The sequence below is a fragment of the Barbus barbus genome (genome assembly GCF_936440315.1).
Source record: "Barbus barbus genome assembly, chromosome: 8".
Classification (NCBI taxonomy): domain Eukaryota; kingdom Metazoa; phylum Chordata; class Actinopteri; order Cypriniformes; family Cyprinidae; genus Barbus; species Barbus barbus.
In genome coordinates this window covers 13,523,335-13,595,423 of record NC_136736.1, presented here as the reverse complement: position 1 = coordinate 13,595,423, position 72,089 = coordinate 13,523,335, and the positions used below count along the sequence as shown (strand labels likewise).

General features: G+C 37.5%; 1 protein-coding gene across 2 annotated transcripts; it reads right to left on the bottom strand.

Annotated features, from left to right (window-relative positions):
• Positions 1-20,333: 20,333 nt before the first annotated feature.
• LOC306873589 (LIM domain only protein 7-like) lies at positions 20,334-60,155 on the bottom strand. 2 transcript variants are annotated; one of them, XM_079423002.1, is made up of 27 exons: positions 59,850-60,155; positions 58,860-58,931; positions 55,864-55,934; positions 55,690-55,759; positions 55,209-55,315; positions 52,883-52,913; positions 51,806-51,919; positions 50,555-50,753; positions 48,737-48,896; positions 44,345-44,374; positions 43,650-43,857; positions 40,222-40,370; positions 35,954-36,368; positions 34,404-34,670; positions 33,996-34,110; positions 31,107-31,268; positions 29,733-29,815; positions 29,004-29,067; positions 27,830-27,855; positions 27,602-27,709; positions 27,240-27,329; positions 26,850-27,061; positions 25,754-25,809; positions 25,476-25,644; positions 24,821-25,090; positions 21,916-22,021; positions 20,334-21,090 (listed from the first exon to the last, which is right to left on the bottom strand). In XM_079423002.1, the coding sequence occupies exons 2-27, from the start codon at positions 58,926-58,928 to the stop codon at positions 20,989-20,991; spliced, it is 3,453 nt and encodes a 1,150-aa protein (XP_079279128.1). In that variant the 5' UTR covers positions 58,929-58,931; positions 59,850-60,155; the 3' UTR covers positions 20,334-20,988. The 2 variants fall into 2 exon arrangements, with proteins under 2 accessions (XP_079279128.1, XP_079279127.1); XM_079423001.1 differs by lacking the exon at positions 44,345-44,374 and adding an exon at positions 26,215-26,259.
• Between the last annotated feature and the right edge of the window lie 11,934 nt (positions 60,156-72,089).

The window sequence follows — 72,089 nt, the reverse complement described above, 5'->3', positions numbered from 1 at the left end:
ACCACCTAGAGTTTGTTCATTAAACGTGCAGAGCAACCACCCAATAAAGCATTACAATAATCTAGCCTCGAGGCCATGAATGCATGAATTAATGTTTCTGCATTTGACATTGAGAGCATAGATCGTAATTTATATATATTTTTAAGATGGAAAAATGCAATTTTACAAATGCTAGAAACATGTTTTTCAAAGGAAAGATTGCTATCAAAAAGTACACCTAGGTTCCTAACTGATGACGAAGAATTTACAGAGCCACCATCAAGTATTAGACAGTGATCTAGGTTATTACATGCAAAAGTTTTTGGTCCAATAATTAACACCTCTGTTTTTTCAGAATTTAGTAGTAAGAAATTGCTAGTCATACAGTTTTTGATATCAACTATACATTCCGTTAGTTTTGCAAATTGGTAAGTTTCATCAGGTCATGAAGAAATATAGAGCTGGGTATCATCAGCATAACAGTGAAAGCTAACACCATGTTTCCTAATGATATCTCCCAAGGGTAACATGTAAAGCGTGAAAAGTAAGGGGCCAAGTACTGAGCCTTGAGGTACTCCATACTGCACGTGTGATTGGTATGATACCTCTTAATTTACTGCCACAAATTGATGGCGGTCAGATAAGTACGATTTGAACCATGCCAGCGCACTTCCTCTAATGCCAACATAAATTTCTAGTCTATTTAAAAGAATGTTGTGGTCGATAGTGTCAAACGCGTCACTAAGATCCAGTAGCACTAATAGAGAGATACAACCACGATCAGATGATAAAAGCAGGTAATTTGTAACTCTAATGAGAGCAGTCTCCGTACTATGATATGGTCTAAAACCTGACTGGAAATCCTCACATATATCATTTTTCTCTAAGAAGGAACATAGTTGTGACGATACTACATTTTCTAATATCTTTGACAGAAAATGGAGATTCAAGATCGGTCTGTAATTAATTAATTATTTGGGGTCAAGTTGTGTTTTTTTAATGAGAGGCTTAATATCAGCCAGTTTGAAGGTTTTTGGGACATATAACAATAACAATGAGTTAATATTCAGAAGAGGATCTATTACTTCTGGAAGCACCTCTTTTAGGAGCTTAGATGGAACCGGGTCTAAAATACAGGTTGTTGGTTTAAACGATTTAACAAGTTTATACAATTCTTCATTTCCAATAGAAGAGAATGAGTGGAATTGTTCCTCAGGGGATCTATAGTGCACTATCTGATGCAATACTTTGGCTGACAGCTGCACAGTTACAATTTTAATCTCTAATAAATCTTCATTTCCAGCGATATCGTCGACCTGATTGCAAAGACACTATTTAAACTGAAATGAGCTGGATGACATCACTGAATTCAATAATGAAATGCCTTTAACTGAAAATCTTTTTTTTTATCTTTTCATTTTACATTATTGACACACTATTTACCTTTTTTGATATTGTGCAGTTGATTTGACACAATTTACATTGTTAAAAGCGCTATATAAATAAAGGTGACTTGACTTAATAGTTTCGATATTAGAAGTGAAATAGTTCATAAAGTCATTACTACTGTGCTGCTGGGTAATGTCTGCACCTGCTGATGTTATATTTTTTGTCAATTTAGCCTCGGTTTTAAATAAATACTTGGGGTTGTGTTTGTTTTCTTCTAAAAGAGACGCAAAGTAAGCAGATCTAGCAGTTTTTAATGCTTTTCAGTAGGATAGGGTACTTTCCCGCCAAGCAAAATAAAATACCTCTAATTTAGTTTTTCTCCAGCTGCGCTCCATTTTCCTGGCTGCTCTCTTTAGGGCCCGAGTGTGCTCATTATACCACGGTGTTGGACTCTTTTCCTTAATCTTCCTTAAGCGTAAAGGAGCAACCGTATCTAAAGTGCTAGAAAAGTGAGAGTCAATAGTTTCTGTTACATCAAGTTGTTCTGAGCTATTGGATATGCTGAGGAATTGAGATAAATCAGGAAGATTATTTATATTATTTAGATTATTTATAAAGTAGTCTTTTGTGGTAGAAGTGATAATTTTACCATATTTGTAACAAGGAGTTGGCTTTACAGCTTTAGCTATATGGAATATACACGAAACTAGATAATGATCTGAGATATCGCTCTGCTGCAATATTTCAATGCCACTGACATCAATTCCATATGACAGTATTAAATCTAGAGTATGATTTCAACAATGAGTAGGTCCTGAAACATGTTCTTTAACACCAATGGAGTTTAGAATGTCTATAAATGCTGATCCCAAAGAATCTCTTTCATTATCAACATGGATATTAAAATCACCAGCAATTAGGACTTTATCTTCAGCCAGCACTACCTCAGATAGAAAATCAGCAAATTCTTTAATAAAGTCTGTATGGTGCCCTGGTGGCCTGTATACAGTAGCCAGTACAAACATCACAGGGAATTTATCAGTAACACTTGTTTCTTTGGATAACGTTATATGAAGCACCATTACTTTGAACGAATTATACTTGAAACCCGACCTCTGAGAAATAGTGAAAATATTGCTATAAATTGTGGCAACACCTCCCCCTTTACCTTTTGGACACGGTTCATGTTTGTTACTGTCTACCCCTCTAAACAAGTCTACCCCCCAAGATTAAAGTAGTCATCTGGTTTTAGCCAGGTTTCTGTCAAACAAAGCACATCTAGTTTATGGTCAGTGATCATATAAATTTACAAAAAGTGCTTTTGAAGAAAGGGATCTAATATTCAATAAGTCAAGCTTTATCTTTTGTTTTATCTGCATTATATCAGTTTTTTATTTGTTGAACATCAATTAAATTGTTACTTTTACTTTGGTTTGGATGTTTTCTGTATTTTCTAGTTCGGGGAACGGACACCGTCTCTATAGTATGATATCTAGGTGAAAGAGTCTCTATGTGCTGAGAATTAACTGACTTCTGTGACATGAGGTGGCTAGCAGATGGTCGGTTTAGCCAGTGTAGCATTTGGACCAATCAGTCACATAATTTTGCATTTGATTTAACAAATCAATTAATTACTAGATTAATAAATAGTCACAGACCCCTCACCCAATACACATACTGGGTGCTAGTATGTCTGTCAATAATTTCAGGCCCCCGGTTCCATGGCAACTGATCTGATAACACTAGATTTATTGCTCAAAGGAATGCGGGCAGAGCAACACTCTGCACAAAGAGACATGCCGCCATAAAAATTCTCTTTAATTAATTCATAGAAAAACCTTTCTTTGAATGAACACACATATCTTTAGGTCATTGTGTATATTATTACTGTTCTTGTAAATGTTTTTGGGTATTGTATCCTGTTCTATATATGCTTATGATAGAACACTAGTTAATATTAACTCACTTATACTATGTTTGATCTATCAATTTGTCTTCGGATGATCTAATTGAGAGTGTATATTATATGTCGATACCTATGCAACATATAAGTGTTCTAAGAATCTTTAATAGTTTCTATATCAACTTCCAATCCAGTTCATTTGCAAATTACCATGCATGGAGACAAAGAGTCATAAACTTTCCCTCCAAAAGTTCAAGTCACCATAGGCTCTTTGACTCCCCAGAAGTGTGACCTCTATAGCAGATAAAGCTCTCACTTCAGTGATGCCCCTGCATTCTGCGGTCCTGTTAGATCCTACGAGGATGTGAGCTAGAACTCTTCTGGACCCTTAAGTTTTCTGCCAGGCCTTGCGGCCTTGACTTTCCATTCAACCAAATCTCCTCGGACCTCAGCAGATCTTTTTTAGCCTTTTTTCCCCACTTTCTACCTGGGAAGGACATTTCTACCTCAGAACAGATCTTTGGAATTCATCACTCTTCAACCCGGAAGAACGTGATCGGGAGTCCAAAACCTTGAAACCATTAAGACTTTCATCTGAGACCGCATTCCGGACAGTCGTCACAACCAAGGCAATGCAAGTATTGCACATTTAACTAAACGAAACAGGGGTTTAGTATAAGTTATAGAGCCCGTTATAAACTGCGCTGATGGTTTTACTCAGGTGGTTAAATGACTCTTTCCATAACTGCATTCTCTGGTTTTCCTGATGGTTTCATCCATCAACTCTCATTTTCCCTTTCCCCATGTATGAGTGATTGTTCATTTGTTTGTTAGACTAGTCTGTGTTAGTGTTTAGTTAATAAAACTCTTGTGCACAAATTACATGAGTTTCTGATTCTGCCTTGCCAATTAATTTCCCTTTACAATTTTTGATCCTTACTACATGCTCTAATGTATTAATACTTAGGAAAGTATTTTCTGTGGCCAAGAAAATATCCTTTCTTAGAGTTGATATGAACTTATACTGAATGTTCGCTGGACGAACAGATTAGTTGTTGGCAATTTGTTTCTGCTAATGTTATCACTGTCAGCCAATATAAATAATTGTAATTAATCATAATTCATTGTAATTATTTATATACAATTCCCTTTTGAGCTTATAAATTGCTACACCAGTCTGTCTGCTTCCTGACCTGGGCCCCAGTTAGTCAAGTACGAACTCTAAGACTATGTGCCATATTTCTAGAGAGAAGAGCGGCACCACCCCAAGAGGGATGAAGACCATCTTTTTTCAACAGGTCAGGTCTGCCCCAAAAATTATTCCAATTGTCTATGAAACCTATGTTATTCTGCGGGCACCACTTAGACATCCAGCCATTGAGTGACGGCAGTATGCTATGTATCTCATCACAAGCAGGGAGCAGATCAGAGCATATTACAGTGTCTGACATCGTACTTGCAAGTTCACACACCTCTTTAACATTATATTTAGTGATGTCCGACTGCCGAAGTCGAACATCATTAGCGCCAACGTGAATAACAATCTTACTGAACTTACATTTAGCATTAGCACTTTTAAATTTGCCAAGAAATCAGGCACTCTGGCTCGCGGTAAACATTGGGCTATGGTGGTTGGTGTCTCTATTGTCACGTTCTGTACAATAGAATCTCCAATAACTAGAGCACTTTCATCAGATTTCTCAGTGGGTGCATCACTGAGTGGGGAGAACCTGTTTGATGTTTTGATCAGAACGGAAGAGTGGTGTTTTGACCCGCGACTAGGCCGTCTCACAGTCATTGCCCTGCTGCACGGGCTCAATAACGGGAACTAACGGGAACCGTCACACCCCTCCCCATAAAACAGGGACTCCCACAAAGAGACCTGTAACAGAACATAATAAAATACAAAAATTATAAATCATACAAAAACAGCACCAAAGACAGCTCCCAAAAACACCAATATTCCATATTTATGGTGTATTCGGAACACGCGACAGCGCATCCGCTACCACGTTTTCCGATCCTTGAACATGACGAATCTCCAAGCAGAAAAACACAATTTCCCAGTACCATTTAAAGGGTTGCATTCGCACCAACAGTGGGTACTAAGAAGTGGCGTAAGCCGGTCGACAACGACATCATTTGTACGCGGCGTTCAACAACGTAAACAAAGAACAACGTTAATGACAGGAGGATGGAGGATTCTGTGATCGGAGCGGTTTTTGTTGTGTCTCGCCGGTTTCACAATAATGGACATGGAATTTCGACGTATATGTCAAGCGATTGAAAGAACTAAGAATCTCCAACGACATTTTGCAGTGTTACATTTCATTGAGGCTGATAGAAGCACAAAACGCCGTAGACGAAGTCTTCAGGTAAATGCTGTTTATAAATGCTCTCAGTATGATACAATGTTTACACAGTATATGTTTACACTGCGTTTTAAATCATGATGGGTGAGGGCGTTTTCGTACGCGTTTAATTTAGTTAAATTAGTTAATTTAGTTCCTCCAAACGGAGTTCCTGGAACTAAAACCGTTCCTAGTTCCCGCGGTGTGGTTTTGCATTGTTCTGCTGAAATACACATGGCCTACCCTGAAATAGACATTGTCTGGAGGGGAGCATATATTGCTCTAAAACCTTTATATACCTTTCAGCATTCATAGTGCCTTCCAAAACATGCAAGCTGCCCATACCTTATGCACCCCCATACCATCAGAGATGCTGGCTTTTGAACTGAACACTGATAATACGCTGATGTTTACCGACAGTGGTTTCTGGAAATATTCCTGGGCCCATTTTGTAATGTCAATAACAGAGTCATGCCGATGAGTGATGCAGTGTCGTCTGAGGGCCCGAAGACCATGGACATCCAACAAAGGTCTTCGGCCTTGTCCCTTACGCACAGAGATTTCTCCAGTTTCTCTGAATCTTTTGATGATGTTATGCACTGTAGATGAGATTTACAAAGCCTTTGCAATTTGACATTGAGGAACGTTGTTTTAAAAGTATTCCACAATCTTTATACACACTCTTTCAAAGATTGGAGAGCCTCTGCCGATCTTCACTTCAAGACATCCCTTTTATAGCTAGTCATGTTACAGACTTGATGTCAATTAACTTAATTAGTTGCTAGTTGTTCTCACAGCTGAATCTTTTCAAAATGTCTTGCTTTTTCAGCCCTTTGTTGCCCCCGTGCCAACTTTGAGACCTGTAGCAGACATCAAATTTGAAATGAGCTCATTTAGTGGATAAAGTGTAACAGTTCTCCGTTAAAACATTTGTTATGTTCTCTATGTTCTATTGTGAATAAAATAGTGGCTCATGTGATTTGAAAGTATTTTAGTTTTTATTTTATTCAAATTTAAAAAACTTCCCAACATTTCCGGAATTCAGGTTGTAATAAATTGCCTGTTTAAATTAATGTAATGGTAATTTTCAGACAGGAAGGTCTGAACACCAGTATAAAAAATGTAAATTAACATATTACATAGTTATTCCATTGTACTCAATGTAAACCTGCACAGATTTTATAAAAATATAGCATTACTAATACAATAGTGCTATTTTGTTAAAGATGCTAGCTCTATAATAACAGACAAAGGTTGAGTTGTCTTTCCAGACAAGGTAACCCTTTTGAGATACAATATGCCTGTATTACAGTCTCTCTCATACACACACTCATTCACATACAAGTTAAGCAAGGACAGGGAAAGCAACAATATAATGAGAGAGAAAGAGCGTGCTTTGGCCTTGTTACGAAAAAGCCAAACACAAACACATGCTTGCCAAGTGCCAGTCTTCATTTTTCATTATGCGGCTAACAAAACACATGATTTCTATGCATGATGAGTGAATTTCCTGTAAGACTTCAGAGGTACTGGGATTGACTGGTAAATCCCTATCAAGAGCCAGATTTATCTAGCAGAGAATATGGTGAGACAGTGATTTGCTATGAGAAAAACAAAAAATCTGTATGAATGAGGGCAGTAAGTGTCAAAATGCTCCTAGCTGAGTGAAATAATAACAACAGCTAGGTTAGCTGACCATCATCTGAGGTCTCACTTTGTTCTGGAGACACCAGGGGCAAACATTACAGTGCAATAGGCAGACAGGAGAGAGAATTACATTAAATTTCATCAGCATTGACACACTAATGAAATAGAGCCTGGCTATTTCCTTCTGCACATTGTATTGAAATACAAATATTTCTAATTATGTTTATAAGTGCTCATTATATTTTTGTTTACCTTTTGTTTGTCTCATGTTCACCACCTTATGACGTGTATCGAGGGATAGACAAAGAACAGGATGAATGTAAATCTAATTTGTGAATATTTGATACATAAACATATTTGTGCATGTCCTGCGCATAGTGATATCAGAAGCTCTGCAGGCTTTTTGACCAAACAAAGGGAAACCTGGCCAAATCTTCAGTGGAGAAGTCAATTGAAAATCTCAGAAGAATACTCCCACACAGGCACACAAACAGTGAGGTGAGTCATCTACATACCTTTCCAGACTCCCCTCAGCTGTCTGCCTTCTTGGGCTGTTGTTTCCATGACAACCGCCCAAGACTGTGGTTGGCTGGTCACTGACCCTAAGTCAACAGAGTCCACTAGACCCCACACTAAATGACTGAAATGCTACAACACACTAAGATCAGGCCATGTACTGGAGCCGTCTCAGCACGTTCTCTATCACTCCCTCACATTCTTATGGGAAGACTCTGCCAGTGTAAGCGGTAAACTCCCTTGCCTAAAGACAGTCTGTGGTCTTAGTCTAGCAATCAACAGTGGCCATATATAAAAAGAAAAAATGTGACTAAAAACGTAATGGGACTAGGACTGCGACAAGGCATTATAAAGTGAAAATTTTACAAAGAATTATTAGAATATTGCTATGTCAGTTATTTCCATAAAATGTGTATTCAGTAAAATTCCACTAAAAGGCATTGAGAAATGTGCTAATAGCAATATTGTACAATTAATTTTTTGGTAACTCTTTATAGTTAACCAACAATGAGCAATGAATTGGTTACAGTATTGATCTTACTAATCTTTATAAATCTTAAAAATGCAACCATTCTTTGTTAGTTCATGTTAGCTCAGCACCATTAAATAATATTAACAGATACAACTTTTCATTTTAATCATGCATTAGTAAATCTTGAAATTAACCACTAAGATTCATAAATGCTTATAATTACTTGTCATTTTTAGTTCATGTTAATTAATGTATTTCACTAATGTTAACAAATGGCACCTTTTACTTTTTTAATAAATGCACTATCCAAAAATGTTGGGGTCGGTAAGAAATAAAGTAGTAGTAAATATAGCCAGGATGCCATTTCATAAATTCTTTTAATCTTTTGAAAACTGGAATAAATTACATCTATATTTTAAAATATATTCAAACCGAGAACAATACCCTGTATTTTAAACTGTATCAATATCATAGATTTATTATTATTATAATTTTTTCCCCTGAGCAATTAAATTCAGCCTTGGTGAACAGAAGACCCATTTCAAAACGTAAAAAAAAAAAAAAAAAAAAAAATTCCAAACACAAACATTTGAACGGTAGCATATTTAGGAATGCTTTTCAAGCATACCACTATTTTCACTTTCTTAAAGTTAAATGTGATTTGTCAACTTACAGTGTATACATTTCCATCAGTGTCATTTCCAACTTATTGTGTTTAATAACCTTCTGTGATGAAAATTAAATTTCTGTCTGACTTCTTTATCTCGCTAAGGCTAATATCATAGTGTTTTATGTATGCTAAATAAACACACAATTTAATAATATTTTCAACCTTTTTGCATCATTTACAATAATAAAAAAGACACATAATAAAAATTCACAAGTGATATTTACTTTGAATTTCTTTGCATTATCTTCATCTCAATCGCTAGCTTTTCACAGACACCTTTTTCTCCTTGCTAACAAAGCACACTGAAAAAACTTAATTAGTAGCAGAATTTGTTAGTCGTGATTGAAATGATGAAATGAAGGCCTGATAAAAAAGTTTCCATGACAGTCATAACGTGCCCTTCGTTCATCCTCAAGCTGAAATTTGTTTTTAATAAAAATCAGTCCCTGGGACATGAGTGTTATAGATGTTATTGCACCATTTGTCTTTCATTAAAGAGGTTCTAGGTCACAGCCAATGACACATTTTTCTTTTTCCACTCCTTCAGGCTATACGAATCTCCTGCTCCAAACCCACAGACAGCACTTTAATTTTTATTTGGACAATGTGATTTTGGTAACACTTTACAATAAGGGTACATGAATAATAATGTACCAATGCCTAAATTAATACTTAATTCATCAAATACTAATGATTATTAAAGGAGTTAGCTAATTATGAACTAACGAAGAGCTATCCCTACGACTGGAGTCATACGTATTCATGCATGAATAACGACAGCCTTAACTACATCTTAGTACGTTTAATAGTTAATGCATTAATTAACATTTATGGGTAAACTAAATCAAACAGCCTCTTTAAGAAGGAATAAGTACTACTCTGACTTTTAATTTAATTCACATAATTTAATACTATTATAATTTTAGCATTTGACATCTTCAGCGTTGTCAAACATTAATGGGTGGCAAAGGATTAGTTGATCCTCATCAAGTGACTGATCTTGTCTGTTTTATGTTCTTCTTTCCCTTTAAACTCCCCCTATTGTGACTTATACACGGATTAATAAAAAAATAAAAACCCACAAAGAATATTTGTAGAACAATTCCTAAAGATATGCTCAAACTGGGTTCACTCTCCATCCAGACACAGCCGTGATGATCCTGTACCTCCGCTCTCTGACTTCTTGAAAATCCACACAGCAGGTAACTGGGCTGAATACTCACTGCGTTGTTAGTACATGTGTGTTTGAAAGAAAGTATAACAAACCATGAGCTAAGTTAATAACAGTTAACAGTACATGAAGGGGCCCAATTATAATGAATTCAAAGTCATGTCAAAATCAACTTTAACAAGCCATTAGTTGATGTTAGTTAATGGGTAGTTAATAATGAGTTAGTTATGTTGGGCCCTCTCAAGTAAAGTCATGTCAAAATCAGCCCTGGCATTTTTTGGTCCAGGCGATCCACCCCACCACATACATACATACATACATACATATATATTGAAATTATGTAAATAAATAAAATAACTAAAATATCATTGTTTGTATTGATGGTTTAAAGGAATAAGGAGGGCACTTTTTCAGCATATTTAATGGTATTTAATTTGTTCACAGGCACTTTACCCATCGCATTCAAGCAGGCTCGGGTAACCCCACTACTCAAAAAACCTACAATAAACACTTCACTTACAGATATCTACAGACCTGTCTCTCTCATTCCATTAATTTCTTTCACAGAATAACCAACTGGACGCTAACCAATCAGGTTTCAGAAGTGGACATTCAACTGAGACTGCTCTACTTTCAGTCACTGAAGCCTTGCGGATTGCAAAAGCTGATTCCAAATCATCAGTTCTCATTCTGCTGGATCTATCTGCCACTTTTGACACAGAATCATCAGATCCTCCTTTCCACCCTCTCATCACTGGGCATAACAGGGATTCCACTTCGCTGGTTTGAATCCTATCTCACTGGTAGGTCCTTCAAGGTGGCCTGGGGAGGGGAGGTTTCCAAAGCACATCAACTGCTCACTGGAGTATCTCAGTATCTCTTATATACACTATATCACTGGGTCCCATCATACAGGTGCATGAATTTTCTTACCATTGCTATGCTGATGACACACACAGCTCCATCTCTCATTTCAACCAGATGATTCAACGGTAGCTGCATGGATTTCAGACTGCCTAGTAGACATCTCGGCATGGATGAAAGAACATCACCAACAGCTCAACCTGGCAAAGACTGAGCTTCTTGTCTTCCCTGCCACTCCAACTCTACAGCATTATTTCACCATCCAGTTAGGTTCATCAACAATTACCCCATCAAGTTCAGTCAGAAATCTTGGTGTAATCTTCGATTACCAACTGACTTTCAAAGACCACGTTGTAATAACTGCTCGATCTTGCAGGTTTGCATTGCACCACATCAGAAAGATCAGGCTTTTCCTATATGGAGTATGCTGCACAACTTCTTATCCATGTCATTTCTAGACTGGACTACTGCAATGCTCTTCTGGCTGGACTTCTATCATGCACAATCAAAACTTTACAAATGATTCCGAATGCAGCGGCATGACTGGTCTTCAACAAACCCAAAAGAGCCCATGTCACACCTCTCTTTATTTCCCTGCACTGGCTCCTGGTTGCAGCTCGCATCAAGTTCAAGACATTGATGCTTGCATATAGAACAGCCACAGGCTTAGCACCAGTGACCCAATGAGAAAAACAATCCCGGGTCAACAGAAGACACTGATCCGTAATGCTAACTTGTGACATTTACAAAATGGCAGTGCACTTGACCTGCTCAACACAGCCATTTCCATGCCCACAAACACATTCACATTAATACACATGGATATGCAGCCACTCCAATCTTCCATTTACTTGTGCATGTACAAATAACTTATTTCAAATGATTCTCTGGGTAGTGTCTAGTGTGATAAAACTAGCTCAATCTGAAGTTTTCTAAAACTGGAATGTTACACAACAATGGAAATTGCCTTTGTTTGCTTTATTCATGGTATCATTACCACAAAACCTACAATACTGACCAAAGAGAAAGACCAAAGGCCTCCTGGTATTTTAATATATTCCACATTTCTCACATTCTTGAATATTTCTCAATTGATTCGTCTTTAAAGGCATCCATCCCTGCATTCTTGAAGTGTGCAGTTTATGAGATTAAAATCATATGACTTACAAACATCTTTCAATTTAATACAGTTCTCATTACATTCTATTTACATTGCATTTCTTTATAGAGATTGCTCTTTTTATTTGCTTTTCTTGGTTTTCTGTGTGTGTGTGTATTTCCCTCCCACCCACAAATAAAATGTCTGTTCACTGGCCTTTCCTCCTACTTTTTGAATTATTTACTATATTAACTACTAGTTTTTTTTTCTTTCCCCCCAAAAAATATATTTATTAATAATAATTAATTATACTATCCATCTGCATAATATTAGCTTTAAATTTCAACTCCGATCAATGCTTTAAAATATTAATTTCTTTAAGAGCAATAAATTCACAAGCACCTAAACAAATACAAGTCATCTGTTAAGAATTATATAACTTATACCTAACAATATGGTTCAGCTTCTTCGATATGGTTGAATCTTCTTTCATGCATAATGGACATTTTAATATTGTGTCCACTGGTTCTATTTTAGTGCATGATATGACAACCACCTTCGTCTTCCAGAAAAGTTCATTATTCACCCACACACCTGTCTATGTATGTCATGGAATGACAGCTGGTCTATCATGGAGACATTTTATAATAAAACATATTTTGAGTCAGAATGTCCCTCCTACATGTCATACAGAGCAGGAGCTATACAGTATCTCTAGCATCTTAGCTGGTTACTGTAGTCAAGAACACACAAATTGGACCTGTATATCAGCCTGAGATGGGCTGCATTGTACCAAAACACGAAAGTAATGATTTTAAATATATATCAGCCAAGTTTTCCTTAAACAAACAGTGTCAAACACGGCCATGTAAAGACATACAGTAAAACCACAATGGGTCCCTACCAGGAAGAATAAACAGAACATTTCTGCAAAAACAATGTGGGAAAATGAGTGAGAGGAAAAGGTTACAAGATGCTAATGGGAATGAGTTCAGACAATATGCAAACATAATTCAGAAACAAGCGCACACTTTTTATGGATCTCCCTGTAGGTCAAATGTACTTTTTGTATTGAGTCTGCATCCTTTCAATTTATTTTTTTTCTGTTCTGCATTTTGCTATTGTTATTCTCACATCTTAATTTTTCTGCCTAATTTTGTTCAGCATTCCATCTCTCCACTAGAGAGTTAACTCTAAAATGAGAACTCGTCCCAAAAATCACTCTTCAACTGATAAACTGACTCAATTTACAAAAACTAGCTTGAACAATTAGCAGAGCATCTGCAAAATCTGCATCTTCAAAAAAGTATTCATATCATAACTATCACACATATCACAAGCCATCTGTCAGAGAGTCACCAGTCACAACCAACGACACTCACCAGATCCCAATCCCCTGATTTCTGATCACCGCCACCTGTCAGCCCTAATCAGCAGCTCTATATCCCTGCACTCCTCCTGGTCACTCACTGTCTGGTCTCAAACATTCTATGTTGACTAACCTCCATCGCTCCTGTGCCCCACCATCTCCACGCTCCGCTGTTCCCTCTGGATCCCCTGGATAAAGAAACAAGGACATTAACACTCAGATAAGCCCCAAGAGACTTTCCCATTCCCCGCCTACTTACCCAGACTTACTGTTCATCTCATTCCCCTCTGCTGCTTTTCAATAAACCTACTGTTTGTATTGCACTTACCTCTGTGTCCCATGGCTATCTGCTGACAGAAGACCAGACCAGAACCGACGACCGGAGATGGAGTTCCCGAACCCCGCCGCTGCGGATCCCCTCGAAGAGCTGGTCAGCGCTCTTTGAACAGCTCTCTCTCCGGGCACACACCCTCAGTCTGCCTATGCCAGTCCCATGGCCATCCCTGTTGTTGGCAGTTGAACGTAGCGTTTTTTTACTCCAAGTTTCACTCTACATAGAGATGCAATCCCATAAATTTTCCAGCGAACGGGCTAAAGTTGCCTTCCTGATCTCCCTGCTAACCGGATGGACATTGCTCTGGGCACGAGCCATCTGGAACTCACAGACCACTATAATTAACTCTTTCTGCTTTCTCTTCTCACTTCAAGGAGGTCTTCGGCCTATCTACCGGCTCGCTCTCCATTGCCGACCAACTCATCTGCCTCCGCCAGGGAGATTCTTCGGCCAGTGACTATACTCTGCAGTTCCGGACTCTGGTGGCCTCGTGTGGATGGAATGAGGCAGCGCTACTCCCTGCTTACTGTCAGGGCTTGGATCCACAGATCAGAGCCCAGATGGCAATCTGATGACGACACTGTCGGTCTGGAGAGCTTTGTGCAGAAGGCCGTTAAGATCAATATCAAGGCATTCTTCAAACTCCTCCATCACCGTCAATCTCTCCTCACGGTATCACCCCCAAACTAACGGCCAGACTGAGCGGAAGATTCAGGAGATTGGGAGATATCTTCGGGCCTACTGTCATGACAACCAGCACAGCTGGTTTCCTCCCGTGGGCCGAGTATGCACAAAATTCCCTCAAGCAAACCACCACCTGCCTCACCCCTTTCCAGTGCATACTTGGCTACCAACCCCCTCTATTTCCCTGGACAGAAAAGCCCTCCGACGTTCCAGCTGTCGACCACTGGTTCCGAGCGAGCGAGAGAGTTTGGGACTCAGCTCATGTCCAACTACAGCAGGCAGTGCGGAGACACAAGACCTATGCAGATGCCCGTCGGTCTGCCACCCCCGTCTATCGTCTGGCTCTCCACCCGGGATCTGCGTCCCCGCCTGCCCTGCCCTGCCGGAAGCGGAGTCCCCGATATATCGGTCCCTTTACCATCGAGAGGCAGATCAATGAGGTCACCTTCCGTCTCCAACTCCCTGCACGGTATTGTATCCTTCCAGCATTCCATGTCTCACTCCTCAACTTGTCTCTTCCTCTGTGACAGAACCCGTCGAGCCTGCAGTACCCTCCTCCTCCTCCCGAGATTGAGGAGCCCCTAGTCTACAGAATGCAGGAAATCTTGGCCTCTCGGCGACGGGGTGGCCACCTGGAATATCTTATTGGAGGTATAAGGGCCAGAGGAAAGATCCTGGGTGGCCCGGGACGATGTGCTGGATCCCTCTCTCCTGGCTGAGTTTCACCATAACCACCCTGACTGTCTCGCACCCAGAGGCCGTGGCCGACCCCATCCCCATAATAGGGCGTCAGGAGCAGCCCCTGGAGGAGGGGGTACTGTCAGAGTCACCGCAGTCTCCACTAACGACACTCACCAGATCCCAATCCCCTGATTTCTGATCGCCGCCACCTGTCAGCACTAATCAGCAGCACTATATCCCTGCACTCCTCCCGTTCACTCACTGTCTGGTCTCAAACATTCTACGTTCTGTTGACTAACCTGACCCACTTACCTTTTGTCTACCTACCAGTTGCTCCTGTGTTCCTATCCCCGTTCTCCATCGCTCCTGTGCTCCACTGTCTCTACGCTCCGCTGTTCCCTCTGGATCCCCTGGATAAAGAAACAAGGACATTAACACTCAGATAAGCCCCAAGAGACTTTCCCATTCCCCACCTGCTTACCCGGACTTACTCTTTATCTCATTCCCCTCTGCTGCTTTTCAATAAACCTGTTGTTTGTATGGCACTTACCTCTGTGTCCCATGTCTATCTGCTGACACCATCTGACTAAAATGTGAATCCAATCAATCACAATTTGTTTTGCTCATACATGTTTATTATAATACAACAGACAGAAAATTACAGACTTTCACAACACAAAAGTACTCACTGTAACTGTATGACAATGTTTTCAGATGGACTGATAAACCACCTGCGTGCCCTTATTCTCAGAAGTCAGCCAATCAAATAAAATCAAACTAGACTGAGAATTCTATGCATATTTCCTTAGTATACTATAAAATTTGGTGGAAATTACACAGAATTATTATTACTCCTGGTGAGATTCTGAAGTGTGCATCTGGTGGATAAATTACAACTTTTTTACCAGTGACGAAGTATTTATTCAAAAGTGCCTACTCAGAATATACAATTTTGGACATATGGAGAGTTCTAATGCAAAGCCTTTAAGTGCCACTTGAAATTTTCTTTTAAAATGATAATTTCTCAGGCTCCTGTTATGTTCAGTTATTTCACTTTCATCGCAATGAAAATAATCTATGTATTGACATTAAAGTTAAAATATTGAACCTACACATCGGAGCCTGATAAAACTGCTCATTTTAGAAGAAAATTTCAAACAGCACTTAGAGGCTTTTGCATCTGAACTCTTCATATAGTTTTTGAAAGATTGGTTGATCTACTCCTTTAAATGTAATTGCATTAAAAATTTGCTAATTAAATCAATTGTTAAAATTTATTTTAAGATTAAATCTTGAACTTGATTATGGGGAAAGAAGGTCTTGAATGTGGAAGAAAAAAACTCCCCCACCTAAACAAGGAATACAAGGACTGATACAGGGGTGTCAAACTCCTGGGGCCATATGTTGCATTCCATTTTACCTTGAATGTTGGATGTTAGAGCTGGAAATGACGTCACACCCAAGTGGACCATGTTCCAGTAAAACCAGTCGATTAAAAACCTCTACAAAGTGATCTTTTGCACGGATAATGCCATAATATCATGTCCCCAAATAGAGGTTGTATAGTACAGTGTGCTCCACTGAGTTTATTGAACATACAAACATAAGTTCTAATAAACAATATGTGACCCTCTCTGAGAAATACAGGATAAAGTCTCAAAATCTAATTATAACAAGCATCGACGTTTGATTTCAACCATTACTTTCACTATGATTTCAATCTGACATGATCTTACTCAGTCAATATTAAAGATATCAAGGTTATATTTTGATAGCATGTTCTTTACCTTATGAAGGATGATTTTATGCAGAAAACAGCAAACAACAACAAAAAGACTTTAGCTGGGTTTTCACAGCCAGGGTCACATATATTACTACTGTTTCTCTTCTGTTAATGCACTGAGCAGTCATACTGGATTCTGAAGTTAGATGCGTTACGATTCCTCTGAGATTCCAAGTCGGAACTCTGACTTGGGAGTGCTGTCCGATTAGAAGTTCCTGTTAGGAACTAAAAATTTCCAACTTCTGAGTACAAATGGAACACAGCAATAGTCCTACAGAGTTTAGCTTCAACCTTGATTAAATGCACCTAAACAAGCTAATCAAGTCCTTCAGTCTGATATGAAAACTACAGAACAGGTATGTTGGAACTACACGTAAGCCATTTACAAACCAGAACTTTTATTAATATCAACAGAAGAAAGAAATCTGGAAGTGATGCAGAATTGTAAGAGATCATGTGAGTGGAAATTGTTACTAGTCATTACTTGGAGGTCTTACAAGACTGTGGTCTGTTGGTCTATCCAGAGGCCAAAGCCAAAATCCCATCCATGACTGCTTTTCTACGGTCCAGCCACAAGATCACACAAGATGACCTGCCCATGCGAAACAATACTTAAAACATTTAGTGCTCAGATAGAATTGTGTAATTTTGTTTTATGCCACACACGCAAAAAAATTAAATGAATAAAAATAAATAATTGGTACACCATCATAAATCTTATCTGCTTCTGACTTCCCCAGAAAAGACAGTCTGGAGAAATGGAGAGAAAAAAAGTGCTGTGAGTAACGGAGTTTGACCCACAGGACACTTCTTTACATTTGAACTGTTAACAGTCATTCATCATTGCGTAACTGTACGTTGTTTATAGTTTAAGAATAGTGTCCTGAATTTCCATTCATAACTATGGGAAATTCAGCAATGCATATTTTCCACACAGACAATGCAGTTTACATGGTTTTCCAGGAAAAATCTTTTCACAAAAGGCCCAAAACATTAACAGGAAAGTGAGACCAATGAGGTTTATATATTGCATTCCTTCATCTATGCAACAATTCCACTGATCTGTGGTACAATAATCTACAATTGAATGTGAATTCAGACTTTCCTGTAACAGATAGTCTGAGAGGCCTTATCTGAGGGATACACAGAAAGACCACAATATGCACAAACTCGGGGGTGGGAGGTATTTTCCAAACCGTTCTGTATTTTCTCAAACTCTGTTCCCAAGCTAACATGAGCTGCTACTTGTTTGAAAACAAAACATCCTACATTTGGCTGAGAACTGTTATTCTGCTTTAGGGGTTTAGAGGGACAGTCCTAGATCTGCCATGACGGTAAAGAATAAGCTAAATAAGTTCAAACTCACAGCACTCCCATATAAAGACATTGAAGTGCTACCGTGCCCTTAAAAAGGTCATGTGTTATGAACTAGCTGAAGGGAACATACAGGTCTTGAACACAACAGATAGAGAGATTAAATGTCAACGTGAATCAAGAAAAACAAGGACTAAAATAGGCTATGCTAATAAATAGGGAGACCTTTGCAAACACAGGACAAATAAAAACAAACCGTGGAAGGCACCATTATAGAAGACTTTATTCGATTTGTGTGGCCTTCTTTTATGTAACCCAGGCTGGCTTTTATGTCCCCATATACGAAATTCAATTGCAGGGTTATTTGGGTGTATTTAAATCAGATGAAGAATGATACCAATTGTCCATGGGTCTCTCAGGGGGAGTCTGTTGACCTCAGCCAGCAGATATAAAAGCTCAGATTGCATGAACTGAGCGTCACTGGCAAACCAAGCAAGAGAACACATCTGAGACGTGGTTGCACGCTTGAACAGAATGCTGTGCTTTATGGGCGATGTGAACCCTTGCGGCTAGTGCATGAGGTCATGACTTCCATAATTCTGGGAAGAACATACTGCTGAGGGAAGCGGTCTCTGCATGCATGAGGGACAGAAGAGCGCCATCTGTTCATCAAAATAGCATTTTCTTATCATGGTTGTGCAAATATTACACTTAAGGATGATAATGAAAAAAATGTGCTCAAAGTTTTAAACAAAGTTTTAATTTGATGAGAATAATGAAGTCCACTATAACGATAAGGACAGAGGAAAGAATTAGAATCACTTTCAGAAAGATTTTTTTTCCAGTTTATGAACCATAAAAACAATGACAGGCAAATAGAATAGACCCTGTTTAATGAGATTGAGTATTTAAAGTGCCAGACAACAAAACTGCAGCATGCTTACTGTATTGAACAGAACTTTAATGGTTCTGTTAGTTTGGAGACTAAGACAGTTATCGTTCTTGGTGTGAATGGGTCTTTACCATCTTATTGTTCCAAATTCATATGGTATTCTTTATTTCATAGTACAAAAAAGACGACACTGACATTTTTCCCATGTATTTAGAAAGAATGGTGACTTAAGCTTTCAAACTTGCTAATATTCCAAGCTTGTAAGTTTCATTCCATTTCTTCTGTAGCTTTCTGACTTGTGAGAAACAGAATTCTATTCACTAAGATTGTCCCTTCCACTGAGATCTGTTCAGTGAGATGAACACAAGAACAAAATCAGTTCTATTCATTAAATCATTCTGACCGATTTAGGCACTCTAGACAAACTGATTAATTTAGAGCCGACTCAAAAGATCCAAGATGAACCAGGGCATAGTTTTGTTTTGCTGTGTACCAAGTCTCACTTAATTACAAAATACAAAAAAAGAGACTACAGTTTATTCGTCAAAACTTTATCTTTTGTGTGCCATAAGACTTTGTAAATGCATGAGGGCGAGTAAATAAAAAGACAGAATATTCACTTTGAGGTCAATAAAACCAGTAAGCCACTTTTAAAGGAACTGTTCAGAAAAAAAAAAAAGTGCTTCACACTCCAGTCCAATATATGGCAGATATGCACCTGGTATGCCATCCATCATAAAAACACCAGAACAACAACAACAGCACACTTCCATTATTGTTGATAATGTTCCTTGGGTTGTTTTTTGGAGTGCTCGGTTATATGCGTTTTAAAAGAAAGAAAAAAGAAAATTCAGTTATTCCAACACCACAGGGCAATCAAGTTCTCAGACAAATCTGCACTGCAGAGCCTTTGAGAATGAGGTTACAGTTGTAAAAATGGAGATGACTGTGGGAGCAAGTTAATGACAGGAAGCAGAAAAGCCTGGAGATGTGCAGCCACTCTTAAATTATCCATATTAGGACTCAAGTATGTATCTGTTTCAAGACTTGAAGAGATAATTATACGTATAGGGGAAAAAAGCCCAAGTAAGTAAGTAAGTAAATAAATAAATAAAAAATAAATATATATATATATATATATTTTTTTTTTTTTTTGTTAAGAAAAAAAGGGGTTTAAGTTCTTCAGTGAAAATAGTTTCAGTACATAATCTTTTTCCATTTAAAAGTAAGCTTTATTTCCATGGAAACACAATTTAACTTGTTCAGCCAGTTTATATAGGCTATGTCATACAAGGAGAGATACAAGGAAATGTCAAACAGAAACATCTGGCATAGGGGCTTGGAAATAAGCATCCCAGGTAATTTGATCTTACAATTATATGCAATACAGCCTCTATGTGCAGGCCATTTGATTGGCAGAACATTGCTTCTACTAAATAGAGACAAAAAATGCTGGTTACAACCAGAGTGCCACCTACTGGAAAATACATTTCAAAATCTGTAAGCATGATGGATCAAATAAATTTCTATTATGCAGCTTGTTTAAAAATGTTGCATAATAAGGTTCCTCCTAATTAACTGGTACAGAACAATGACTTAACCTCTGCACCATCACCACTATGTGATTTCTACCAATGAAAGGGAAAGAAAGTGCTTGATAACCAAATAAAGTGTGCTAGAACATTTATTAAATAATTATGAGAGGAAACCTTATATTAAAGATATGAGAAGATTCTCAGCAAGGACTTACTTCAAAAAAGAACAAACAGTTCTTAAGTCATTCGACACATTAGACATGTTATTACTTGCCACATGGAATGCATAACTGTTCAGCGGTGAAAGTAGCAGTGGATAAAGCCTGCTGCAGTGGTTAGGCTGTGCTAATAGTTGTGATTCCTGAGGCTGCTTCTGTGGGACACTCCTCTTCGATCTGTTGCAATGCATTCTGGTCACTTGGAGACGGAGGAACCGACTAAGAGAAAATGCATAGTCTCACAATTAGCACAGTGTTGTTTCTAATAAAACAAAGCAAAGGTTTCAAACTCAAAGTTGTCTTTTTGTGAAAACAAAAGGTTATTTAATATAAGCCGAGCTGAGGATCATAATGATAAAGGAATGTTTCACTTAGAAATTGACAAAATATAATTGTCAATAGAAAAAAAAAAAATCTTAAATTATTATTCCACGTGTATTTCTTTCAACTATTTAAAACTACTAATATAAGAAAAAAATGGTTTCTTGAGCAGCAGGATCGTGAAAATTTAGCTTTACAGACATAAATTACATTTTACTAAATATTCAAATATCAAACGGTTAATTTACCATTTAAAATAGATCATATTTCAAATATTTCACAGGATTACTGGTTTTATAAATGCAGCCTTGATAGGCATAAGATCTTAATACTTAACAATAATATATAATATAATACAATGCAATACAAAACAATATATAGTAGTATTAGTGCTGTCCTGAAATATTTTTTCGCTGTTAAACTGGTAAAAATGTATCACCATGCTAATTTTGACAGCACTAAATATAATATAACATAACATAATACAATATATGTGAGGGCAAGTGATCCATCATCATTCAGATGCAGTAGTTTCAACTGTTTGTAACATGTCCAAAATTAGGCTGGTTTTAATCAGGACCCAGCACCATTCGCAGTGTAATTTCATTCATCAATAAAGGCTAGTCTGCAGGCTAGTATTCTCTATAGATTTCAGAGTATGGTTATTCAACGCAATCGCTGAATTGAATCTGGTTTTATAATGGCACTTTGATTCTTGCTTACCTCTGATTCTGCTGTAGCAGGGGTTACAGAAGAGCTGTCCGTGTCTGACTCTGACCTGAGCTCTGGACTCAGCCCCTCTCCCAAGGTCAGTCCTGCAGCTGACACACTGCAAGATCAACAAGAAACAGTGAGTCTGGACACACATCAAGATGAGTCGATACAACCCTTTTTAACACTCCAAAGCCCCCAAAGTCTCCCAAATCAGGCAAAATGATTTATTCATTAGAAATACTGATTATTGGGTCAGCGTGCGCAGATCCTCCACCATAGCTAGATTTGAAAGGGTGATTTCTTTAGTGAAGGCTGGCAAAGCAGTGATGTAACCTTCCTGTGCAGAAGTGAAGAAACAAGGAGCTACTGTTAACAAAACAACCCCTGCAACCGGACAAAAGGAATCTAAAAGCGACAAGCTTCATTAGAAGGAAAGCAAATACTGTATTTTCCGAAAAGTAACATGACTAGAAATTGTGTGGTGTGTAAGTTAACTTCTCTCACTAGATAAATAACTGTAGCACTCTGAAATAATGTAATATTTATGTACATATGTAATGGCACATAACTCACAACATGGTTCAGATGATTAAAAACAAAAACAATTAACAATATTCCGGAAAATACAGTATAGTTGTGTGACTGGAAAAGCCTGTATGATCAGTGACTGGCAGGGTTCTGGTGATGCAATGGTAATGGTTATGCTGAGGTTAGCCAGAATGTGTGTTCATTTTGCTACATTTATTGGCAATGAGGCAATCAGAAAACAGATTGGACTTCAATTTGAACAAATTTCAATTTCAATTTGACTTGGAATTAGAGCATAAGTTAAAGGGACAGTTCACCCAAAAATGAAAATTCTGTCATCAATTACTCACCCTCATGTTGTTCCAAACCCATAAGATCTTCGTTCATCTTCAGAACACAAATTAAGATCCATTTGATGAAATCCAAGAGCTTTCTGACCCTGCATAGACAGCAATGCAACTGACACATTCATGGACCAGAAAGGTAGTAAGGACATCATTAAAATAGTCCATGTGACATCAGGGTTTCAACCGTAATGTTATGAAGCAAGAGAATGCTATTTGTGTGAAGAAAACAAAATTAACGACTTTATTCAACAATGTCTTCTCTTCTGTGTCAGTCATCGACGAGCGTTCATGACAGTACCACGACATACAGATTGAACATTGATGTCACATGGACTATTTTAATGATGTCCTTACTACCTTTCTGGTCCTTGAATGTGTCAGTTGCGTTGCTGTCTATGCAGGGTCAGAAAGCTCTCGGATTTTATAAAACAATTTCTTAATTTGTGTTCCAAAGATGAACGAAAGTCTTACGGGTATGGAACAACATGAGGGTGAGTAATTAATCACAATTTTCATTTTTACACTTTAAAGCAATATTGGAATGATTATGTTATATTCCCTTACATAATTTTTCATTGGATTCAAAATTAGGACTTTAAATTAATAGCTACACCATTTCTAATTTGTTTTGCATGCTTGTAATCTGACTGCCTACACCAAAAAAGAGAATTTATTGATATTAGGTGATTAATGATCTCCTGCTGCCCCAAATGACGAAGGTTAAAAACCCAGGAAAGGTGCAACAGACCCATGGAGTGCCCGCTCACTCTCATTTTCAGGTGACCTCCGGTCTCACCTTGAAGCAACTAATGTGAAAGCAGAGCTCCAGGGAATCGATGACCATGGCAGCTCCCTTTCCCAGAGGTTGCTCGCACCTCGAGCACATCCTCCTGCCACTGACCAGCCTACAGGCACCACATGCCAGTGTCAGAGTTCAATGTCAGATAGAAGACAGCACTGCTCTGCCCTTGCATTGATTCAACTACATTTAACAGGAGGAGGTTGGCGGCAGAGTACTGAAAGGTTCGGAATAACATACTACCATATAATTCTGCATGTATACTGTACACATCAGTATGCGTGAAATACCCGGATTGACAAAACGTGCACAATGAGAGATCTGTGGAATACTGTAACCCACAATGCAATATGCTCCACTTGAGTTTTCAGTGTAAAAATTAAAAGCAATAACAATTTTTACATTTCTACCTTGACTGCATATTTAATAACGCAGTCAAAAATGTAAATTTTTACACAAAATTAGATTGTTAACAATATTTATGTCCAAGATCATTTAGCCATGCAGTGCGGTTTTGTGGCATAATACTATTCGCAAGAATGACTGAATATTGCATACTCATTTGCAAAAAGAAAAAATGTTATATATATATTTTGCATGTATGATGCTCTTCATACATCCATTTTTTTTTTACTGCATACAGTATACAATACACAGTACACTGCAGCATTTACTGTTCACTACTGTTCAAAAGTTTGTGATCTGTAATTTTTTTTAAAGTCTCTTATGCTTACCAAGGCTGCATTTATTTGATCAAAATACAGAAAAACAGTAATAGTGTGAAATATTATTGCAATTTGAAATAACAGTTTTCTTCTTGAAAACATTAATAAAATGCAGGATTCTTTTAGTAGAATATTTTATTTTCTTTAAGAATGTAAAAGTTTTTACTTTAACTTTTAATCAAGTTGTTGCATCCTTGCTGAATAAAAGTATTAATTTCTTAAATCAAATAAAAATCATACTGATCTCAATTTTTTGAACTGTAGAGTACACTACAGTATATACTGCAGTATGCAGTACACTAGTATTCCATTGAGAACATAGCCACTGTTTCCTAAAATACCTGGGGTTAAAGGTCAGGTAGAGTGAAATCCTTCTTAAGAAAAAAAAATACATCAAAATCAAAATCGGTTCAACCGATCAACTGAAAATGCATTTACATATTTATTCACTAAAGACAAACCACAAATTCATTCTGAAATACCATGCTTAAAAATGGGTAAGGACTTATCCACACCTGCCACGTTGCTGAGAGTTTGGACGGGACTTAGGGTCCGACGGCTCAGGCATAGTTGTGATTGGTGGAGTGGAAGAGATGGAGGCAAACAAGGAGCTCTGCTTAAGACCAGTAGAGAAGATGGCTGAATCAGGGCCCAGGCTGCTGCGTCCACTCCTGTAAGTGCCAGTGTTTCCCAAAGCAGAATGGGGCCTGTTTGCGATACTTGAACTGTAGGGCTGCCTGGACCAGGAGGAGTTGGTTGAGTGGATGTTGTCCAGAGATTCATATCTGTGATGCAGAGATTGAGATGTTAAAGACTTGTTGAAAATGTGGTTTCCTTTGTCAACCAGGACACATTACCATTCAAATGTTTAGGGTTGGAATGATTTTGTAATGTTCAAAAAAAAAAAAGAAAAAAAAGAAGCTTCTTATGCTTACCAAAGCTGGATTTATTTAATCAAAAATACAGTAAAAAAGCAATATTGTGAAATATTATACATTTAAAATTACCACTTTCTATTTTAATACATTTTAAAATGTAATTTATTTCTATGATGCAACGCTGAATTTTCAGTAGCCATTATTCCATGCGTCACACTAGTGAATGGTAGTGAAGAGCCGATAAAGAAAATCTGTGCTCAACAAAATAAGGAAAATGTTTATTCATCAGGACCTCCTGACTGATGTTCCCACAGTGATGGGCTCTTTGTTGATGCTAGCATTGCGCTGACGGATCCAACTGTTGTCAGTGAGGAGCTGCGTTTTCTTCCTCATCTCCTCCAGAAGCTGCAGACGTTCCTTTTCTGCCTGTGACAGCTGTCCCTTCTTTTTACCGCTTCCTGCTGCCAATGAAGAGACAGAGAATTGTAGGCAGAGAAGAGGAGAATTGTACCTGGTGTTCAACTATTCAGGAATTCAGATAAAAATAACCCAAATATAAAGTAATCAGACCTTTAGCATCTTGTTTGTGAAGGTCTTGAAGTGCAGGGGTAGATTTTGACTTTGTCCTATGCAGAATAAACACATGAATTAAAACAGGAACAAAAAAAAAAACAAAACAAAAAAACAGCGCCGCTGTAAAGTTTAACTGTAAAGGTCAGGTGTGTCATTTTTGCGTCACAAACAAAGAATACCCAAATTCTTCTGGCAATGGCGACAGAACTGAATGTGATGAGAACGATAACGTAACATGAAATATCACTAAATATAATTGAAATCTGAACCAGAATGAAGTTTTTCCTTCATTAAAATGAGACAAAGTATTTTAATAATGGGAAAAAAAAAGAAAAAAAAAAAGTTTCCCCTTACGAAACCTTTAAAGAGAGAAAAAGCGCTTCCAAATGTATATCACATCTTCCTTATGCCACAAAAGCCATTCAAAGAAGCAAATGCAGCCCCAAAAGCAAACTGACCTGTCAGAAACTGTAAGCTTGGCAAACCCGTAGGACTCCTCTGAGCTGAAGCAGGACAAAGCAGAAGCAGACAGATAGACATACGAGCAATAACCAAAGCAGCAGTAAGATGTACACATACCACATAAACTACAAATGCCACATAAGCTTAAATAAATAAATCCATGCATACAACTAATACAGTTAATTTTGTCAGGGTAAAAATATGGTGCTCATGGGGTGAGATGATGAAAAACAGCTAGATTCAACACATCAGCTAAAAACGTCTGTCTGCATGTTTATGTAGACCAATAATGGGTTAAATGCAGAGCACGAATTCCGAGTATGGGTCACCATACTTGGCAGTATGTCACTTCACTCATATTATGTTCAGTTATATGGGAATAAAATGTGATCTATTGAATATTATATATTGAATCTTTTGTCAGCTACAACAATGCCTTCAGTGAACATTTACTGAATGTCTGTATTGAAATGATCAAATCATCCTCATTTGTGCGCTTGTCTTTTAAAATGATATGAAATGAATTTTTTTTTATTATATGACAGGCCTAATATTTACAGAAATTTTTCTTAGCATTACCAAAATAAAACAGCCGTAACTTCTTTCAACTTGTGTTTGGCATATTTCTTACCACTGAGTCTTTGTAGTTGAATCACACTCCACTTCTGCCTTTAGAGACTGCTGTGCTGCTGCTGTTTGCACAGCGGTCTGTCTGTTCTGTGTTGCTTCCACCTTCTCTGCATTCTGATTGGATGCCACTGAAGTGGTAGCAATGGATTGGTTGAAGGGCGGTGGAATATAAGTAGCATTTCCATTTGACAGCACATCAGTGCATTTCTGCTCCTAATATCGGCAGAAGGTATATAATAACATTGTAATGATTCTTATCCACCATTCATAATGCTGCAGAGTCTAAAGGCAATGGAACCACTGTATAAAAATTTTAATTTACATGCTGTGAATTACATGCAATTAGAGAATGATGACGCATGAAAGATTAATGCTATGACAATCTTCTGACCTCAGTACCACTGTGCTCCTCTCCATAGACCTCCTGCTGAGCTCTCCTCCACTCCTCCTCCAACTTCTCCTGATCACGTCGATACTTATCCTGAAACCAATGTAGACAAAAGTCCACTAGCAAATATTTATTGATTTTTAATTAGCTTATTACATTGAAAAGCTCAAATGCAAGTGCTGTTTAAATACACTTTAGAACGCATTTCAGCTGGACACCTCATGCAGTTGGTTGATAGAAAAGTAAGCAGTATTTCTATATTGGCATAACTATATATTAACGACAATAAACAAATTACTATATTAACTGTACTGAAACTAAAACAATCAAGAATCAAAAAGAGCATTTCTGTGGTTTGGTGGTACCTGCAGGAGGCGCTCTTGTTCCATCTGCCATTTCTCCTGCCGCCGCCTCTCCTCCTCATGATCCCATGACCAGCGAGAGGAGGTGGTACTGATGGAGGGAACCTGCAGCTGATACCCCAGAAAAATAAACAACAGAAAATAAGGATAAAGGAACCAAATGTTAAATTGATAAATCAGAAGATAAAGACCTAGAATAAAGACTAAATGAGAATGACAAATGTGACTCACATCAGAGATGGCAGACTCCGAGCCACCTAGTAAAAAAGAGGTGGAGAAAATATCATCCATTTAAACAGGTTACAGGCATGGAAAACTCATGGCTTTGTGTGTCCTTTATGCTGTTGATTCATGCTGCTCAGTGGATTTTGACACACACTCCTTGCTCATATGACAAAACCATAACCAAAGCCACCACGGTCAAGTGAGCACACGACAAATTCACACTCATATGCTGGTATGCAGGCTTTAAACAACACGCAAGACAGAGACAAAACATGATGAGTGCGCAAAAAACACCTCAGAGAAGTAGCGCATGCTATAGAATTAAAAGCACTTAAACTGCAGAGGAATCAAATCACGGATCTGCACTTAATTACAAAGACACTAGCTAACTCAAAATTGTCTTTGTAAACAACTCTGCAAAGATATATGACAGCATTCACAACAGATACAGAAAAAAGACAGAAAGAGAAAGAGCTACAAACAGCAGTCCTAACATACAGACAATTACAGTGTATCACAGCACACATCTTTATTTACCACAGAGATAGACCCAGGAGCTAACCGTGGCACCTGAAGGACAGAACATTAGCTTTAAGAGAAATAAAATGGAAAGCAACAGAAACCCACTGAGCAATTTCAGCTCTTACTGCTCAGTCCTAGAGCTTGACTTAAAAAAAAAAGCTTTTAGTACATACAGTAGTGAGAAAAGAGCATGTCAAATCTTAACTTAAATGGGTGAGAGATTTAATGTGTACTAAATGCTTTAGTTAGTCAGGCCCTTAGAATGCAGGATAAGCAAACCAGTCTGTTCTTGAGCGAATTCAGATATTAATATTCAACAGAACAGACCGCACCAATACACTCCATTAAGAGTGTGCTTAATACAAATCAGTCACAGTATAATTAAATGAATAAGCTGCAGTGATCGATTAGCCGCGTAGCATTAAACTGCTACAGCCTGAGTGAATGCCATTACCTTTTTGCATGAAAAATTCTAACTTTCTTCTATGATTTTTCAAAACTATGTTCTCATAGTCTACAACACAGGTGGGGAGAGAACAGTGGAAAGAGATGATCATTTTCCACATATTTGAGTTTTCTTTAAATGACATGAAAATTCTTCAGTTTAACCCTGAGCAAGGACAAAGTTTTGACTGCTGAAGGAGTCTTGAGCACCTACCTTTGTTTCTTAGAGAAGCTGGGTTGTCTTGGATACGTCCATTCACCATTTTAGACAGAACTCCCTGAAAAAAAAAGTAAAACAAATAAATACTTAATTAATTACTTAAAATAGAATGTACACCACCAAATTATTGGGGTTGGTATTTGTTGTTTTTTTTTTTTAAAGAAAAAAAAAAATACAATGAAAGTTGTTATTGCAGTTTTAAATATTTTGAATACATTTCAAAATACAATTTATTACTGATTGCAAAGCTGAATTTTCAGCAGCCATTACTCGAGTCTTCAGCATGCATGATCCTTCAGAAATCATTCTAATATGTTAATTTCATGCTCAAAAAACATTTATAAGCATCATTAATGTTGTAAACAGTTGTTCTGCTTGCTATTTTTGTGGAAACAGATACTTTTTTTTTCATGAATAGAAAGTTCAAAGGAACAGCATTTATTGAAAATAGAAATATTTTGTGACATTATAAAAAGTCCTTATTGTTACTTTTAATCAATTTATTTCATCCTTGCCGAATAAAAATATTAATTTCTTTCAAACTAATTATTGATCCTGATGAACGATAGTCTACCCTTAAGCATTCAATGTACAAGCAAGCATATGAATTAACAACTTGGGGATAAGTATTAAAAATGACAACATTTAAAAAACAACCAAAACGGCTAAATTGATTGATTTCCCACAGTCCACCACATTCATTATCCTCCTGTCCTGACTCACATTAGTAGGCTGTCCGTTGACTTGTGTCTTCACCATGGTCTCAACTGGAGAGGTTGTGTTCGAGACATACTGCTCGGGCCGCCCTATAAGTGTTGAATTGGCACTGGTCAAATTGATGGTCTTATGGCTCTTGTATGGTAGGGAAGGTTGGTCACTGACCCAGTCTGTCCAGTACCCAAAGCATACATCCGAAATGCCAAGTCAAATGTTAGTGAACTTGCGATTTAGCGTTGTGATTTGTGAAAGTGGAATTTTAAGTGGCTTAAAATTATACTGTCATATATGTGGCCATTAATGAAATCAAAGGATGCTCATAATTATTCCCTTTGATGAAACTGAAGCAAAGATTATTTATCCAGTGGTAAAGGGAAACAAACATTAAAAGAAGAAACTGAACCCGCAGATTATTCGGACCTGACAGGGAGACAGATAGACCACCTTCCCACAGTGACAGAAAGCAACATATAAAGCATCAGAATCTGGAATGGCACATTCACTTTCTGAGCTCATAAAAATCAGAAGCAGAAGGAACCATGCGAGAAATATAAAAAATCAGATTTAAGAAGCACTTAAAATATATTACTGTTTGACTGAGTTAATGTTAAAAGCATTAATTTGTTGTTAAGACAATTATTTCAAAATGTAAAAAAAAAAAAAAAAAAACATTTTAAATTATGCTGATTAAATAGATGAAAATTTGCTCACCCTCACGCCATCCAAGACGCATTTATTTCTTCATGAGAACAGATTTGGAGAAATTTAGCATTACGTGACTTGCTCAGCAATGGATCCTCAGTTGTGAATGGGTGCCGTCAGAATGAGAGTCCAAACAGCTGATAACACCATCACAATAGTCCAAAAGTAATATAATAAATCCACAAGCTGCATGTTTGAATGAAATAAATCCATCATTAAGATTTATTTAACTTCAAACCATAGCTTCCGGCTAAAATATCAGTCCTCTAACCATAATATTGCTTTCTCCAGTATAAAGTCATCTTGTCGGAATCAGGAGAGAAATATGCACAGATCAAGCACTGTGTTTACACTGGAGGAAGCATTATGTATAAATGGCTTGTCTTTTAGCAATGGAGGCAACGGTTAAGTTAAAAATACCTTAATGGTCTGTTTCTTTTTGGATTATTGTTTTTTATCAGCTGTTTGGACTCTCATTCTGACAGCACCCATTCACTGCAGAGGATCTGTTGGCGAGCAAGTGATGTAACGTGAATTTCTTCAGATCTGTTCTGACTCAACTCAACTACATTTTGATGATGACCCAAGAGCGAGTAAAGTTAAAGCAAATTGTCATTTTTGGGTGGAGAATTCCTTTAACGGTGCTACATTAATCACAGACAGGTTCCACATCCTTACCGTTCTGGCCATGTCTTCGGATGTCCATCAGTAAAGGGCCCTTTTGTTGTGCTGTGTCCATACTGCCCTTAAACTGCTCATAATTCATTTCAGCCACCCTGCATCCACCCAGTGACACAATCTCATCACCCATCAGCAGACCACACAACTCTGCTGGGCTGCCTGTGTGATGCAGATTAAGAAGATGAAGCAGGACAAGCCTTCAAGTCAAACTGCGAGGGTTTGTGAGTACATAATCAAGTTTACTTCTAGGACCTGGACCAATAGGATATTTTAGATTTGTATTGAATACAAATTTTGTTCTCCTGGGTTTTCATTCATTGGCATGTGAAACAATCTGGTGAAGTGTAAACAGGATGGTCAATGTGTGTGTATATCTGGACAGTGGTGGCCAAAATGATTAGAACACTAGTATTTTCACCAGCTAAAAATGGGTTTAAGTCAGTTATTTCTATCTTTTACTATAGTGTGTCAGTAGGAGATACCAGTTCACTTTTCCAAACATTCATTTTGCCATTAATTGTAATAATCCAGTTAGATTTTTGCTTGCACAAGGAGTCTGACAACAGCCAGTGCTCCACACAGAGATCTGATCATCATCCAGTCTGTCTGGAACGACAAAGAAACAGAACAAACTGAGACAGACTAAATCCAGAAGATGCTTCAAGAAACCTACCTGCAAAGCTACAGTACTGTTTTAAAGTTTTAGTCACTTGTGTAAAAATGCTGTAAAATGAGGATGCTGTCAAAAATAATGTCATAAATAGATTTTATTTATTAATTAACTTATATTAACTAAATTAAATCAACATTTGGTGTCACCATCCTCAGCTTTTGCCCTAGGTGCACTTGAGCATAGTTTTTCAGGTAGCTTTGCAGGTAGGACTCTTGAAGAAAATTGGAGACGTTGCCACAGTTCTTCTGGATTTAGTCTCAGTTTGTTCTGTTTCTTCATGTCATTCCAAACAGACTGGATGATGATCAGATCAGGGCCCGTACGTATAAAGCTTCTCAGAAATGCTCTTAAAAATAGTCTTAAGCTTTGACTTAAGTGTCAAAAATTCTTAGTAAAAAAAGTAGGAATTTTCTAAGAATAGGAGACTTTTATAAAGAAGTTAAAAGCAACTTTCAGTAAAGTCTAAGACTGATTCTTAAAACCATTTTTAGCTGGTGAAAATACTAGTGTTCCAATAATTTTGGTCAACACTGAACTGTATAAAGTGTATATTTTATTTCAACTTGAATTGTTATGTATAGAACATTGTACAAGTTTCGGGGTACATAATATTTCACAGTATATGTATGGTCCTGGTGGTTATTCCAATCACTTTTTAGTATATCTAACATATTGTAAAATTCCATAGTATATTTAATTGTATTCAGTCTTCTGTGCATTTCTAATCTTAGTATTTTCATGCTACAGCTCACCATTCCTTTACTGAATGTCCTCACCTGTTCCCCAGTATTTGTACATGAAATGTGTGTCCACAAAGTATTTAACTAGTTAAACTAATGCCTCTTGGGGATTAATAGGTGGTAACCTAATCGAACAATTGGTTTTAGAACAGAATTAGGGCTGCCAGTTAGGGTGTTACCATTTGTAATAATTTCATTACTACAAAATCATTACTATTTTTTATTTTACATTAATAATAAATAAATTACATTTACTCTATCACAGCTATCATAAAGTGTAGGGAAAGAGACTTCATATGGATTTTTGTGCAAGTGAGACTAGAGCACTGTTGCAGAAATCTACCTTAGCCAGATGTCTTGAATGTATTCAATAAATGGTACACATACATTTGACCAAATTTAATTACCAATATTTGTGCATTCAGGTTTTCCTTCTGTAAAAAGATCAAAAAGCATTAACTTCAAAAAATGTATCATAATATATTACCTCACTGACAGCCCTAAATGGAACTGAAAACAACAGAAAAGGCTCATACATCATTGATGAAGTTCTACATGTAGGTTAGTGTGTTTAATGGAATTCTGGGGAAGGAGATCAACCTGAGCCTTCTACACCTCAGCCTGTCTCATAACACCACACGATACGGCTGATTAAAATGATCCCAAGTGTCAGAACCAAACGCTCTCAGACTGTTCTGTACAATGAAACAGATGAAAGCTAATATAACACAGATGGTCTTTACGTTATATTTACCTCATGCATGGTTTCCCTGACCTATTTTATTTTTATTTAATTTTTTTTTTAAGCGCACCGGTCACAGTTGAATGCTCAAGCTCCTCTCATTCATGAGGAAACATCCTAAACTCAGGACAAGACTCCCTACAGGACTTCAGTTTAACCAATCAGACTAATGCACAGTAAGAAACACCTTCACTGTTCTCTATAAATCATTCATCTCAATCTCACTCCAGAATGACACAGTGTGGCTGAACAGAAGTATAATATATGCACAAAAAATAACTTCTGAGGACAGCGTGATACACAAACATTCACAAACTTGACAAGTACAGAAAGCGCACCATTCATCATGATTTCCCAAAGCACATATTTGTGAAAACTTTTAGGATAATACGTTTTTTTTTAACCAGAACATCTTTGGTGAAATGGAGATATATACGTCAAATGAAAGCTCTTAATGAGCTATTTCTACTGGCAAAAGTACTATCATCCATGAACGTACAAATTTGTATTATAAACAATTGAAATCAGTACACAAAGTCAGATCAAACTATGGTTAAATTTTTTTTTTGTCTCTCCTGTAAAGTTGGTGAAATGTCACTTACACCCTTCTGGTTCTCACCCCTCGATTTCACCCTCTATTAACTGAAATGGTAAACCCTGGATGCATTTAAGATGAATGTCAGTTTTTTAGTTAAAACAGTCCGCTTGGAATAATATTAAATGAGTCTTACCTGCTTGAACAGATTTCACACAAGCACCAGTTGAGTCCCAGTGAGCCTTGAATCCAAAGTCTCTCCCACTGTTTGGCTTCTGATTCAAACAGACTCGCATTTCACTTTGACCCACCTGAGAGAGAGAGAAAGAGAGATAGGTAGAGAATGTGACACCTGAGGATCCCATGACACCATCTTCAAGAAATCTGCTCCAGTCAGTATAACACAAACAAAACTAAAACAATTTTCTATGAAAACTCATTTTAACATTAAGTAATTGTATACATGTACATTTACGGTGCATACTGTATTATTATATCATAAATATTTTATAACTCTTTTCATCCACTGAATGTTCTAGGTAGGTTAAGGATATCCTGGATATCATGATGCAATTTATTCGATACAGATTGTCAAGCAGCCTACCTTAATATCCCTGATTTCAGAGACAACAGGAGGAGATGTTTGTATATTGGAGGTGGCCATAGTCACTTTAGAGACAAACGAGTTAATTGGAGGTGCTGATGACCTTCCATCTCTTCTCTCTTCTTCTTCCTTCATGATAGGATGAGTGCTTGAACGAAAGTGGCCCATGTCAGCAGAGGCTGTGAGCTTTACTTGACCACTAAGGAAAGGGGGGATAAATGACTGGTCTCTTTTCCCACTGATCAGACATTTATGGGAGTCATCCATCTGTAGAAACCCAAGATAAAAGCAAATAAATAAAGTGGTTACTTCCTTCTACAACCACTTCAGCACTGGCAGTGCCGAATTCTGTTTGATATCAAGACTCGGACTGCATTTTAAAAGACATTTATAAAGAAAGAACATTAAAAACAAATTAGGTCTATGCATTTAAGAGCAATGAAAAAATGTTATGTCTCAGTGGCATATGACCCCATTTATTTTATTTTGCATTTTATATTTTATATTATTAGATTCCGGGTCTTCATATAAATTACTGCTACAGAGAATACATTATTGCTTTTGTTCGAGATACGGTGACCAATGACTGTATGTGACCATGCATGGTTGAGAAGCTCATCATGGAAAAGAGCACACACACAGCTTGGGTTTCACGAAGCACCCGGAGTGCAGAGCAGTAGTAGTGGCTTTATCCATAATTCATAAGCCAGCCGCTAGATGATCAGGTGATGAGGAGTAACACTAAACTTCACACACGAAACACTGAACAAACTACCACTCGTCCTCATCCCCCACTCCTTTATCAGGTGTGTTTATCAACCATTTAATACTAACAGTTACTGTGGGGTGAAAAGTATACTGCAAGTGCCACCGGAAGTAAATGATGGGCAATATTGTCATTATATATACACAATGATTACTGACGATCTAAAATTAAGCCATATCATGAATATTACAATAATTTCAATGCACCTTTTTAACTGACCATTACATTTCCTTAAGAGCTTTACACTAGTACTGCAATCCTTTCCTGTCTCATGACTGGCGAGTATGGGAGTGATAAGACGAAGATGTAAGATGTCTCTAAGCAACATTTAAACGGTTTTAAATGACTGAAAATCTCATTTGTTTATATAAGACATACCTACAGTATAATTGTAATTTGGGTGATATGTCTTCTAATTGAACATATGTAAGCCATTTCAAAAGAAAATATAAATATTAAGAATGAATATCATTTAAAAAATTAATTTGAGAATTTCTTTAGCTCTACTTATTACCACCGTATATGTTCCAGGTACCACTACGCACTTTCACTTTAGTTTGTTTCGGTATAGATGCATACTATCCCAACACTAACCAATCAGACCATGCAAAATGGTGCCATAACCAATCATAAAAAAATGGACACAGATAGCAAAAATCCCATTAATCAGAATCAAAAGCCTTCACTGTGAGAATCCAGACTCATATGAAGACATTTTAATCAATGTTTTATGAACAAAAGAACAAGTGATCTATAACATACAAGGCTAATAATAGGCACTTACTGAATATGCTCTGAGCAGTGAAGACACTTTGGAGGGCTTGGCTCCAAATGGACGTGGTGTAACGCCCATGGAGAGGCGCGAGGAACCTTCTGACCTTCTGAAACCTCTGGGTAGGGTGGCAGATACGCGTGCTCCCCCTGCATAAAAGCTCTCCAGGAGGCTTGCACGCCGACTGAAGTCTGGACCCTGCTGCTCATATGGTTCTGAATTCATGGTTGTCAGGCTGGTCAGTGAACTCTGTTCAGAGACAACAGCTGATGGAGGGGTGAAGAATTCACCAGCTGAGTCAGCAGTCTCTGCGTCAGTGCCTCTGGACAAAGCAGAAGATGTCCCGTTCGTGAGGAGTGAGGTGGTGGACCACCCAGTACTGCTGACAATGGAGCCCGAATCACTCATGGGTCCAGGCATGTTGGAGCTGGAAGAGAGTGAACCGACAACTGGAGTGAACGGCTGATCTGATCCCAGGGCAGGAGTTTAAGGATGGGGCAGGACTCTACTGGAAAGCATATGGCTGTTAGTGGTCACCTGTGCACCAAAGGGTGGGAAGGGGAGCGGGGGGTAGAGAGGGCTTGGAGGACAGGTGTAACTATCAAATGTCTCTATTATTCACAAGTGAACACCAAGTGGTAACACTTTAGAATAACATTCAATCTGTTAACATCAGTTTCATGACGTGAAAAATGAAAAATTAAACACTGTTGTTTACCAACTGAGACAAGGCTATCTGTACCTGTATGTAAAAGTCTGATGCTAGAAGACAGAAATAACAATAAAGACAAAAGGTGGATAGATTTGACGGAGAAAATCCTGAGTAGTGCTCAAGGTGCCCTATTTGTGGGACAGATATCAATGTAATTTCCATAAAACAATCATGCTAATCCATGTCAATAGATGGCAGTGCAGCATCTAATACCACTGTGGCATTGGTACTTACAGCACACAGAGAACAGTGTTTCTAATGCAAGCTGAAGAACTACTTAACTCTTTCCCTGCCAATGACAGAATTTTTTCGTATTTCTGTGTTTTCCCTATTATACGGTAGGGGGCGCCATTACACATCTTCTGAAAGAGTCCTAAATCTCTAAATCTAAATGCAGCGAAGCAGCAGCAGATACAAGCAATCATGGAAGAAAACAGATGCATATGTAAAAAAAATAAATAATAAAAAACAGATCATGAAACATTTTGGGGGTGTTGATGGAAGCCATCTACTCCATCTGTGTGTACAACCCGAACTCCAGAAATGTTGGAATGTTTTTTAAATTTCAATAAAATGAAAACAAAAAGAAAAAAAAAAAAAAAAAAAAAAAAAAAAAAAAAAATCACAAGCCAATATTATGTTCACAATATAATATAGATAACAAATGTTTAAACTGAGAAATTTTTGAATTTTATGCACAAAATGAGCTCATTTCAAATTTGATGCCTGCTACAGGTCTCAAAAAAGTTGGCACGGGGGCAACAAATGGCTGAAAAAGCAAGACATTTTGAAAAGATTCAGCTGTGAGAACGTCCCAACACTTCCAGAATTCGGGTTGTAGAACAAAGTTCTAAATCCCATCCGACTTTGATAACTTTTTTCTCAGCCTTTTGTTCAATATGTTTTTTTATGTTTGTTTGTTTGTTTAACAAAACTTACCTACATTCAAATATTATTTATTAAAGCAGAGGCTCTATTCTTTCTTTTGATGTACAGCATGTTGATATTCATACAACAAAGTAATCTGGGGGCCGTGAAAGATTTTTTTAAATGATAATCTAGGCTGCTGTTAATCAAGTTCATTTATACTTGCAATTCATTTTTAGTGAATCTTCCCATGTGTTAAAGGAATATTGGGGACAAAAATAAAAATGCTGTCATTATTAATCAGCATCATGTCTTCAAAAAAACTTGTTTTCTTGCATGAATACAAAAGGCGTTATTTAGAAAAATTTCTAAGCCGCTCTTTTCCATACAATGAAAGTAAATGGCCACCACAGCTGTCAATCAACACTTCAGTAAAAACTTTGAATCTGTTCTTTATGCAAAGCTACTGTATTTTTTCAGAGGACACTGAATAGAGCTAAAGTAGTCATAAGTAATAAAGTTCTGTCATGAAACTCTAGACGGCACTAGTCGACAGGTTCTAACTCAGTCTGATATAATTACACCATCATTCACATGGCACAGCTGATTGGTTCTTTTCACATCAACAGTCAATGTGCTTCCTGCTCAACATTCAAAAACTTGGCTAGTGCTTCCTGTAGCAGTGCACTTCAGAAACCATCCACCTTCCCCAGCTCCACCTGTATAGATCTGTTACAGGGTGATTTCATGTATGTTATATATGGGGGTTATTTCATACATGTGTGTGTGTGTGTAACACACACACACACACACGTTTTTGTTATTCTTGTTTTGTTATTTTTGTTGTTGTTGTTATTCTGTCTCTCACTGTTCACATAAACCTACCATTAAAAATATAGACTGATAATTTCTTTGTCACTGGGCAAACGTACAAAATCAGCAGGGGATCAAATATTTTTTTCCCCCACGTGTGTATGTGTATGGGTGTGTGTATGCATGCATGCACATACACAGTTGTGTTCAAAATAACAGCAGTCCAACATCACTAACCAGATAAATCACTGTTTTTGGTAGAAATTATATTTCTACATGGCAAATATTTTACTAGTAGGTGTGGTAGAGTAATAGAAAACCAACAGATCCAACAGTCATGGCATGCATGCTTTTGATTCTGTGCAACTGAATCATTAATTGAAAAGGGCATGTTCAAAATAATGTGGAGTGGAGTTTAGAGAGGTAAATCATTCTGGGAAAAAACTGGTGTCAAACAAGTGGCCCTTATTTAAGGACGAAGGCAGCAAATGTTGTACTGTGCATTTATCTCAGAGTAAAATGGTTGTTCCAGATATTGTTCAAAAGAATAGTGTACTTTGATTAAAATGTTGATTAGAGAGGGCAAAACATAAATAAGTGCAGAAAATGATAGGCTGCTCAGCTAAAATGATATCAAATGCTTTAAAATGGCAACCAAAACCAGAAAGATGTGGAAGAAAATGGAAAACTACCATTCGAATGGATTGAAGAATAGCCAAAATAGCAAAGACTCAAAGAAAAGTCTAAAGTTACCTGTGAGTACTGTTATATGTTATACTGAGACGCCAAGCTATCGGCAAGAAGCCACCGCAAAGTCCCATTGTTGAAAAAATGAAGAGGTTCTAATCTGCCAAAGAACACACTGACTGACCTAAAGAGAAATAGCGCAATATTTTGTGGACTGACGAAGCAAGATTGTTCTTTTTGGGTCTAGGGGCCGCAGACAGTTTGTCAGATGACCCCCAAACACTGATTTCAAGCCACAGTACACTGTGAAGACAGTGAAGCATGGTGGTGCAAGCATCATGATATGGAGATATTTCTCATACTACGTGTTGGGCCTATTTATCGCATTCCAGGGATCATGGATCAGTTTGAGTACATTAAAATTTACTTTTAGGTTATGTTGCCTTATGCCGAAGAGGAAATACCCTTGAAATGGGTTTCAACAAGACAATGACCCCAAACACACCAGTAAAGCATCTTGATTCCAGACCAACAATATTAATGTTACAGAGTGGCCAGCCCAATCTCCAGACCTTAATCCAATAGAAAACTTGTGGGGCGACATCAAAAAAGCTGTTTCTGAGGCAAAACCAAGAAATGCAAAGGAATTGTGGTATTTAGTGCAATCGTCCGCGGCTGGAATACCCGTTCACAGGTGCCAGACTCCATGCACGGTTCTAGTTCTCTGAAACCGTGGCTATACAACTAAATGTTAGTTCAGTCATTCACAAGAAAGCTAAATCCTCAAGCATTTTTCTGTTTATACAGTAAATTTTTGACTTTGTGAAGAAAACTGCATATATTTTTGAACAGCCTAATATTCCTTTTTCTTCACTTTCTGTAAAATAATAAATTTGCTAAATGTTTCTTCATGTTTTGATTTAGAATAGAATGTGCAATGTTCCCAATGCATTTGTGTGTTTTGAAGTAAAAGTTAGTATAAGTATTTTGAGCTTTACTCTTTTTTTTAAACACACTGCTATTATTTTGAACAACTGTGTGTGTGTGGGGGGGGGATTTGGGCTTAAAATAATATAAGGGTAAATAAAAATTAAAAATTTTCATTTGTGGTCGGACTATTCCTTAAAAAAAAAAGAAAAAGTATTAAGGCAAAAAGATAATGTATTACTGTGCGAGTATAAAATATTATAGTGTATATTACCTCTCCTCTGGCACCCCGGTGAGCTGTGCAGTCCTGATGGCACTGGTCCCTCCCCTACTGGTAATAAATTCCATCTGCTCCCTCTCCTCACGCTTCCTGTGGAGGTCAGAGTTTGCACTACGCCGCCGGCTCTTCCACCTGTTCAGATCCTGCAATGACAGAGGTGAAATGAGTGATAAATGAAGAAATACCAGGAAAAAAAATAAAAAAAATCTATCTGACAATAACAAGTGTGATGTGTGAATGATCTTTTCTTTTTTTTTTTTTAAAGGGGGGTGGTTGGAGGGCAAAAGATTATTCTCCATGGCCAGTCAAAAACAAAACATTACTGTTATTATTTGGCTCACTGAGGACCCCCACAGTGCCAACTCAGACATAGCAACATCTAGGAGAAACTTAAATTATGTTTCATTCAAGTTCGGGAGGAGCACGTCAGATACTTAGCCTAATTAAACAAGTAGCACGCAATCAAGTCAATCAACTCACGGATATAAATACAGCTGACGTACCTCCACTCATTGATGGTCTATCAGCATCCCTCCACCACCCCTTCCCCACCAATATCACCAAGTTCTCACCACACTATGGGGGGGATACTCTGGGTTCGGGCCATTCCCGACCTCAGAGCCCTTCCCCAGGACAGCACGCTAACTACGTATTACCATACTCGCCAAATACGCATTACATAACTCGTGCTAAATATATGCAAGTGTGAACTCGTGAAAGATTCTTTATACTGGGTACACACCACAAGATAATCGGGCTGATTTTGGGACGATTTCTCCCCTTCCGACAATCCTAGGTAATGTCCAGATTATCTTGGTGGATCTAAAGATTATCTTATCAGATTTTGCTGTGGTGTGGTGTGAGGTGTGTTAAGAGTGACTGAATCTGCTCGGAAGAACGTCGGAGGCACCCCGATCTCAAATCATAAATATTCAACATGTTGAATATTTAGGATCAGAAATCCTGATGTGTGGGGGAAAACCCCCGAGGACAAACGCGCATATGATGTTGAGACTATCACGTGAAACGAAACAATATCCAATCAGAATGCGAGCTGACAGAAGACGGAAGCATAACAAATGCAGTCATGGTGCAGCACAAAAGGATTTGGACATTATCATCACAATTTCTTCCTGCCATTACCAAAGACTGGGACTTTGCCATTACTTTAAAGCCTTAAAACTATTCTTTGAATAATTTGTAATTACTTGTACTTGTTTAAGGAAATAATTTATTTTTTATTGCTTTTCCTTTTTTTATTGTTTGTTTATTATTGTTTTTGATGTAATTTGTATGTTATTTTCGTATGCGTTTTTTTGTATTCGTACTCCTAAAAATTAGTCACGCAAAGAAAGCTTGCACACGGAGTATTTATTAACACTTGCGAAAAAATTCGCAAAACAGTAGCCTACTAAATGGAGTCTTCAGGCATTGAGGATGATGTTGTTGTCCTCAATGTCACTTCTTAAAAAAAAAAAAAAAAAAAAAAAAAAAAAAAGGAAATATTGGGTCCATCCAATCCTGAGATATAGAGAGGAAGGAGAGTTCCCCCTCCTTATTATGGAGCAGTGGGATTATCACGGGCGATTCAAATTTATTTCAGGATGTCAGTGGCTCAGTTTGATGCTTTACTAGTGATACTAGAGCCACATATTAAAAAGAACACCACCGATTTCTGTGAACTCCGTGTACAAGGATCTATATACAGTGCTTTGTGCTGCGAGGTTGTATTTATTTTTCAACGTGCGAAAATTTCAGACTCAGTGTGCAATGACCTTAACACACTGAAAATGTCACCAGAATTGGGTGTTCTGAGGAATTACATTTTCCTCTGTGACAAACCTAGGCTCTGAAAACAGCAAAAATACTTAATACTAAAACTAAATACTTAGTATTTCCTAAGATCAATCAAAAAAGGATTTGCAAAACAGAAAAGTTCAAGATCTTTAAACTATGTTGATTTATGCACTCAATACTTGGTCAGGGCTCCTTTAGCACAAAATCCAGCATCAGTGAGCTGTGGCATGGAAGCGATCAGCCTGTGGCTCTGCTGAGGCACTACTGAGACTTTAGCTCTTCTGTATTGTTGGATCGACTGTTTCTCATCTTTGTCTTGAAAATATCCCATAGATTACGTTGTTCAGGTCAGGCATGTTTGCTGGCCAATCAAGCACAGTAATATCATGGTAAGCAAACCCCTTGGAAGTGGTTTTGGCACTGTGGGCAGGTAAAATAATTAAGGTAATTTCACTGTGGGTTGGAAAAGGAAATCAGCATCTCCATAAAGCTTGTCAGCAGATGGAAGCATGAAGTGCTCCAAAATCTCCTGGTAGATGGCTGCAGTGATTTTGGACTTGATAAAGCACAGTGGACCAACACCAGCAGACATCACAGCACCCCAAATCATCACTGACTTCAGAAACTTCACACTGGACTTCAAGCAGCTTGGATTCTGTGCCTCTCCAGTCTTCCTCCAGACCTCGATTTCCAAATGAAATGTAAAATTTACTTTTATCTGAAAAGAGGACTTTGGACCACTGAGCAACAGTCCAGGGGTCTCATTTATAAAACGCTCCGTAGATTTCATCCTAAAAGTGTACGTACGCACAAAAGCTAGAATTTTTTCAGATTTATAAAACCATGCGTACGCCAGAACCTGCGCAAAAATCCCTTTATAAATCCCAGTCAGGGGAAAATTGTGCGTACGTGTATCTCCACCCTGACTCCTCCCAGAAATCACCATCTATGGAGCTTACAACGCCTAGCTTTACTATGCATAACCTCATCTGCATATAATTTCCATGCATATTCCCATCCACGTGAGACTGGGTTTAACACTGTCAAAGGTACAAGACATTAAGGAAATATGAGATCCTGACTGTAATTCCATTTGGGCCATAGCCTACACATGAATTTTTATTGCTAAAAATGATCCAGTATCCTTGTTACGTTTTATAAAAAAAAAAATGAAAAGATCCATAAAAACAAAACGGTTGATAGTTGATATAAAATAGTTGATCTCATTCTTTTACACTGGTCATATAGTATTTCAATTGTTTTAAACAACTCAAATCAAATTAAATTTATGCAGTTTTTCTGATAAGGTGACCATAAGCTGAACATCTATTTTTAGTGGAATCAGCTGATATAATAGGCCTATATTTTTTGCAGTGTAAAACAATTGTCTGACTCGGCGAATTACTGAAAGTATTTTAAAAAGGAGATGTGCAAATCTTACCTGAAAGTATTTTAAAAAGGAAATGTGCAAATCTTACCGTTTTCCTTTAATGGTATCCTTCAAATACAGTGGTATTTTTTTATAATGTTTTGGAGATGCCTTTACACGACATCAATACGTCTGTGTGTTCAGTAGTTCCACAACCATGATGTAAAAAGTGTTACGAAAATAAGCAATCACTTACATCGTGCCACTTGGCTTCACTTTCCTTTATTCTGTCCCGGATGCTCTGTAACTGCTCCTGCTGAACCCTCTGTATGGCTGAGGGGTCAAGGGTCACCTCTCCAACGGACCTCTGGTGAACATGCCGTGACCCCAGCTGGTCAAAGCTGGAGCAGGTGTCAGATTCCTGTGGAATGGGCTCCAGTGTGATGTCACCCATAGATTTGCTTCTGTTGAGTGGAGATGAACATGGTCATTTAAATGATAATCTCCATTCAAAAGCCCAGAAGTTTGGCATGTTGGCTTTTACACGGTTATAATTATGTTATACTGACATCTAGAGGTTAAGACCTGAACTGTATCCCATAAAAGCTGTGTTAAAGACATTAGCATCATAAACTAAATCGAGAAAAACAATAGAATAATATTACAATACAACATAAATAAGCGTAATGCATTAAAGCTTATGCCATAAAATAACGATTTAACGATGCAGGAGACAGAATGCAAAGCACTGCTATATATAGCATGTAGCAATTTGTAAAATTATGTGATTGATTGATTTTATAATTTACTTGAGGGACAAGTCCTTCAAAAGGCGCACATCCCTATAGAAAAAAAAAGCAGCCTACGTAATGGAGCCACAAATGCAAAAGCAATCAGGAGTTCGCTATTGCAAGATGACACTGAAGCAACATCAAAAATTGCAGAACTCACCCCGTGTACTGAGAGTGTCTCATGGGAAATCTGGGAAATCATGAAAATATTTGATTGTGAAACTGTATAGTAAATGGATATATCTTTTTTGTTTCTCCCCATGGAGGATCACGTAAAATGAAGAGTGCATAAACAAATATACCCACCCTCATGATTTTCAAAACCTACATGATTTACTATCTAACACTGAACACTCACAAAAAAAATTAAATAAAATAAAAAATTAATCACACAATCTATGTGAAAGTGAGCTGGTATTTTTATTGGCCCAAAAAGTTAATTTGACATTTCAGTGCAAGTTGTTTGACTTCAGACTGCGACATGTCATACAGACACAAACATTACAGCTTATGAACAGAGCTACAGTTGTCACGACTGCATACATGCAGAATTTATTACATTATATAATGACATCTGTGTTGCAAAACTAATAAAATCCCTTGCGACACTAAATCAGCTCAAATAACTCCCAAGATTTCTTTAGTTATTGGAGATATTTGGTTAATCCCACTGTAAAACAATCGTAAAACAAATGTCCTAGGTTTTGTTTTGCTTGAATCTTACAGAAATGACCACGCAAATGCAGACTTAGTGGCTGTTGTCACAGTTATTGTATGTAAATGTGCTATATGGACTTTTTATTTTTTGTCTTGTACCAGTGTGTTTAAGTTTAGCTTTCCAAACAGCCCTTAATCTGTGCTTGCAGTGGATGTGCTCAGGCCTTTAGAAATAATCGCACTGAACACTGAAATTAGGCTCAGAGATTAGATGGATGTTACCAAATTAAGAATTTGTTACAATCTCAAAATGACCACAACTGCTACATTGGACCAAAATTAAGCTCCATTAAAAAGTTTTGGTGCAAACATACATAGTATCTGCCATATAAATTGCTTTTACCAGCGAAAACGTTGCTGCATCAATATTGCAAATGATGTTTTAGTAAATTAAGTATAGCTTAAAGATTACACTGATTATTTGCCATTTTATACACTTTCATACAAACATTCCGCACATATGCATTTAATTAGCATACAATATCCTTCACATATATACTGTATGGCTTGGGTTAATCATTTAATGCACTAATACACAAGAAAATACAAAAAGTAAAAATGTCTCAAAGGGTGTGGGGGGATTTGGAATCAGGTCAAAAGTTTAGAGCAGGTGCAGCTAGCCAAGGAGTGATGTCAAAATCAGAGTCATCCTCAGAGGAACCAGACATCTTTCGGCTACAGGAAGGAAAGACAAAGAGACAGAGAAAAGGGAGGAAGCAATAGCAGAGGAAAAGGGAAAATACCATTTTAAATAGATGAAAGAGGAAGACCAAGTACAGGGAGTCACATAAGTAAATAATTAATATACTTAACCCCCTTAAGAAAGCCATTGGTTTAAAAAAGTAATAATACAATTCAATAAAAAAAAAGAAAAACTTGCTTTGTTATGGGGTCAATTTGGGCAAAAACAAATCAATAATATTGATTTAGTTTATTATTATTTGATAAACCTAATCCAAAACAGACAGGAATACATTTCATAATGCAACTTGCTGTTGTGCACTTTAACAAAAAAAATAAATAATAATTTTTTTACAGGGGTTGTCATTTTGATTCAGTGGCTCTATGGGGGTTAGGAATATGGACAATTTTTGAAGAAAACAAGCATAGGAGAAGTTCAGTAACAGCAATTACGAAGTTTCATTTTGAACTGGTGGGAAAAATGGGATTCTCTACCAGATTTCCAACTGGCTCTATATAAAAGAAAGAAAAAAAACGTCTTTGTCCTCATGACACAAACCTGAAGCCCTGCATCTTCTTATACCATGGTCTGCGCTGGGACCCTAGTCTGATCTTTTTCACATGTAGATCTTCCTCAGGTGTCCAATATTTGGGCAGGAACTTGTCTGAATCGGCATTGACGGCGGTTTGATGCTCCGAGACGAGCACCCGACGGGCGTAAAGGTCATCAAGCACCGGATCGGCATATCCTCTGTCCTCATCAGAGTCACTCGTGCCATTGTTTAGGGCTCGCTGAAGAAACTCTTCCTCCAAAGTAGCTGTTTCACAGTCTGCCCGTCCATTTACAGAGGAAATGGATGACACGCTGCTTCCCAAGACAGAGTCATCCGTATGAGATGAGTGCAAAAATGTCTCCAAGAAGCACATGCATAAGCATGCACGCAAAACTGTTAACTGCTTTTTTTTCGTGCTAGTTAGTGGAACGCACAGCAACATCAAACCACAAACTGTTTTAGTAATGAGATGAATGAACAGCAAATTAGTGAAGATCCACACAGTGCCAAGATGAACCTTGAAATTGAAGGATCACGCCAAGCAATTCTTCCAAATGAGCTCCACTACAGTAGAACACCAGTTTGGGAAAAGCCAAGCATGTCTTCTAAATTAATAAGCTTATTTAGTTACAATCAACAGATGAACAAAAAGTAGTTAGGACCAGTTGGATGTACATCAGCACAAATATTAGGGCACCACGGCAGACTCAAGTCTATATTTGAAACACTCTCCAAACGCTGACCTCTGGTTTGATCTCTGTGGCGGCACTGCGGCCAGCCGTGAGGCATCTGACAAGGTGAGCCATGATTTCCTAGCACTTGGGGTCACCATAGGGGCCACCCTGGGTCCTAGAGGCTTTGAAGGGATCGCAAAGTTCACAGGGGCCACAGAGGTTACAGAGTGAAATCTGCGACTCGCTAGGTCGTCCTGCACAAGGTCTGGTTCAGGGCGATCCGCATCAGAGTCAGTGTCACTCTGGTAACTGTTTGCCCATTGGAGGAAGGCAGAAGCAGGAGGGAGGTTGTGACATAAGCCCCTCCCACTTTCACTACAGCCAAAAGATGGTGGACAGACTAAGAAAACCACCTCCAATTGCACACAATATATTTTCTATAACCAACATAATTAACGGTCAACAAAAAAAATTGAAGCCTTTTATATGGACAATATTAATAATCTACATTTCTTTTAGATTACAACAGCAAACCGGCATGATCTCAAAACTCAAGCAGGACATATACATGTATAATGGAATAAAATTCAAGATCTTGTAATAAAAAAAAAGTACGTTTTAATTGTGGCATTCAAGGAAATGTTGACCTAAGTGATCAGCTGAACTAGGGCTGGACAATATACTGTAAATAAATAAATAAAAAAAATCTTAATAAAATAGAATGAAATAAAATAAAAATATAATAAACTCTTTTAATGATATTAAATATTTGCAAATACAAATAATGTCAATTAAATGTTTAATGCCAAAAAATAATTAATTGGCATAATTAAAAAAAAAATAAAGGTAAATCAATGTTATTGTAGTTTATATTTTATCTGTATATTCTATTTTTCTTAACATTACACATTTTTTATACGGAAACATTTTACACTGAAAAACATTTACCTACATAAAATGCCATGTTAAGACTTCTGTGAGCATGAAAACAAATTACAAAAACAATATTTAAGATTATTTACAAAATATACAAGACATTTAAGATTCTTTACGGCCTTTCTGGAGATTTTAAAAAGTTAATTTAAATAATCTTAAACTTAAAAATGAAAATTCTGTCATTAATAACTCACCCTCATGTCATTCCACACCCGTAAAAACTTCTGTCATCATCGGAACACAAATTTTGATACTTTTGATGAAATACGAGAACTTTCTGACCCTGCATAGCAACGCAACTGACACATTCAAGGTAGTAAGGACATCGTTAAAATACATCAGTATTTGACATCAGTGGTTCAACCTCAATTTAATGAAGCATCGAGAATACTTTGTGTGCAAAGAGAACAAAAATAATGACTTTACTCGAATTTCTCTTCCGTCTCAGTCTCTGGTGCGCATTCACGACAGCCCCACGATGCATGCGTGTGATGCTGCCAACGCAGGATGTAGACCCCAGACACGCTGTGGCGTGTTTACAAGCAAGCAAAGAAATGCACACGCATGCGTCGTCATACTGCTGTGAACATGCGTTGAAATTGACACAAAAGAGAAGAGATTGTTGAATAAAGTCGTTATTTGTTTTCTTTACGCACAAATAGTATTCTCGCATCTTCATAAAATTACGGTTGAACCACTGATGTCACAGACTATTTTAACAATGTCCTTACCACCTTTCTGGGCCTTGAACATGTCAGTTGTGTTGCTGTCTATACAGGATCAGAAAGCTCTCAGATTTTATCAAAAATATCTTGATTTGTATTCAGATGAATGAAAAGTCTTATGGGTTTGGTACGACGTGAGGGTGAGAATTTTCATTTTTCACATCCTGCTGTTTATCGGTTATAAGCTTAGCAAAAGTTGTCATCCAACATTTGTATGCGGAGTCAGTTTCTGACGCGAAGGGAGCCAGAAAGGCAAGTATCATACCTAGTGAGGTTGCCTGCATAACTCCTGTCTCCCTGCTGGTATTCCTGTCTTTTCTTCCACAGGGCAGATGGGACATGCACTCTTTCCCTGATGGGGGCATCACTTTTACTGCCTTCTGACATCCTGAAGCAATGTTCCGCTTCTGCGTCACTACAGCAACCTGGGAGATCACAAGAGAGAAAAAGTCAAGTAGTCATTTGCAGTCAAGTGAGGGGTCAAGCACACCTCAGATATTTTTGTGCATACTCTGTGAAGAGGTCTAGAGCAGTTACGCGTTAAGTCTCTGTTGCTTGTTTTGTTGTTCTGTTTACTGGAATCATTTCTTAGAAAGTTATTTGAGAAATCAGGATATACTTGCAGACTACATGAGGCCACTCTCTTATTTTTATGTGTATATTTCATGTTTTAAACGGCACATTATTTTGCGTAGCCATTAACATTTTAGTATCATGACAACCATAGAGCACCCCAGTCTTCCATCCTTCAGCTGGCAGCAGCTCTATGCATTACCGAATGGGTGTGGAACAATCAGGAATGTCACACTTACGTGAATGAATGGGGTGAAGGGACAAGGTCTATGTAGCAAACTTTCATTACCAAGTGTTTGAGAGATGCAATATCGAAGTCACAAAGTAACCAAGACAATGTGATTTAAGCAGTATGGACCATTATGTCTTGAAGCAAATGTTTGGCAATTTTACTAAATTGAGGTCAAATTTTTTTTTTTTACATTTACATGCAACCTAATAATCACTTAATCGGATCGATGGCTTAATGGGACTGAAAAGCCTTCATTTAAACTACTTAAGTGATCCAAATCAGCTTCACTGGAATGAAATTTCAATCCGATTAAAATGGGTGGTGTAGATCTTAAATAATTTGCTAAATATGAAAATATTAGCCATTAGCTTACTGCAAAACTGTCATGATGAGCATGTTTATTTAGGTCATACAAACATTCACGTTTATGTACTTGATTTATTTACTTATTACGAAGTGCTCAGTAAAGAGGACACTGAATATTTGATAAAAAGCGATTTATATCAGTTAGTTCCAGTAACACTGCCACAATGGCTTTCTCTGTTACAGACTGACAGACTGCATTTGTACAAATTTTGTTCTAAATATTAACCATGTAAATTAATATTTGAATCAGATCACAAAGGTTAGGGTGTGTACACTAACACTTCCGTTCAAAAGTTGAGGGTTGGTAAGATTTCATGTTTTTAAGACGTCTCTTGCAAATGCAGTCCTAAGACTATTTATTTGATCAAAAATACAATAATGTTAATATTGTGAAATATTACAATTTAAAATGTCATTTATTCCTGTGATGGTAAGCATCATTACTGCAGTCTTCAGTGTGACATGATCCTTCAGAAATCATTCTAATATGCTGATTTGCAGTTAAAAAAAAAAAACATTTCTTGTTGTATTTTCAGTATTGTTTGATGAATTGACAATTAAACACTTTTTTTTTTAGAGATTTTTTGTTACAAATGTAAATGTCACGGTCACATTTAATCAATTTAATGCATCCATGCTGAATAAAATAATTACATTTCTAAAAAATAAAAATAAAACTTCCTGACTCAAATCTTTTGAAAGAGTGTATGTAAACAGTACTTTCAGAATCTGAAATGTGATTCAGTCGGATTGATAAAAATCGGTGTATGTTAAAACACCCATTGTCCACAGCAAAGTTCCCACTGTGATAACCAAATCAAATAGAGCACAAGTACAATAAAAAAAAGGATATTACACAATTACATACACACAAAAAAAACAACAACACCAGACACACACATCCAGTTTTACCTTCACTGCCGGCTCTGAGAGTGCAGTCTGAAGCCACGCTGAGTGTGCGAGACTCCACTGAGTCCAGGCTCTCGACTGAGTCCTCTCTCCAGTAGCCCGACTGCTTCAGACTGAACAGATCCTCCCTGTCAGAGAACCAGCCCTCCGCGTACCCACTGTCCCTCACACTCGACTTGGACTGCACAGACTCCTCCAGAGCCTGAACAAGGTGAATAAAGAGCCAAAACTTTAGAGAGGGTTGAAAAGTGAGTTTTAGCAAACAGACTTGAGCTCCAGTAGACTTTTACAGTGGTTTTTTTTTTTTCATTTTACTGACTGAAGAAATTACCTACATGCCGAGTAATGTGTCGGTCAAGTCTTTGATAATTACTAGGCGGGGACTGACAACTTAAAATTAATGGGGAGTTCTGGACCTGCATGACGCCCTTTGATTCACAGTCCAAATCACACAAGACTCAACTGTAACATCTCTCTAATTTAGTAATGTAATGATTCTGACTAGCGAGGGGCCAGATTGTCTTATGGATCTATTCCAATGCATAAACGCTTGATAAAAAAGACATTTTTAAAATTTGTGAAATGTTTTACAACTGAATGAGAAGATATTTTAAGCTGTAGACACATTAAACTGACACTGTCATTGTGTAACAAATCTCAGACTTAAGCCCTTGTTTATTGTGTTATTATTTAATAATAATAACAATAATAGTAGTAGTAATAATAATAATATTGTTGTTAAAAAAACACTTACGTTATTGAACCATAAACACATCAACCTGGCATTTCATCATTTGCACAACAGAATCTCACATCTTTGTTTTATAAACACTTCATATAACAATTTTAAAATAGATGTAAAATGTATTTTAAGCTCTCAGACTTGTTCATCCTTGCATATTTTATATTTAATATAATAAAAATAATAAGTTATTACCATTATTATTGAATATTTAAATGATTTAAAAGTAAATTCATTACATTGAAATAAATAAAACTGACATTTCTAATTTAGCAACAGATAATTACATCCTTGTTTATTTTATACAATAATTTCATCAATTAAAATGGAAAAAAAATAAAAACAATAAAAGTTTCATTGTAGTAAAAGGTATTTTAGGCTATAAACACATAAAACTAACATGAATTGATCTTGTGCACCAGCTCTCAAACTTGCATTGCACTTCCTTGAATAAAAAGTAAGAGAAGAGGGGTAGAAAAAAAAAAAAAAAACACCACATCAAAAGTAGATACCTTAGATAATGCTGTGCCCAGCAAACCTTCAAAGGCTTTTAGATTCAGCTGTGGTCCAGTGTAAAACGGATCAGACTGGGCCTTCCTCCCCAACCAGTATATAGTTATCAAAACCTGTATGTAATAACAGAATGATAGAGAAAAAAAAATGAGGACACAATATAATTGAAAACAAAGAGGAAGATAAACTTGAATCTAATTAACATGTAGATAATTTATCCATTTATTTAAATCAGAATTTTCACTTTCAAAAGATTTAATATGAAATGACACAAAAGCAAAGCCTCTGAGAATGCAGTGTTGTGCGTGATTGTGTGTGGCATGAATGGCTTCTGTGTCCCAGTTGCATTCCTGTTCTCATCTAAAAAACTGACCATTTACACACACACGGTGCCAACAGGACAGGAATGTGGCACATGTACAAGACAATGAAGACAACAGGGCTTTGTGGTGCCTGTTGGATCTCTAAGATTAATTATTCTAATTTTAATTATTCTAATGAGGAATCAAATATTTGCAAAACAATACAATTACCAATGAAACAAAGATGTATGGCAGACGGTACCTGCAGATGCTGTGCAGTTCAAATTCCTTTTACATTTTCAAAACTTTTATTAGAATGAATCATTAGTCATCATCAGTACCACTTATCTTTTTCCCCCTAATATTACTCACTGGGAAACAATCATGAGTGCACTAGAGAACAATCGGAGACAATCGTGAGCATGTAAGAGAGCTATTTGAGAACCATATGGAGGTGTAACAAACACTTTTCTAAATTAAACAATTGTTCATATTTCAAAACAATGGTCTTCAATGGAGTCATTAACCCATATATAATGCATGCAAAGCAGTGCTGTAAGTGGCTTTAAATGACATCGCAATAACACCTTCAGCAGAAGACTGCGACGAGATAAAATTACAAATCAACTTGTTTGGTATGCAAACTAAAGAGTCAAAGGCTAAATTGAGTTCACATTAAAGACAAGCTATACATATACTAACTCAATGCACCGTTTAGTTCAGAAGTTATTGGTTTGCGATTAAGAACAAGCTTTTAATAGCAAAAACACTTACGTTTTTCAGTCTCCTGCTTGTCTCTTCACGTCTAAGCAGAAGGAGAGAAGGAGGTTAAATGTGATGAACATTCATTGTCACACACACAGACCAGTTCCAGCTCACACTAACAGTACCAGCAACTAAATCCACCCCATACCCTCCAATAAAATTAAGTCATTTCTATAAATGGACTTCAACGACATGCCACATAAGCTTCACAGTAAATCAATGTGTACACTGACTTTTATTCACAACAAGCATTGTTAAATTAGCACTGCAAGCTTTGTATACAAAGACAATCAGCAAGTGCTCAAAAAGAAACTCTAAACTATCTGACAGAGGAACATACTTGCTCCCTCAGCGTGAGCCATCTGTTTGTCTCCTGAACTAGCAAATATGGTTTTACAAAGGAATTCAGCTATTTAAACACCAGATGCTAAGTGTCATGTTATCGCAAAAATAAGTCAGACAGGCTATAAGAAAAGAGAACTTGAGCTGTGGTTCTGAGGTTAAGTGAAAGTGTGTATGCCATTTCGTTGAGCCCTAAACCAACATGACTGCAAGAAAATATGCAAGTTAAAAATAGCAGTCAGATCCACTATAGCTTCACCATAGCATTTGGTTTGAAGGGACAGTCATACGGAGCTAAATTTAGAGGTCACTGTGCCCCCCCCCCCCTCCACCCTCTTGTGCCCCTCGTCCCTCTACAAGGCCAATGACAGGGACATCAAGCTCTCAGCAGGATGCACAACATGATTTATTGTTCAGGGTTGAGTCAGAACCTAGACAATGAGGCTGTGTGATGAAACTCACAGAGCAAGAGTTGAGACTGAAATCAGTTATTGGAAATACTTCATGGAAATTCCATATGGTTTTGAAAATACCTTTTTTTGTACAGACAGGGATAACAGAGCAGTGGTTCTCGAACAGGGGGTTGAGGCCCACAACAAACCTTTAAAGGGGCCATTAGATGACTTAATAGAATTTAAAGTAAAAAATTATAATTAATATATTAAAATAATCTAACAAACCATTTTTCTTCCATATTGGGGGGCCTTAAAATATTGAATAACAGGGGGCCTTTAGTCAAAATGGTTGAAAACCACTGTAGTAGAGAGAGGACAAGAAACAAGATAGAAGGAACGGAAACTGAACATTGCACAAGCCAAACTCAAACACAATGTCCACGTGAGCACCATAACTCAACTTCTAACTACTATGCCAAATTTCATACAACTAATGCATGTATTAAAGGGAAAGTTCACCCAAAAATGAAAATTGTGTCATCATTTACTCATCCTCATGTGGTTCCAAACCGGTATGAGCTTCTTTCTTGTGTTGTACATAAAAAGGACATATTTTGAAGAACGCTGGTAATCAACTCGATTGGCTTTAAGAGTATTTTTCCCTGGAAGTCAATGGGGACCAACAACTGTTTGGTTCTTCAAAATATCTTATTTTGTGTTTAACATAAGAAAGAAACGTATACAGGTTTGAAACCACATGAGGGCGAGTAATTGACAATTTTCATTTTTGGATTGAACTATCCCTTTAAACAATATATTTCTTCTAAATATCTACACAATGTTATTCCAAAAAGAAAATGTTTGTCTTTGTAATCTTTTCAATTTGCCCTGCTTCTAAAACAACTTGGATTTTAGGAAGACATCAACCAAGCCCTCTTAGTTTTAAACCCCTCTTCTCCAATCACATGTGATATAGATACAACCTTTACAATTCCATCGAAAGTAAACTGAACCATGAATGCCATTTCAAGTTGACAAATGTTTAATCCCAAGAGTGGTTTATGCTCAGAAAACATCTCGGGCCCTGATCTTAATAATGACAGACCATGAGTCAATGTGTCATGTCTGACTGCTCTGCCATTTAAATGCCATCAGATTCGATTCAAAATACATTTTCATAAGGCAACCTGACTAAAACATAGGTCTGGATTGGTCAGGTATCATTGTTTGAGTTTAACGATGGACAGATAATGTGTGACAGGACCCATCCAGCCTTTCATTTGGTATGGAAATGTAAATCAAACTGCAAACACTATTCAAATTAACCTTCAGTCACAAAGAACGCTTGCTTCTTTCTTTATACTCACACAAATAGCTAAAGCAGTAATAAAAGTTAATACATATAGATAGGCTTGCATCAGATGTTTAAGGCTTATTGAATTACACAAATATAATGCAAAAGAGACATTTAGAAGGCATGGGCAACAAATCCAACTTTGACAGTTTATTACAGAGCTTTCAACCATTTACGGTGTTGCAATGTGACAAAGGGAAAAAAACAGCAATAAGAATTTCTGCTTTCACTTCTCTCTGCTCACCTGACAGTCACACGAGTGGACACATCTTGCAGATCTCCAGGATGGAAGAGCTGTGCTTCATTAAGCCCTAGCTTCTCACAAGCTTTGAGAAACACATTCACGTTGTCCTGAAGAGAAACCAGCATTGACTACTGCAGCTATTGTTAATGAAAATGTTAGATGTCATCCACAATTCTTAAGCATGCAGTGAAGTAATAGTTGAGAGTACTAGGCAGAGAAGCTTGGATGACGAAGCTCCATATAGAACAGACCAGCATAAAAGACAGACTAGTTAACCAGAAAAAGGGGTGGGAACTGAAGGAGACAGTTGTCAGGTGCTGTCAGCACTGGAAATCCTCTGGAAATCGTGGGAAAATAGCTCGTGGGAAAATAGCTTGGCATTTGTGCAATGTTTATACCTGAATCATTTAATGATAAAATAATTGTTTCATTGAAGCTGGTTAACTAAATCTAAATAAATCTGCATTTATAATACACTCACCAGGCCTGCAATGGGAGTGGAGAGCCTGTTCACTCGTTTAATGATCCCCGGCTTCAATGTGTTGATCAGACTGAAAAGAGATGAAATATACTTTAAGTAAACCTAAAAAAATATCTGCAAATCATACAGTGCCATGCTTAAAGAAATAAAAGAATAATTAAAAAATTAACTTACTCGCACAGAAGGACCCCGTCCTCTAAGGCCACTCGAAAGCTTTTACTTCCAAAATGCTTTTTTGTCACTTCCTGTTACAGAAAGAGCCCAAACAGATCACATGCAGAAATTAGAACTAACAATATATAAAAAGTTTTCTACTTTTAATAAAAGCTGGGGGTTTCTTTTGTTTTTTTACTTTTATTCATAAAGTATCTTAAAGTATCAAAATTTGCAAAAAAATAAACTAAGCAGCCAAACTGTTTTCAACATTAATAATAAATCAGCATACCAGAGTGATTTCAAGGATCACGTGATACTAAAGACTGTAATAATGTCTGATGAAAATTCAGCTTTGCATCACAGGAATAAATTATATTTTAAAACATTAAAATACAAAACTGTTATTTTAAAGTGTAATAATGCATCACAATATTACCGTTTTTGCTGTATTTTTGATCAAATAAATGCAGCCTTGCTGAACAAAAGGCTTCTATCAAAAACATTGAAAAAATAGACCCCAAACTTAGTGCATATTTATATGACATCTTATATAAATTAAGCAGTGTATATGTGTATAATAAATATATATATATATATATATATATATATATATATATATATATATATATATATATATATATATATATATATATATATATATATATATATATATATATATATATATATATAAATAATAAAACGTATAAAAGAAAATCCTGTCAACAACACATACAGATTACCGAGTAAGAATCCATTTCATTGAGTGAAGGCAAAGACTATAGAAATACAAAGACGGTTCACTCCTATACTTATGAATGGGAGAAACTACAACGCGCAATATGGCGGGATAGTCCCATCTTCTAAATGAAAGAGCCAATCGTGACTGATAAAGAGCAAATGATTGGTAAAGTCATTGTGTCACTACAGCGGCCGTTAGAAGCTCCGGTTCCCATAGAAATCTGAAGCTGACCAACCAATGTGCATGCACTGTCATATTAAGCGCGTTGGAGCTACACATGCGCATTGGCTGGTCTTAGCCTGAAAAAATTGCTTTTTAAATGCTATTCGAGCATAAGAAACAGCATTCATGGTGCCGTTCATTTCAGATTTTGTTGCTGAATTGAAATATGTAATTTAATCGCGAGTTCAGTCAGCAGTTTTTAAGATTTCAGGATTCCCCCATTCATTTAGATAGGACTTGGTCTTGTTTGAGCTGCCCGGAGGTGTTGCAAATATAGCGGCCGAGTGAACGGACTTTCCTTGAAAGGGACTTTGGTGAAGGTCCGCAGACAGGAAACCACAGGCCCTCTCAAAAACATGGCATGCAACTTTCCACTCCAACCAGATACATTTCAGAGCACATTCTGATCTTCAGTCATCATATGCAATAGCACACCACATAATTGCTTTTACTGCCATTGAGCAAGCAAAACAAACTGTGAGCAAAATCAACAAGTGCCCTATAATTTGCAAAAAAAGATGGCACAATCACAAAATAGGCAGCTCTCTAACCAAAACCACACTTTCTCTCTTTTCATACTGAATCTGTTCCAGTCAAATGATCATCCATCATGTCATCCTAGCCACACATTATAATTATACACATTCAGACAGGACCTCAGAGCCTCCCTTCACTATGCCACACATTAAAACATGTTTGGAGAATGAGACGACCCAGCAAGAAGCACCTGACCGTACCAGTCATGTGATGGAATGGGCATGTGGCAAACAACTCAGGGGTCCTTTGTGTTCAGATTGAGATGCACTGAAGCATCCATGCCTGATGCCTGTCCAATTCTGCATCTTGATCATCAGCTTGTTTGGGCACATGAAATGTAATCCATCAGTGGCTGCTTGTGTACAGTCTACATCAAAAGAGACCTGACAGAGCCAAGGCAGAATCTAAAAGATCTAACAGCAGCTCACAATTCCATCATTTTATACCAGTTTCTACATTTACAAATATATGAAGAGTTCATTTGCAAAAAACAGATATATAACTCAATTTTCAAAATCAAGTTTTTCATTGTACATTCCAGTTCATCTCAATCAAACTGCAGTTGGGTTATTTTGATTAGGTTAAAAACTTAAAAATACAGCTAACTAACAATAAAACAAAAACATAACAATAAAAAATAAAATAAAAACGGATTTATCTGTTTTGCAAATGAACTGTTCATTTATTAAAAAAAAAAAAAAAGCATAGAGAAGCAGCGTGTCTTTCATAGTGCTGCATGTTTGAATCACATGCAACCAAAAAGCACTGCTATTTTAGGTGGCATAGGACTGACAGGTCACAGGAAATGGTGATTAGATCTTAGAGGCGAGACTTCAATTCAGGTTGTTGTTTTTTTTTTACAATCAAATATTCAACATGCAAAGCTAAACACTAAAAATACATTTTGAACTTTCTATTCATCAAAGAATTCATCTAATACTTCACTGTACCGTATTACAGACACAGTACTTTATAATAAAGGCATTACGTCTTATACCGTGCTGCTAACTCCTGGATGACATGTAATAAAAGCCACTCCGATGAAAGCAAACAAACCATTACATCATATTCAAAATAATCAATAGGTTAATAAAGGTGGTATCTAGGATTCTATGGAGCTGATGGTACTTGGGAACTTTGCAAATGGTTTAAAGCTGATAAAGAAATACAACCACACATGCTACAGTTTATCAAAGGCTGGTTTAAAAACACAAGCATTCAAGACAGGAGGGAACATCATGATGAATGTTATCGTGTCTAGTTTTCATTTAATTGGTCCGCCTAAAATAACTTTCAGGAAATAAAGCACTTCCTGAGAGCTCACACATATCAAGATATGTTTTCTTTGCATTTTGAAAAGTGCATGTAATACTAAAGCTGGGCTAAGACTTCAATAATATATCTGTCTGGTTGTTTTAAAAACTGACTAATGTAATTGCCTTGCATATTTAAAACATTAGATTCTCTGAGCGCCCAGCAGCCAGCATGAGGAAATACTTGATAATGATGTCATTACCTCAAGCCATCTCTGCGCCTCCTGGAACGCCAGCTCACAGCTGACTGCAGACTGCTGACGCCACTCCATCACCTGTGTTTATTCCACAATGAAAAATAGCGTGAACAACAAATTACATTCAAGGACAAGGACACAAAAATGACTATACATTTAAATAAATATTTATATTAAATGTATATAAATATTTATATATTAATGTTATATAAATAATAATAAAGTAGACTGAGCATTTACGGCTTTTTCTAGTTATTTCTGTTTATCATAACTGCAGTAGTTTCCTAACAGTTGCAACATTTAAAGTTATTTAAAAAAAAAAAAAAATAATAATAATAGTAAGCTAATACAAAATACTCATTGTAGAACCATGATGCTTTTATCAATAATAATAATAATAATAATAATAGCTGCCACTGAGCATTGATTTGAAGTTTCACTGTCAGATAAAGCTGCAACTTAATATAACTGTAAACATGTAAAACAGTAAAAGACAAAAAGTACATGTGTATCACAGACAATCAATTTTAGTAAAACTGACAAAATGTGTAGAATAATCACAGCTGAAATCACACTTAGCAGTTCTGCCATTATATACAGGTATTTGCTACATTAACAAAACACGTCAAAAACATAGATAATAAGCAAAAAATAGATATTATGACTTGTCTTAGTATTGTCACCCCTTTAGTTTAGAACAGGCAAACTATTATAGGTGTCATTTTTAGATAAGATGTAGTTTTTGGATGGATTTTTCTTTTGGCAAAGCAATATCTTTTTTGAATGATTTTTAGCATCTAATCTAATCTAAAAAATCATTTGGGATTTTGGTGACACCAAAGAAAAGAGGCGTTCCCTGGAGTGACTCTGAACGGGTTAAAAATCAACTTCCATCACCTCCATGTTTGCAACCCCAAAACATGATTGATGTGATTCATTACACGGCGCACATGTGGCACCCTACAAGCATCTCAAGTGGAATGACTCAAAACTTACCTGCTAGCCCCCGTTTCAAATACGTTTATTGATTTCCTGTAACTACTCAGAAAATTTCACTTCTCAGATGTCTCGACTCGAAAGCGCAAGGTGCTTCCCGCTACCGATGCGCGTGCCTCCAACACAACTCTGTTAACCTGTTGCAAACATGCTCCTCAAATTCACACCTTGAAGTCCCTGCACGCGACTGGATCGTGCAGCTCTCCTCCACCGAACCTGCTTGTTTTGAGCAAGAACAGAAAAGCCCCGTTCGGTGATGAGCGTCCAGAACAGTTTGCGTGTTTGCAGAGCAAGTGCATATGCAGTGAATTGATGAGTTTAAATATATGCCACACCCCCTGCTGCTATAAAGACTGATGACCTGCTATGGCATTTGACCAGCAGATGGCGACAAAGATTCACTTCAACGACGTTGTCGTCGTGTTGCTCAACGCCGTAGAAAAAGGCAAGGGCCCAAACATTTTCATCTTAGCACTTCAGTTGTAACTAAGGTTAACATGAAAAATAACCCTTAATACTATGTGCTTAGTTATGCTAGCACATTCAGAGGAAGTCACTTAAATTATTATTTTTAAAAATCTATCAGCCTAAAACAGCTATATTATAAAAATGACCACACACATTCAGCTAACATAAATGTTTAGGTACTTTACCATGAATATTTTACCATCATGGTGAATATTTTATCTTTTCAAATTGCATTTGGATATGAACACATGTGCTTGTTTATGCTTGGGGAAACTAGTCTAGCTGATCTATTGCCAGAAAAAAATAATAAGAAGAATAATAAAAAGGATAAGAATGCATGTTAGGTCTGAATGTGGACTGTGGTCTGCACTGCTAAGTGCTTTAACCTCACAGATAAGTTCTGGGCAGAAAGTTGATGTATCAAGCTACACCACAATATCATCTTATCCAATTTAAAGATCTGTATAAGAATGACTGACATGCCTTATTTGGCCCACCTGTTGCAGGTTTTAAAGGAATATTATCAAATTAAAATTCCATTACTATTTGTTTACCCATCAATCCAAACAAAGTTTATATATTTTCATGGACCTTGCAAAAAAATGTTTCATGAAGTTTTAAAAAACTCTTTTCCAGAGGTGTAAAGAGTACCTGAAAAGCATACTCGAGTAAAAGTACTGATACCTTACATTGAAAGTCACAAGTTACAAGTCACCAATTCCAAAACAACTTGACTAAAAGTCTTAGACCCGCTTTCACAAACGGGGCTTAGTTTAAGCCAGAACTAGGCCTTAGTTAAATTAAATTTTAAACAACTTTAACAAAAATGCTTTAGAAGATTACATTATAGGTGAGCATCTTGATACAGAACAATAACACTGACACATTTTAAGATATGGCAGAGCAAGATATTTTCAGTCGAGAAAGCTCAAACATGCATTTTAGTCTGGGACTAGCTTAAGCCTTGTCTGTGAAACCGGGGGTTAGAGTATCTGATTTTAACAGTACTTAAGTATTTTACTTATACTAAGTTCAAAGATGCACTAGTCAAAGAGACATTCCAGTCAAAAACGTTGTGGAGAAGCTGGCGAAAACAGGCAGTCAAGGATCTATGTGCAGGCATTTCATGGAAAAACTAGAACATAAGCCAAAAACTAAACGGAACAAAGAACAGAATGACGGGCAAACAGACAACCATTACATTCAACAACTCACAAAGAACTAAAGAAACACCAGGGCTATATACAGGAGGCTAACAAGCTGAACAAGATAAGATATAAACTGACTACAAACACCATGGGAGACAGGAAGTGACATATAAGTCCAAGACAAGGCACAGAGAACATGTAACACAAACAAGAAAGAGCTGATTTGTGAGGAGAGCAATCAAATTTATTTTCTAAAACCAAAATAAAACTGAACACCTCAAAAATTGAAATAAATATAAATAATAATAATAATAATAAAAGTCTTCTTGCTCTGGATGTGCTAATTTTGGCCTCATTGCCAGCTGCAGTCATGTCCTTATATATAACACCTGCTGTGATTCACCACTACTTGCTAAGGTGCTCGCATTCATGTAAAGTAGCCTTGTTGACAAGTTTGGGTAAGGGCAAATCGCACAAGATATAGTACGTTAGGTGCTCTGTAGTTGGCAATATCACATCATTTGCAGCAGAAATAAATTAATGCAGAAAAGCTAGGTGCCATGCAAAAATGTAATGTGTAACTGCAACACTCTTTTCAAATGTAGTTGAGTAAAGAGTACAGATACTCATTCAAAAATGTAGTGAAGTAGAGAGTAAAAGTTGCTAATATCTTTTATACTCAGTAAAACTACAAAGTATCCGAAAAGATACTCAAGTACAGTGATTAGTTACATTTACTCCAATACTTTACACCGCTGCTCTTTTCCATACAAAAACAGTTTAGTGATGCCTACACTTCAAAAAGTACCAAAACAATTATATACGTGATGGAGTTATGTTAGATGCAGTTACTGCTGTTTGTTGCAACATGCTTTGAACTTACATTGAGAGATGCTTTCAACAGCTGGAACTAAAACAGGAAGTGCTTCATCCACCGACAGGAAGTGCTAACCAAAGCTGGAGCAATGTTCAAGTCTGTCTGCCCACTGGTTTCCTGTGTGACTAGTCTGCTGTCAGACAACCAACACTATCACACTATTGTTGTCATCTGATGAACATTAAGACAGCAGTACAGGTTTCAAAGCATGCTAGCAGCTCTTCACAGGATGTTGGTGAAAGGTGTCCTCTGCTTTTGATCTATAAGCTTTGCGGTTTCACTTGAGATGATGAAAATTTGATAAATATATTTAAATGCACTATTTTGTCAAATACGTTGGTTGTCTTGTATATAGATTTTCTAATAAGAGAATACAGCATGATATAGCATATTAGGGTTTTTGTGTTGCACATCAGATGCTTTTAAAAAGATTGCAATCTTCTTCTGCTTAAAATGCCAAATGCATGTGTGAAGGGGTCATAAATTAAGTCAGTTAACATTTTCTATGTTTGTTAAAGAGATCTCTAGCAATAGAGCAAGAAAGATTTCTAAATCTCTGTACTTGGGTCAGTCTGAAAAAAAAAAAGTTTTGAGTTTTATTGAGAGCACTAGTCTGACTGGTAATGTATGTTAAGTACACAGATTCAAGTCAAATAAAAGTTGTGCAAAACTGAAGCAAATTAGAGGATTGCTTAGTGGGTTTGATATTCTAAAATTGTTCTCCTCATCAGTCCTAACTGGTATATTTAAAGTTAGTTCAAACCCAGCCAAGAGATCGGAGTTTAAGTAAACTTTGCAGAGGTTCTAGAATTCTTAGAAACTATCTAATAGTCATTTGCACATCCATCCATTGAAATGTGTGTTTTTGATTCTAATTCTTGGTTTTTGAAGCCATTGGATGGAATGAGCTAAACTAGAAACATACAAAGAAAATTTGTTTACAGCTTAGAGTGGCTATGAGGTTGACCACACATATTAGATGTAATGTTTCTCTAGCTCTAGCTCTAACCCTTACTCTTACTTACTGGATATATGCTGAACATATGCAAATTCCAGAAATGAATAAGTGAATGTTGGTTTGGCAATGCATGTTTGCATGAGAGACATTATTTCAGTCAACAATGAAGTTTGGTTAAAAAACAAACATCTAACCAGAGTCAGCACTACAATTCACAAAGGTTGAGATTGGCCATTTTTCTTTGCGGGGTCATTTCTATTGTTTTCAGCATAATGGAATGAATCCTTTGTTTAATGATATTCATTGTGAAATCTCATTCTCTGCACATCATTTACATAAAAAAAATGATTTTTTTAGATTCTACCCTCTAAAATGCCTCATAAAGTTGCTGTATAGCCTCGGGGTGTGCGTGTATATATGTTTCTTTTGTCCCTGCACACTGACTGGTGGTCTATTTCACCTGGAGCTGCCCAGCTGTTTAGAGTTGCACTGGAACAGCACTACAGTTTCCTGAATACTGTAGCTTTGTCCTGATCTGGCATTGCCCAGCAGACATATGAGAATAGGGAGGGATAAAGACAGGAAGGTGGGCAGCCAGATATATTAGTCCAGCCAAGGGCACATTTCACACACCTTAAAAATCTACTAGCACCTAGACTCACTCCCATTACAAGGTTCAGCAAATATTTGATGACAATGTCAAAGCTGTTTGAATCAGAACAAGAATGATTTTACCCTTTTGCCCTAAAAAATGTAAAACAGTTGCTAGAATTACCATGTAGATTTTTAAATGTTCCAAACAAAATGTGAGCGATACTTGACGGTGCAAAACTCGCCTCCCATGGTGCTCAAATGATGTTGGTGGTTGCTGCAGTATATGCTGCTCTTATAGAAGTTACTTCTGTCATCTATGTCAGTGGTTTTTAAATAGGGAGCCACAGCAACATTTATAAATGAGCCTTAAAATGACTTAAAATTAGACTAATCGAGCATTAAAATAAGTCATAACACTTTGAAGAACCAGGATTCCCAATAAAATGCACACACACACACACAAAAATTGAAAAACAGAAAAACTTGGATATATGAGGTAGCATAATTTTAAAAGTGTGATTTCTAGAACTGGAATATTTGATATAGTTATGTAAAATATTTATTGGGTATATATGTATGTAGCCTATGTATATATGCATGAATAAATAAATAAATAAAAACATACAGACATACAAACTTGTCCTTAATCCATATCCAGTATATCACAAAAGACTGGAAAATTCATTTATTTCTTTTGAACACTGTTATTTACAATCTTGTAGTCAAAAAGATTGAGAACCACTGGTCTACGTGGTTGCTAGAGCATCCAGATGGTTTGGTTGATTTGCCTAAATCAAACCTCTCCATATGATCCATATGGTCCATATGTCTCCAGCTAATCAATATAGAACTTCTTGGACTGTTAAATATAACATTCTTTGTAGGAAAAATAGCCTACAAAGAATATTCCATTATTATTGATTAGTTCCCAAAAAAAACAAAAAGCAAATAGGCACAATATATGTGAATGTAAGGAGACCTTTCTGTGTTTCAATAGGACCAGCCTATATTATAAATGAATGTATATCCTATGTAATACTGAAAGGCTTTTATTTATAAAATAAAATAAAATAATAAAATAACAAAATTGGGGCAGTCGTGGCCTAATGGATAGGGACTTGTAACCTGAAGGTCGTGGGTTCGAGTCTCAGGAATTGTCGGTTGGGGGAGTGAGTAACCAGCACTCTCTCCACCTTCAATACCACGACTGAGGTGAGAGCCTTGAGCAAGGCACCGATCCCCCAACTGCTCCCCGGGTGCCGCAGCATTGGCTGCCCACTGCTCCAGGAACTGCTTTTTAATTCTGACGTTACACATCACTGTTTCTGGGTCCAAGGACTCTATCAGATGCTAAAAGCAAACAGCGTACAATGTCAGTATACACTGTGAGCTGTAATACTACCAAACAAAATCATGATTCTAACCTTTATCTCCATACCGAATCTCAGACAGTGATTCAATCTTTATGGATCCGTAAAATATTGGGGTCTGTTTTTTAAAAGCTCAGCTTATACAGTAGGTGTGCTATGAATAGTGCTCATAAATGGCTGTTAAGATCAGTATTCTCACTTGAAACAGAATGGAGGCCTAGACCAGAAAACAGCAGGCCTATTCGTTACATCATGACTTAACAAGCCGATTGAAATCAAATGCTAGTCAAGAGTCGAGTTTGGAGTGCTATTTGAGTTTCTGCATTCCAAAACAGTCGCTTATGAGGTTCCATGATGGTTAGGATGCTATCTTCAAAGATTGAGTCAACCAACTAGATCTCAGTGTTATAATGATGCTAGCTAACTAGAATGTCCTAGCCAAGCAATTCTCAGTGTAATAACTTCACATCTCTAATGAACAACATAGATGTGGTGAGGTCATCTTATGTGTGTGTATGTGTGCTATCATGTCATGCGTACTCAACAGGACCAAAGTGAGTGGGTGCTAGGGTGATGCCTTGTGGTGTCAGAAGGGTGAGAACAAACTGATGTGTCAGATGGAGGAGAGGGAACTCACCAACTCTATAATAAGACAGACACATTGGATAACATTTTAGTGAAGTGACATACGGCCAAGTATGGTGACCCATACTCGGAATTCGTGCTCTGCATTTAACCCATCCATAGTGCATACACAGCAGTGAACACACACACACCGTGAACACACACCCGGAGCAGTGGGCAGCCATTTATGCTGCGGCGCCCGGGGAGCAGTTAGGGTTCGGTGCCTTGCTCAAGGGCACCTCAGTCGTGGTATTGAGGGCGGAGAGAGCGCTGGACATTCACTCCCCCCACCTACAATCCCTGCCGGCCCGAGACTCGAACCCGTAACCTTTGGATTACGAGTCCGACTCTCTAACCATTAGGCCACGACTTCCCCCATCTCAATATATCACATCTCATTTTACATCTTTAATGGGACTCAGAAGAGTAGTGAGGCGGTATTAAGCCTGCAGACTGTGGTGTGAGAGCAGAAGGCATTCAGCAGTCTATTTACTGTGAAATTATGAAGTCAGTGCTGCAGAGAATAACTGTGTCAGTGGCTTGGTTGTACAACAATAAGGCATGGGTTGCATGTCAGAGAGCCTATGAGTCAGTGACAATTTGCTGCTGTCATTTGCAGAATGGTCGACACATATAATAAGGCAACAATTGAACAATGACTCAGGATGTTAATGAGGCGGTACTGCAGTTCAAGTCTTCACTTACTCTCCTTCAAATTATTCCAAACCGTAATGGCTTACTTTCTTCTGTGGAACACAAAAGGACATGTTTTAAGACTGTAAAAACTGTCTTAAAACTGTGCCTATTCTGGAAATATAGATAATAGAATAATAGATATAAATCTATTATAGAAGAATAGAATAAGTAATAGAATAGGGCTGTGCCATAACAGTACCAAAACATCTGTTTGGTTTTGATTATCATGGGCCCTATTTTAATCATCTATACGCATGGTCTAAAGCGCATGGCGCAGGTGCACTTAGGGCGTGTCCAAATCCACTTTTGCTAGTTTAACGATTGGAAAAATGGTCGGCGCACCCGGCGCATGGTCTAAAAGGGTTGTCCCTATTCTCTTAGTGAGTAATGGGTGTGTTTTGGGCATAACGTGCAATAAACCAATCAGAGTCTCATCTCCCATTCCCTTTAAGAGCCAGTTGTGCCCGTGCCATGGCGTATTATTTACACGGCGGAATTTGCAAGCGCAGAGACTGTACTCGTCTTCAGAGAGGAAACGGAGCTGATTCTGATACATGCAATGACTAACCATTATGACATGTAGGCATTTTTATATTTATGTAGCCTACACAATAATAATTTTTACATTGTAATGCTTTAATTTTTAATATTTGGCGTTTGTTGCAAATTAGCTTAAGGGGGAATATCATTAATTAATCATAACTCTTTATAATTAATTATAATATTTGGATAAGTTAATAGAATTAGTTTGATAAAGCCATATTTACAGTACAATCAATTGACCAGGTTGTCTAGTGAACGCTAAGTATAGATTATTTATGAATTCAAAGAAATGTTAATTTCCAGGGTAAGAGAAATACCCTTTTTTAGTAGCTACTACTCAGAGCATGTCAAGATCAAAATCGCTAAATTCACTTTGTTGCAAGCAGGGAATCAGAAACAAATACTCATATGTATTGTGCACAAAGTTTTATTAACTAAATCACAAACACATACCTAGACTAAACAAACACATACATATACACACACACATCACATAGACATGGTACATGGGAAGGGTAAGTGAGACTGGATGAATGAAACCGGACAGAAACAGGGGAAATGAGGCTGAGTTGACCATTTGAAAGAACCATCAGTCTCTAATTCAAAGCACAGTATACGATAGCTTACAACAAACCTCTGTGTGGTGAAAGAAACAATACTTGCATTTGGATATTTGCAACGAGAACGAGAGTCCCGTGAAGCTTCTGAAGAAGGTCTGGATGGTTCCATTCGATGGCCGAAGTTGCAATCTCTTGAAACTCCGAGGTTGTTCTTGACTCTGTTGGGACTGAGAGAGTCCTCTCTCCTAAGTAAGCACATGGCTGGATGTAAAATGGGGCCTGTTGGCCCTGTGGGCCGCAGTGGAACTGCAGGCCGCAATCCATAGATGAAGATGCAGAGACTGCTGGGAGCGGGGAGAGAGAAATGTCTGAGCGAGTGCATTTCCATGGTGATGAATTCCAGGGTTGAGTGAATATGAACTCCAGTAGTATTAGTCTGACTCTTTGTAGTCCAGAGCCATCTCCCCAGGCTGGGGAGACTGCCCACGGCTCTATGCTCAGGCGCTCCATGAGTCCAACCATACGGGCAGCAATCGGAAGATTTAGCAGAAGAGAAAGGCGGACCTGTGCGTGAGCCCTATAAAGTCAGGGAAGAGTCACACCTTTCAAGATGGGCTTGACCAATGAGAAAGGCTGAATTTCCAAGCGGGAGGCTGGAAATATTGGGGGGGTTTTATGACCCTTTATCTGAGAGCATGGTTCGAAAGGCTCTGGCAGTCTATACTTTGATTAAATTACACACACACCTGGCATTCTATGAGAAGCTGGTGTACACCAAAGTGTACGTCATCAAATGAGCATTAATTTGATAGGAGACACGATATAGGTGAGGTTACATTAACTAGTACTTCACTCATAAAGCATGCATAAAACAAAATGCAGTGCAAGAGACACTATACAAGATAGATGTTTATCTGTAGAAAGGTTTGTCTATGAGTGACAAGGAGGAAAGTTTTGTTTGTATGGGGATTGTGTGGGTTTCAGAAGGGTCCGTTCTTACGGCATGCCACATCTCACATACTTTTGAGAAATAAAACAGTCTTATCAGATGGTTGCCCTGGTAACTGAGCCCTTTAGGGTTCTCTTTCGGGGGGAAGGGTCCATAGACCCTCACAGATTGTTTGTTGAATGAGAGGGTTTGCTGGATTATTCAATAAATATAATGAATAAATGTGTGTCTGATTGGTCCAAATGCTACACGTTTTTGTGTGCTGCTGTGCATCCCTTTGTGTCTAATAAAAAGAGTGTACGTACGTTTTGGACCGGCCTATAGGTGTGTGCTTTAAATAACAAAAAAATACTGCAGCATTGATTTTAGACCAGGTTTTAGTTGGTTTCAGTTGCCTCAAAATAACAACTCGCCAACAATGCGCCTGAACACACCTCGTTTTCAGACCAGCATGCCCATGAGCACACATATGGACACAAATGCATTTTCTATTTATACAATGTGGTGCAGGACATTAAAATGATAACTGCATCGGGCTGAAACTAGCAAAAAACACTTGCGTCGCGTCTGCCACCTCATTGCACCGGGTGTATGATAGGGCCCATGTCTATCACGCTGAAATCATGTTTTAAAGCCATATAAGTTTAAACTTCTGATATACGGATTTGTGAACGCACACTTCCAAAGCACGCACACAGAAAGCGGCTGTCACACGGCATGTGAGTACTAAACTAAGTACTCTTTCTTGTCTTATTGCGCTTAAACTGTCAAATACACACAAGTTTATGTTAAAAACACACAGGAGTTACAAAAACAGTCAGTTAGGTCTGTGAAGGTAAACAGCTGGGAAAGAAATCACATGTTTATTTTTGATCTGTGGGGCAGCAGCAATATACAGTAAATACATCAATAAATCCACTGCTCTCTTCTCTCCTCTGAGGATAGGACAGAACAGGTAGCATGCTTTGTTTGAACTTTTGCCATGGCGTTAAAACTGGTACACCGTTGTTGCTTGCAAAGACAAAATTATGGTGCAGTGGGTTCAAACGTGCAGATTAAGGGGCGGTAATATTATAAGAAGATCCCTTTACCACGTCATGGGGGGAGCAAAATCTGACACACTCCTTTATTCACATGCTTGCAGAAAAAGGCTTACCAAAACAAAGTTGGGTTGTCCTTTTTCACATTTTCTGGGTTGGTATGCACTGGGGACCAGATTATAGCACTTAAACACTGAAAAAAGAAAAAAAAAAATGTCACCTTTTTTTGCACTTTTGGTTGCATCGTCCTGAAGTCAATGGGGTTTTTTTTTATGTGTTTTTGGTTAAATGCCAGAAATAAGGTCTAACAGAATCTCAAAATAGTTTCAAGTTGTATTCTATAATATAAAATGCATGGGGGATTCTTGGGGACATTGAAAGTCATCATGCTGAACTCATTTGCTCACTATAGTCCACTTTTACAGGCTCATTTTTTTTTATACTCAAGCTCTTGCAAACTTTTCTAACTCGAAATGTCCAACCTGTAGATTTTATATTAAGATTAAAAAAGTGGTTGAAAACTTAGTGGCGGTGATGGTGAACTCTTGAGACTGTGGTGTAGGTCTCTTATAGCCTACATTTAGCTTTTTACTTCTGGCGATTATATTTAGGCTTCAAAATCCATTAAAGTTAATTTGTGAAGATTGCCCTGATGAACAAAACATAAGTTCACAGAGCTTATTTTCTGCAGCAATCCAAAAACCAATGGAAAATTCTATTGTTTTTTTGTCAAGGGCGTTAGGGTGATGCTAACTTACGGGTTGGCCAACAAAAATAAGCCATCACGGCAGCACTCTATTAATTGCAACTGTATGGAAAACAAACAAAAAAAACTATCAGAACACACTTCAACATTTCTCCTTTTGTGTTCCACGGAAGAAAGAAAGTCATATTGCTTTAGAAGGATATGAGGGGTGAGTAAATGATGACAGAATTTCCATTTTGGGTGAACTATTCCTTTTAAGGGTGAAGTGGATTTGAAAGGGAAAGTGTGTTTGGTAAGGCTGAGGTTGGATTGAAAGGCAATGCAAGGATGAGAGTATTTGTTGTTAGATGGGGAGAAGGGAAATGGAAAGAGAGCGAGAGCGAGAGATCGAGGTTGGTCTGAGAGTGTGTGTGTGTGTGTGTGTGTTGGAATGCTGAGGTTGGAGTCTGTGCTCATGTTTCCCTCTGGCTTTGAAAATCAGGGAGCCCTGAGCCCATTAGGAGACAGACTCAGAGCTAAGCCAGGGCCTCCGAACCTTGCCAACCACCCTTCTTTCTCTCGCCCCCTCTCTTTTGTCTTCCTACTGAGGCACTCACTTCAAAATAGCCTCTTATTTATGCTCTCTCTCTCTCACTCATCTTTTACTTGTTCGCAGGCACTCTATCATTTTCATTTCTTTGTCACATTGTTGGCTTCTCTCGTTCTTCTCATCTCTTTCCCCCTCCTGTCCTCCCCATTTACTCTTCTTCTTTCTCTCCACTGCTCAACTCTAACCCCCGCAAATAGTCCCTACTTTTTAAAACATTCGGTTATGAATTTTATCAGCACAGTTTCTGTTTATTTAAAAGACGCTTCCCGTAAGGACATTTCCTGTGATGCAATGTAATAGGTATTGCGGCTCAGTGCCATATGGGTCTAGTTTGTGTGTGCCCCTAGTAAATGAGTCAGACAAATGTTTATAGTAGTACTCACATTTTGTACTGATGTTTAAAGGGGTAGTTCACTCAAAAATGACAAATCTGTCAGCATTTACTCACCCTCGTGTTTCTATAGAACACAAAAGGAGCTATCTTGGAAAATGTTTTGTTTTTTGTCCATACAATGAAAGTCAATGGGGTCTAAATTGTTAATGTGGATCCCATTCGCTTTCATTGTATGAACAAAAAGAGTTGAAACATCCTTCATAATACTTTTTTTTACATTCCACTGAAGAAAAAAAGTGATACGGGTTTGGAACCGCATTTAGGTGATGACAGAATTGTCTTTTTTGAATGAAGTATCCCTATTTAAAGGGTTATTTCACCCAAAAATGAAAATCCTGACATCATTTGGTCACCTACATGTCGTTCCAAACCCATTAAACTTTTGTTCATCTTTAAAGTACAAATCTTAAAGGGATAGTTCACCCAAAAATGAAAATTCTGTCATAATTTACTCACCCTCAAGTAGTTCCAAACGTGTATGAATTTCTTTGTTCTGCCAAACACAAAGGAAGATTTTTTTGAAGAAAGTTTGTAACCAAGCTGTTTTGGGGCACCATTGACTTCCATAGTAGGACAAAAAAAATACTATGGAGGTTAATGGTGCCCCAGAACTGCTCTGTTTCCCACATTCTTCAGAAAATCTTCCTTATTGTTCAGCAGAACAAAGACATTCATACAGTTTTAGAACTACTTGAAGGTGAATAAACGATGACAGAATTTTCAT

Coding starts and splice junctions, on each gene's coding strand:
- LOC306873589 (XM_079423001.1), bottom strand. CDS start 58,928: ATGGAGTGGCGTCAGCAGTCTGCAGTCAGCTGTGAGCTGGCGTTCCAG. Junction 55,760..55,863: donor GACGGGGTCCTTCTGTGCGA/GTAAGTTAATTT, acceptor ATCTCTTTTCAG/TCTGATCAACACATTGAAGC. Junction 22,022..24,820: donor AACTCTCAGCAACGTGGCAG/GTGTGGATAAGT, acceptor TTGATCTTGCAG/TGTGTCAGCTGCAGGACTGA.